At 37.8% G+C, this 72,089-nt stretch overlaps 1 protein-coding gene across 1 annotated transcript; it reads right to left on the minus strand.

The window, feature by feature from the left end:
• Positions 1–4,232: 4,232 nt before the first annotated feature.
• On the minus strand, positions 4,233–5,286 carry LOC132363707 (RNA-binding protein 3-like). The gene has a single exon (XM_059919399.1). It carries the CDS (start codon positions 5,214–5,216, stop codon positions 4,749–4,751), a length of 468 nt encoding a protein of 155 aa, XP_059775382.1. The 5' UTR covers positions 5,217–5,286; the 3' UTR covers positions 4,233–4,748.
• Positions 5,287–72,089: the final 66,803 nt, after the last annotated feature.

The following is a 72,089-nucleotide window of genomic DNA, read 5'->3' on the forward strand; positions in this document are numbered from 1 at the left end:
CTAGAGCCAGAATGTATCCTTGTAATTTTGGAATGGATGTTACTTTCTACCTATTGTAAAGGCAATATGCTTTCCTCTTAAATGAGAAAAGAAAAGCAAAATTTAAAAGCATTAAATTTCTTAAGCAAGTTTTCACACAGCTAGTTAGTGGAATCATCTGCAATATTTAAGTTGTGAATGGAATGAGCAGAAAATATAAGTGCATTGTGAAAAATGATCTTGTATACCCACCCACTGCTCTAGGCAAGGGTGTCCTGAAGTCACCAGTCATCCATTCAGCTTCTCAATTAGCACTTCTTGAGAGCTATGTGCTAAAGCACCAGAAGCGCACCTACAAAACTTCCCTGCTTGCTACTTATCAGTTTCACTCCCCATGTCAAAGGAGATTAAGTTTTTCTTTTTATAAGGCAACCTTTCAATCACGATCTTGGCCTCCAGTAATGTTGCCTCCATGCTCCTGGTCCATACCTTCTTCTGTGTCAGCCTGACATTTTAAAATAAAAATAAATAAATAAAAATAAAATAAAAACAGTTCTCTTCTAGAGAGTAAAAGATTTCAGAGCCTAAAGAGCCCACAGGCAGATCACTTACCACTACCAAACTTAGTCATAGGGTCCAACTTGGCAAATTACAATGCACAAACCTGTTTTTTTAGTTCCAACCTGTTTCATACTCAAACTAGCCCAGCTATTTTCCTTATTCCCAGTTCCGTGGGGAAGCCAGATCCTTTCTGGCTGAATCCCAGACACAACGCCCTAAGCTCAAGGCACAGCTTCAGTTTTGCCATTGACTGGAAACACCTACGCTGGTAGCTTCTCCTTTCGTTGTTTCTGTCACTAGATCCTCTTGAGTGCCTGTCTTAAGCACACGGTCCAGGTCCTTTTCCACCAATTCCTGTCCCCTTCTGCTCTTAATTCAAATCTCATTTCCTCTCTCTTTGCTGTTTCCAGGCAGATTCACTTGTTCTCTTTCTCTCCCAAACCTAGGCAATCACATTGTGTCCTGGTCTCATTTCCTGATGTCAGTCAGCCCCAACACCTCTTAATCTTCTGTCAATAGACGGGAGACTCTTTTTGATTGGTGGCCAAACCCTTGTGGTTCTAATCTAGGGGATAAAGAGGTGAACAAAGGCTAAAAGGAATTTAGGAAGCATTAATGTACTTTGGGTGAGGAAAGTTAGCACAAAGTGGAACAGGGACAGAAATAAGCCACTAAGTTTAGAGTATTAGTTATTCAGGCTGTGTAAATAAAAAGCAGATTCTGAGGCAGTGTTTCTCAAAGTGTGGTTCAAGGGACTGCCTGTCTCAGAATCATTTGTGTGAAGGTGTGGGTGGGAGATGGGGGAAGGTTGCTTGATCACGTCCTAGGCTCTACCCCATATTGAACTGAAATCTCTGAGCATTTACTAACAATATGAGTTTTTGATAAACTCCTAGTTCTTTTTCTAATGCACATTCAAATTTAAGAACATTGTACAGTTGTCTCTATTGTCCTTTAAAAGCAGTTATTCTTTATTGTATGCTTGTTGGGTGTCTAATATTTAAGTTTTTTCTATACTCAGTATGGTATTTAATAGATATTTTTGTAGACACTGGAGATATAGCAGAGAATGAATGGACAAGTTCCTTCGTTGCGAATTTTACATGCTGGTGGGAAAACAGAGATCTGTGGTCATCACAACAAGAAAATAAAATGAAAATTGAAAAAGAGTCCCAGCCACTTCCTGGGGAACAAAGATTACATACATATATACACAAGTGCATTAATACATATATATTTTATATGTATTTCTATATTCACATACAATAAGAAAACATAAAATTAAAAATTAATAGTTAGAATGATTAGTTTATGTTCTTTTAATTTCCTGGAGTTACTTTAGAATATTACTATAGATTCTTCTAGAGTCTTTTTAGAATATAACTTTAAGGGCTTATGTATAGGCTATAAAGCATATCTGTTTTTACTGAGAGAAAAATTTTAAATACAGAGCAGTGAGAGAAAAATTCTTAGTGATAGACATAAATCTTAATTCACCCCATCAGAAAAGCAGCACCAAGAGAAAGCCTGTGAGCCAGCAAACAGGCACCAAGGGCACGTACCCAGAGGATACACAGGCTGGATGTGTGCACATGGCTGCTCCCAGCCTTCAAGCCAAACCTTTACTACCAAGCCACCCCTAGACTCACTTGAAATTGCTGGTTACACACTCCACATTTCACTACTAATATATAGGAGAGTCACAAATGTATACTTTTCTTGATTTAAATAAAAATTAGTGTGGGGAGGAGGTGAAAAGCATAAAAGCATCTATGAAGCAAGCTGCCAGCTTCACTCACCTTCTTTGCTCTTGCACAAAGACATGTTTCATTTGGGAGTGTGAATACGTGTGTGACCAACACGAAAGCTGAGGACTTTAAAATCAGCCAGCAATCCCTGGGCCATTTCAGCTGTGTTTCTACTTCACAGGGCCTCTTGGGGACTGCTGGGAGCAGGTGTGAAGTTCCAGTTTATTAACAAGTTAAGTCAGTGTTGTTGTACATTTTGAGGAGTCTAATAGACTGGCTGATCTCAATGAATATAGAGTAGCACTGCACTGGAAAGACACATAAAAAATTAAAATACTACCGTTATTACTATTAGAAAAAGCACCTGTTGGATGTGTGCTATATTCCAGGCATTGTGCTAAGTGATTTAGAAGCATCATCAGGTTTATTTGTTTAGATAAATTAGTAAAGATTTTTTTTTTCTGGATAAGGAACATTGAAGTTATAGATGACTGTGAGAATCCAACTTGTATCAAAGAATCTCTGTGTTGTTTTCTCCATACGTTGGTTTAAATTCCTTGCTTTGCTTTGCCAACAGAGATTAAGATTTGGACCCTGCCTGTGTGCTGACTATAGTGTAACCCATGAAGCTTGATTATCCATGAAAAGTTTTCAGAAGGCTATAATCTCCACCATGGCAAGTGGAATGTTAACATTTATTTTTACTGTCTTTTGAGACGGCACCAGAAGGAAGGAAACAGAACATAAAGTATTAATGTGAGATAGAATTTAAGAAACTATTTAGTCCAGGCCCATAAATTTTAACTTAAAAAAAAAAAAAAAAGAATGAGGACCAAAGACATAGTCTGATTTTGTACATTCTCCCATATTTCCTTTTGTATTCAGGCTTTTGCTCCAACCGTATGGCTTTTTTTTTTTTTTTTTTTTTTTTGGCGATTTATGGGAACTATATTGAAATAAAAGACAAATCAACAGTGAGGGGAAAACAGCCCATCATAAAATCATGTAAGTATTTAACTGATTGTGCTATATTTTAAGTATGCTAGCATGTAAAATTCTAAGAGTTACTGTGAACAGCGGTTATCTCTTGGTGGTGGGATTATGGAGGAAGATTAATCTCCCTCTTTCTGTTTTTTTCTCCTTTTTTTTTTTAATTTTCCAAATTTTCTACAGTGAACATTATTTCATCTGATTTGAGAAACGTACAGGGGTATCCTTAGAGACAGATGGCTGTTGACAAACAACACAAAATGCACCCCAAGCTCTTTCTGTATGAGTGCTGGATAGCCCTTAGATTTCAGTCCTGTTCAAGAGAGGAAAGGATGAATTCAAAGGAGCGAGGTGAGGGGTGCAACACAGAGACAGTCTGGAGGTGTATCTGGGGTGGGGGTGGGGGGAATTTCTCTCAGACTCTTCCAGGAAAGTTGAGGAACATCAGCAGGTAGGAGAAGGGCTCTGCCTCCCCTGGGCAGGGCTGAGAGTCAGTCAGTACCTGAAGGGTGGTGGGCATGGTTTCATCCAGGTCATTATAGTAACTTGGCTGTTGGAGAAAGATGTTTCCTATCATCTTCTGCAGCAGCGGGGAGTTGCCTTTTCCAAAGAGCACGCAGAGGTCCAGGATCTTTGGGATGTCAAACAGGAAGTTGTTGTAGAGGATTTCTCCAAAAGCAGAGGGGGAAATGAAATGATCTTTGGATTCCTTGTGAGTGGACATGCGAAGGAAGGTGAGAAAAACACTTCGGTGGAGGCGCTTCTCCATGTCAACGACCTCAGGGGCCGGGGCCACCCACTCGTCGAACTTTCGGGGGACATAGTGCAGGTAGGAGTTTTTTTGTTTTTTTTGTTTTTTTCAGATTTCATCTTTTTAATCAACTCGGTGAAAGACATCCTAAACGCTACATGAAACACAACAGAATATTTTTTTCTTCCAGTATTAAAAAAAAAATGACACACAAATATTTTTAAGAAACTTCTATATAATCAAGGCAGAGATCTGGAGTAAAAAACACCTCTAAGTAATCATGTTCTTCATTTCTTATAGTTACAGTCAGAAATTGCTTCCTAATCACGATTAAACATTGTGTACAGGTGTTTAAAATGTTCCTAGATGCACATTATTTAAAAAAATCAGTCTGGCCAAACATTTTTTGCCAGAACCAACATTCCTGAGAGCCCGAACTAAAAAACTGGTAAAAAAGGAAAAAATATCCAGACTCCACAAACGTCTCAGAATTTGTCTTTAAATGGGAGAAAAATTTAAAAAAACACATGGAACTTTCTGAAAGGTCTTTAACAAGCTACCTTGGGAGCTCTACTCAAAAAAAAAAAATTGATGTAACTAAAACAGATGTTTCAGTGCAGCTGCAAAAATCTTTATAAATACAGCCATTTGGAGGGATGGTCCTGGATCAGAAGAAGTTTTATTCCTTGTGTATCTACATTAGGTGTGCATGCCTCATCTCAGTTGTCATAATTATCCCTGTAATTTCCTCCTGAGTAGCGGTCATAACCACCCTGGCTGCCGCCATAGTCTCTGGACCTTCCATATCCATATCCATATCCTCCAGGTCGGCTGTCATACCTGCCACTTCCATAGCCCTGGTCCCCACCACCTCTAGAGTAGCTGCGACCACGCCCATAGGCCCCAAAGGCACCCCCTCTTGTTCCCCGGGCCGACTTGCCCGCGTGGTCTACACGGATCTGACGACCGTCCAGAGACTCTCCATTCATGGCTCTCATGGCATCTGAGGCATGCTCTGGATTGGTGAAGGTGATGAAGCCAAAACCCTGGGATCGCTGAGTCTCCCGGTCCTTGACAACAACCACCTCAGAAATAGGTCCGAAGCTGCTGAAGTGGTCTTCCAGAGCCTGCTCATCAGTGTTGAAGTTGAGCCCTCCCACGAAGAGCTTCCCTTCTTCAGAGGACATGGCGGTAAATTCAAGTCCTGGAATTTAAGTAAAAGGCCGAAGAGACAGCTACCGCCAAGAAGCCGAGAGACTGGGCCAACCGTATGGCTTTTGACGCATGGTTCCTAGTCAAATAGAGTTCATCTGATGTTTTCATCCTTTCTAGAACTTTCTGCCCATGTAGCCAGCTTGCAGGACTGAGGGACCAGAGCAGCCACCAGTCTTTTTGTAAATGACAGCCACCGAGGCATGCTCGGAACTACAAGTAATTATATCAATAATTGTGGCTGGATAGAATTGATTTTATAACTTGGAGGTGTTAAGTTTGGTTGCACTAAAATTGCATTACAGCCCTGAGATATAATGAAGGTTTATGACAAAAAGAAAATACATGTAAATAATGACTCCCATTATCCTGATTCATGTTTACGTCAACTGCATCCAAAGTAAAGCTTTTCCATTCACAATTGTTATGGGGAGAGAGAGAAGGGGGAATACAGACTGCTCACACGTGGATTTCTGATCATTTAGCTCACTCTTGAAAGATGTATAAAGTCCTTTTCTAAACCTTTCTCATTCCTTTTATAAACCAGGAGAGTGGTTCAAACCTACCTGCACCAAGGAAAGTCAGAGAATCCAGCCAACGCCCACAAGGAGAGACAATGGAATTCATTCTGAGAAGACTCAGAGGAAACATTGAGTTATCTCCAAATATCTGAAGGACTATCATGCGGGGAAATCCAGACTTGTTCTTTTGTTCCTAAGGAAGGATCATGATAACAGTTCCAGTTATTACTGAGTACCCACCAGTGTCACGCACCATGCAAAAGCTTTAAATACATTATCTCTAATTCTTATATCAGCCTCTAAGTTGATAAGTTTATTCCATATTATAAGCGTAACCAAGGCCGTGGGGCACAGAGTTGTTAAGATGCATATCCAAAGTCACACTCGGCAGACAGGGGTTTTGATCCAGGTCTTTCTCTGCCTCAGTAAGCCATAGTTCCGTTCTTCCAGTTGCTCAGGACAAAACCCTTGAAGTCACCTTTGAGCCCTCTTTTTCTCTCACATCCTACATCTAATCCTTTGGCATACTGTATTTGCTCTACTTTAAAAATGTATTAAGAACTGGAACAGTTCTCACCATCTCTGCTGTTTCCAGCCTGCTCTAACCTCCCCCTTCGCCCTGCACATTCCACCTGTGTTATTACTGGTAGCTTCCTCTATTTTTTTTTTTAACATCTTTATTGGAGTATAATTGCTTTACAATGGTGTGTTAGTTTCTGCTTTATAACAAAGTGAATCAGTTATACATATACATATGTGCCCATATCTCTTCCCTCTTGCATCTCCCTCCCTCCCACCCTCCCTATCCCACCCCTCTAGGTGGTCACAAAGCACCTAGCTGATCTCCCTGTGCTATGTGGCTGCTTCCCACTAGCTATCTATTTTACGTTTGGTAGTGTATATATGTCCATGCCACTCTCTCACTTTGTCACAGCTTACCCTTCCCTCTCCCCATATCCTCAAGTCCATTCTCTAGTAGGTCTGTGTCTTTATTCCCATCTTGCCCTTAGGTTCTTCATGACCTTTTTTTTTTTTCTTACATTCCATATATATGTGTTAGCATACGGTATTTGTTTTTCTCTTTCTGACTTACTTCACTCTGTATGACAGACTCTAGGTCCATCCACCTCACTACAAATAACTCAGTTTTGTTTCTTTTTATGGCTGAGTAATATTCCATTGTATATATGTGCCACATCTTCTTTATCCATTCATCTCTTGATGGACACTTAGGTTGCTTCCATGTCCTGGCTATTGTAAATAGAGCCACAGTGAACATTTTGGTACATGACTCTTTTTGAATTATGGTTTTCTCAGGGTATATGCCCAGTAGTGGGATTGCTGGGTCGTATGGTAGTTCTATTTTTAGTTTTTTAAGGAACCTCCATACTGTTCTCCATAGTGGCTGTATCAATTTACATTCCCACCAACAGTGCAAGAGGGTTCCCTTTTCTCCACACCCTCTCCAGCATTTACTGTTTATAGATTTTTTGATGATGGCCATTCTGACTGGTGTGAGATGATATCTCATTGTAGTTTTGATTTGCATTTCTCTAATAATTAATGATGTTGAGCATTCTTTCATGTGTTTGTTGGCAATCTGTATATCTTCTTTGGAGAAATGTCTATTTAGGTCTTCTGCCCATTTTTGGATTGGGTTGTTCGTTTTTTTGATATTGAGCTGCATGACCTGCTTGTAAATGTTGGAGATTAATCCTTTGTCAGTTGCTTCATTTGCAAATATTTTCTCCCATTCTGAGGGTTGTCTATTGGTCTTGTTTATGGTTTCCTTTGCTGTGCAAAAGCTTTTAAGTTTCATTAGGTCCCGTTTGTTTATTTGTGTTCTTATTTCCATTTCTCTAGGAGCTGGGTCAAAAAGGATCTTGCTGTGATTTATGTCATAGAGTGTTCTGCCTATGTTTTCCTCTAAAAGTTTGATAGTGTCTGGCCGTACATTTAGGTCTTTAATCCATTTTGAGTTTATTTTTGTGCATGGTGTCAGGGAGTGTTCTAATTTCATACTTTTACATGTACCTGTCCAGTTTTCCCAGCACCACTTATTGAAGAGGCTGTCTTTTCTCCACTGTATATTCTTGTCTCCTTTATCAAAGATAAGGTGACCATATGTGCGTGGGTTTATCTCTGGGCTTTCTATCCTGTTCCATTGATCTATATTTCTGTTTTTGTGCCAGTACCATACTGTCTTGATTACTGTAGCATTGTAGTATAGTCTGAAGTCAGGGAGCCTGATTCCTCCAGCTCCATTTTTCCTTCTCAAGATTGCTTTGGCTATTCGGGGTCTTTTGTGTTTCCATACAAATTGTGCAATTTTTTGTTCTAGTTCTGTGAAAAATGCCAGTGGTAGTTTGATAGGGATTGCATTAAATCTGTAGATTGCTCTGGGTAGTAGAGTCATTTTCACAATGTTGATTCTTCCAATCCAAGAACATGGTATGTCTCTCCATCTATTTGTATCATCTTTAATTTCTTTCATCAGTGTCTTATAATTTTCTGCGTACAGGTCTTTTGTCTCCTTAGGTAGGTTTATCCCTAGATATTTTATTCTTTTTGTTGCAATGGTAAATGGGAGTGTTTTCTTAATTTCACTTTCAGATTTTTCATCATTAGTGTATAGCAATGCCAGAGATTTCTGTGCATTAATTTTGTATCCTGCTACTTTACCAGATTCATTGATTAGCACTAGTAGTTTTCTGGTAGCATCTTTAGGATTCTCTATGTATAGTATCATGTCATCTGCAAACAGTGACAGCTTTACTTCTTCTTTTCCACTTTGGATTCCTTTTATTTCTTTTTCTTCTCTGATTGCTGTGGCTAACACTTCCAAAACTATGTTGAATAATAGTGGTGACAATGGGCAACCTTGTCTTGTTCCTGATCTTAGTGGAAATGGTTTCAGTTTTTCACCATTGAGGACGATGTTGGCTGTGGGTTTGTCATATATGGCCTTTATTATGTTGAGGAAAGTTCCCTCTATGCCTACTTTCTGCAGGGTTTTTATCATAAATGGGTGTTGAATTTTGTCGAAAGCTTTCTCTGCATCTATTGAGATGATCATATGGTTTTTCTCTTTCAATTTGTTAATACAGTGTATCACATTGATTGATTTGCATATATTGAAGAATCCTTGCATTCCTGGGATAAACCCCACTTGATCATAGTGTATGATCCTTTTAATGTGCTGTTGGGTTCTGTTTGCTGGTATTTTGTTGAGGATTTTTGCATCTATGTTCATCAGTGATATTGGCCTGTAGTTTTCTTTCTTTGAAACATCTTTGTCTGGTTTTGGTATCAGGGTGATGGTGGCCTCGTAGAATGAGCTTGGGAGTGTTCCTCCCTCTGCTATATTTTGGAAGAGTTTGAGAAGGATAGGTGTTAGCTCTTCTCTAAATGTTGGATAGAATTCGCCTATGAAGCCATCTGGTCCTGGGCTTTTGTTTGTTGGAAGATTTTAATCACAGTTTCAATTTCAGTGCTTGTGATTGGTCCGTTTGTATTTTCTATTTCTTCCTGGTTCAGTCTCGGCAGGTTGTGCATTTCTAAGAATTTGTCCATTTCTTCCAGGTTGTCCATTTTATTGGCATAGAGTTGCTTGTAGTAATCTCTCATGATCCTTTGTATTTCTGCAGTGTCAGTTGGTACTTCTCCTTTTTCATTTCTAATTCTATTGACTTTTCTCCCTTTTTTTCTTGATGAGTCTGGCTCATGGTTTATCAATTTTGTCTATCTTCTCAAAGAACCAGCTTTTAGTTTTATTGATCTTTGCTATCGTTTCCTTCAATTCTTTTTCATTTATTTCTGATCTGATCTTTATGAGTTCTTTCCTGCTGCTAACTTTGGGTTTTTTTTTTTCATTCTGTAATTGCTTTAGGTGGAAGGTTAGGTTGTTTATTTGAGATGTTTCCTGTTTCTTAAGGTAGGATTGTATTGCTATAAACTTCCCTCTTAGAACTGCTTTTGCTTCATCCCATAGGTTTTGGGTCATCGTGTCTCCATTGTCATTTGTTTCTAGGTATTTTTTGATTTCCTCTTTGATTTCTTCAGTGATCACTTGGTTATTAAGTAGTGTATTGTTTAGCCTCCATGTGTTTGTATTTTTTACAGATCTTTTCCTGTAATTGATATCTAGTCTCAAGGCATTGTGGTCGGAAAAGATACTTGATATGATTTCAATTTTCTTAAATTTACCAAGGCTTGATTTGTGACCCAAGATATGATCAATCCTGGAGAATGTTCCATGAGCACTTGAGAAGAATGTGTATTCTGTTGTTTTTGGATGGAATGTCCTATAAATATCAATTAAGTCTATCTTGTTTAATGTATCATTTAAAGCTTGTGTTTCCTTATTTACTTTCATTTTGAATGATCTGTCCATTGGTGAAAGTGGGGTGTTAAAGTCCCCTACTATGATCGTGTTACTGTCGATTTCCCCTTTTATGGCTGTTACTATTTGCCTTATGTATTGTGGTGCTCCTATGTTGGGTGCATAAATATTTACAATTGTTATATCTTCTTCTTGGATCGATCCCTTGATCATTATGTAGTGTCCTTCTTTGTCTCTTGTAATAGTCTTTATTTTAAAGTCTATTTTGTCTGATATGAGAATTGCTACTCCAGCTTTCTTTTGATTTCCATTTTCATGGAGTATCTGTTTCCATCCCCTCACTTTCAGTCTGTATGTGTCCCTAGGTCTGAAGTGGGTCTCTTGTAGACAGCATATATATGGGTCTTGTTTTTGTATCCATTCAGCCAGTCTGTGTCTTTTGGTGGGAGCATTTAATCCATTTACATTTAAGGTAATTATCAATATGTATGTTCCTATTCCCATTTTCTTAATTGTTTTGAGTTTGTTATTGTAGGTCTTTTCCTTCTCTTGTGTTTCCTGCCTAGAGAAGTTCCTTTAGCATTTGTTGTAAAGCTGGTTTGGTGGTGCTGAACTCTCTCAGCTTTTGCTTGACTGTAAAGGTTTTAATTTCTCCATCAAATCTGAATGAGATCCTTGCTGGGTAGAGTAATCTTGGTTTTAGGTTTTTCTCCTTCAACACTTTAAATATGTCCTGCCACTCCCTTCTGGCTTGCAGAGTTTCTGCTGAAAGATCAGCTATTAACCTTATGGGGATTCCCTTGTGTGTTATTTGTTGTTTTTCCCTTGCTGCTTGTAATATGTTTTCTTTGTATTTAATATTTGATAGCTTGATTAATATGTGTCTTGGCGTGTTTCTCCTTGGATTTATCCTGTATATGCTTCCAGGACTTGATTAACTATTTCCTTTCCCATATTAGGGAAGTTTTCAACTATAATCTCTTCAAATATTTTCTCAGTCCCTTTCTTTTTCTCTTCTTCTTCTGGGACCCCTATAATTCGAATGTTGGTGTGTTTAATGTTGTCTCAGAGGTCTCTGAGACTGTCCTCAGTTCTTTTCATTCTTTTTTCTTTATTCTGCTCTGCAGTAGTTATTTCCACTATTTTATCTTCCAGGTCACTTATCCGTTCTTCTGTCTCAGTTATTCTGCTATTGATCCCTTCTAGAGTATTTTTAATTTCATTTATTGTGTTGTTCATCATTGCTTGTTTCCTCTTTAGTTCTTCTAGGTCCTTGTTAAATGTTTCTTGTATTTTCTCTATTCTATTTCCACGATTTTGGATCATCTTTACTATCATTACTCTGAATTCTTTTTCAGGTAGACTGCCTCTTTCCTCTTCATTTGTTTGGTCTGCTGGGTTTTTACCTTGCTCCTTCACCTGCTGTGTGTTTTTCTGTCTTCTCATTTTGCTTATCTTACTGTGTTTGGGGTCTCCTTTTCACAGCCTGCAGGTTCGTAGTTCCTGTTGTTTTTGGTGTCTGTCCCCAGTGGCTAAGGTTGGTTCAGTGGGTTGTGTAGGCTTCCTGGTGGAGGGGACTAGTGCCTGTGTTCTGGTGGATGAGGCTGGATCTTGTCTTTCTGGTGGGCAGGTCCATGTCTGGTGGTGTGTTTTAGGGTGTCTGTGGCCTTATTATGATTTTAGGCAGCCTCTCTGCTAATGGGTGGGGTTGTGTTCCTGTCTTGCTAGTTGTTTGGCATAGGGTGTCCAGCACTGTAGCTTGCTGGTCGTTGAGTGAAGCTGGGTCTTGGTGTTGAGATGGAGATCTCTGGGAGATTTTCACCATTTGATATTATGTGGAGCTGGGAGGTCTCTTGTGGACCAGTGTCCTGAAGTTGGCTCTCCCACCTCAGAGGCACAGCACTGACTCCTGGCTGGAGCACTAAGAGCCTTTCATCCACATGGCTCAGAATAAAAGGGAGAAAAAAATAGAAAGAAAGAAAGAAAGAAAGAAAGAAAGAAAGAAAGAAAGAGGATAAAATAAAATAAAGTTATTAAACTAAAAAGTAAAAAATAATTATTAAGAAAAAAATTTTTTAAAGTAAAAAAAAGAAAAAAATGCACAGACAGAACCCTAGGACAAATGGTGAAAGCAAAACTATACAGACAAAATCACACACAGAAGCATACACATACACACTCACAAAAAGAGAAAAAGGGGAAAAAATAATATATCTTTGCTCCCAAAGTCCACCTCCTCAGTTTGGGATGATTCGTTGTCTATTCAGGTATTCCACAGATGCAGGTACATCAAGTTGATTGTGGAGCTGTAATCCGCTGCTCCTGAGGCTGCTGGGGGAGATTTCCCTTTCTCTTCTTGTTCGCACAGCTCCAGGGGTTCAGCTTTGGATTTGGACCCGCCTCTGCGTGTAGGTCGCCTGAGGGCGTCTGTTCTTCGCTCAGACAGGACGGGGTTAAAGGAGCAGCTGATTCGGGGGCTCTGGCTCACTCAGGCCGGGGGGAGGGACAGGTAGGGAATGCAGGGCGAGCCTGCGGCGCCAGAGGCCGGCGTGACGTTGCACCAGCCTGAGGCACGCCGTGCGTTCTCCATGCGTTCTTCCGGGTAAGTTGTCCCTGGATCACGGGACCCTGGCAGTGGCGGGCTGCACAGGCTCCCGGGAGGCGAGGTGTGGAGAGTGACCTATGTTTGCTCACAGGCTTCTTGGTGGCTGCAGCAGCAGCCTTAGCGTCTCATGCCTGTCTCTGGGGTCCGCGCTGATAGCCTCGGCTCGCGCCCATCTCTGGGGCTCCTTTAAGTGGCGCTCTTAATCCCTTCTCCTCGCACACCAGGAAACAAAGAGGCAAGAAAAAGTCTCTTGTCTCTTCAGCAGCTGCAGACCTTTTCCCGGACTCCCTCCCGGCTAGCTGTGGTGCGCTAACCCCTTCAGGCTGTGTTCACGCCGCCAACCCCAGTCCTCTCCCTGGAATCCGACCTCCGAAGCCCGAGCCTCAGCTCCCAGCCCCGCCCGCCCCGGCGGGGGAGCCGACAAGCCTCTCGGGCTGGTGAGTGCTGCTTGGCGCCGAGCCTCTGTGCGAGAATCTCTCCGCTTTGCCCTCCGCACCCCTGTTGCTGCGCTCTTCTCCATGCTCCGAAGTTCCCCCCACCCACCCACCACCAGCAGTCGCCGCCCGTGAAGGGGCTTCCTAGTGTGTGGAAACTTTTCCTCCTTCACGGCTCCCTCCCACTGGTGCGGGTCCCGTCCCTAATCTTTTGTCTGTTTTTTCTTTTTCTTTTACCCTACCCAGGTACGTGGGGAGTTTCTTACCTTTCAGGAGGTCTGAGGTCTTCTGCCAGCGTTCAGTAGGTGTTGTATAGGAGCAGTTCCACATGTATATGTATTTCTGATGTATTTGTGGGGAGGAAGGTGATCTCCGCGTCTTACTCTTCCGCCATCTTGAAGCTCCTCCTCCTGGTAGCTTCCTCTGAACTGCACTCCCAGCTTCTGCCCATGGCCCCTGCTGGTCTACATGTGACACAGCAGCCAGAATCCTCCTTGAAACGGTAAGTTCGAGTGTATCACTTCTCTGTTCAAAAATATCCAAGCTCAATATGGATGAAAGCCAAGGTTATAATTATAGTTGCCTGTATAAGACCACACCAGTCCCGTTGCTATTTCCCACCTCCTTGCCATTCTTCAAATCGCGGCTTGGGGGCTTTTGCACTTGCTGCACTGTCTATTTGGCATGCTTCTTCCTGAAATGTCTGCTGAGCTCAGCTCAGCTCACATCCACCTCCTTCAGGTCGTTATTCAAAGTGACGATCTCAGCAAGGCTTTCCTGACCATTCTATTTTAAGTTACAACCTGCCTACTGAAATTTAATTTCTTTTTTTCCCATAGCACTTATTACCATCTAACAGACCAACTTTAAAATTTTTTTTTTTTTTTTCTTTTCAGATGTTTTCTCCTCTCCAAGAACAACATGAGTTCTTTGAGAGCAGGGTTTTTGGGTTTTTTTTTTTCTGTTTACTTCTGTCTCTCTGGCACCTAAAACAGTGTCTGGTACCTACTAGGCATTCTATAAATGTCTGTTGAATAAATGACTATCTCTCAATGATGCCAAAATCAAATCTCAGAGACAGAGCTTTGGGTGAAGTAGAAAAGAATAGCTTTATTGCTTTGCCAGGCAAAGGGGGACACAGCAGGCTCCTGCCCTCGAAAACTATGTGTCCCAACCCAGGAGAGTTTGGTGAGGAGTTTTATGGCAATGGTTCAAGGGTGGGGTTGCTGATAAGGTTAGGGTGTGGGCAGGGCCTTTAATCTCATCTCAGGTAATCTTCTTGATGAGTTTCTCTGGTTCCTTTAGCCTGGCCTCAGGTGGTCTTCTCTGGTATGAAGAATGCTGACATCTTCCATTTGCTGCTTTTAATTTTATAAAGGGCTTAAAGACATTGTATTGTGTAACCTTTGAGGCAGAACTAGGACCCTACCCCAAGGTTGCACTATTGTTTCTTGGCTATTCCTCCCTTGACTCTGTATCCCTTCCCTTCCCGGATTAACAACTGTTCGAATCTGCCCTTTGGAACTCAGGGAAGGTCATGGAGGCTGGAGTTTGTTCCCTACAAGAAACAGGGGGCACGGAAAGGCCCCATCCCAAGAGCCCCACGGGGTCCTGCTCAGTTTCACTAACACCATGGGGTCTTACTGACCGAATCTGGCATGAAGGAGACTAAGGCATCAGCATTATGGGAACACCAAATATCAGAGCCAAAAAACATATTCAGAATCGTCTAATTCTCCAATTAGGAGCAATGGGGGGACACTAAAGAGACATTCAGAGATTTTCTCACAGTGGTTTCAAAAATGTAACAGAGCTATGTGAACTCAAATGGACTGCACAAACACACTGGGAAAGTAATGTGGGGAGGGCGAGGTGGTAAATTCCTAAACTTAAGAGAACCTCCCAGGCCTGGAATTCTGTGATTCTCAGGCATGTTTCACCTTGAGCTGGGCTCGTGTCCTGAGGCCATAAAGTCTTCTCCAGCTGGAGGCTCTGAGCTGTGCTCCAGCAGATCTAGGGCGCAGCACCATCTGTTTCTACATAAGGGACACTGAGCGTCTTCTCCTAGGATCAGACTAAAGGTAGGAGAAGGAGAGAATAAATATCCTGTTGTGGCCCAGGTCCTAGGAAATGGGGAAAGTCAGGAACAGAGTGAGTCTTTTGGGAGAGTCATAAGCAAGGCATCTTGTACAGCGAGTTTGCCTCTGTGGCAGACATCACTGCATTTCTTGTCTCTGCATGAGGGTGAGCAGACCTTTATAGGAGACGCATAAAGGCCTCTGCAATCCCTGGAAGTGTCTGAAAGATTTGATGACTAATTCCTCCCCATATCTAGGACCTTGCAAATGATCTCAAATTTTCTGTACCAATATGGTATAATAAAATGATGTTTTTATTTACAATATATGGATTTTTACCCAAGGTTTAGAAAATATTAAAACTTTGCCTTTTGTTAATGAAGCAGCAGGATCACAACCTTTGCCCAAGAAACTCTATGCAATTCCAACTCTCAATTAAACAATTAAACGTTCTCATTTTTAAGAGTCATGGCTATCTAAATTCAAAGACTTTTGCCAATGCAGAGAATACTAAGTACAATTGCCTCTAGTTCTGAACCGAAACAGAATTAAAATTCTTAAAATTATATTTCATTCCACGCTACAGAAATTTCCTTTTGAAGTCGACATAACTAACACATTAAAATCTCCAGTGAAAGACTTCCTTGGCTATAAGATACAACCAGTTGATTTCAGAAGCCTTACAGTGGATGGCATTTTTATTGTTATATTTTTATACACTGGAGAAAAATTGTTCTTAAACCAACTTCAGTGTTCTCGTAATTGCTGATTTAATTACAATGTTTATTGTACCCAAAGGATCCACAAAGATGCAGTGTATCTCATTTTCTTTTTCTCTTGTCTTTAAACCAACGATAAATTATCTCAAAGGCAACTCTGAACCTTGGATGAAAAAAGATAAAGTATACATCTGGAACTGAATTTAGCAAGGAGCTGCATGTATCAATAGATAATTATTATGAAATTATGCACAATAATAAGCTCTTTGTTATAAATAAACAAATGTTAAAGTATGAAACAAACAAACATTCCAAATGCCTATAAAACTGGCAATAAGCTGAGACTTAGAAGCATTTTGGATCCTTTGCTATCTTATAGTTTGGATGCTATAAAGGTTAAATTGAAGACCCTACCTACCAGGGAAAAAACATAATTCCATCTTTAGTTATAGACTTAATTGCTTTGAAGAGTCATGATCTCTGAATAAGACAATTAGTAGAGAGTAGATACCATGTTTAATGGTTTAAGAGAGCTATTCCTTCATGATACATAGTAAATATTCATCGAACGTTTCTAGAATGAGAAATAATGTTATCTTTACTATTATTCTGCAAGACACTATTTTTTGTCAACTCTGACACACTGTCAACTTTCCACACAAGGACAAACTTGTGCATCCAGAAAGTTCAACCTGGAAAATTTTCAGAATGTTATTTTTGCACACATTTCTGGAAGACTAGTAACTCATTCCAGAACTAGAGAATGGACATGACAATATTAACAGAGATGAAAGATGACAGCGTGGCTTGGGTTTAAGGTCAACCCAACAGAAGTCCCGAGGCACGGGTCCTAGGAAGGGTGGATATGACCCAAGCTAATGGCATTGGCTGTTGAAAGCTCACCCAGTCCAGAGCTCTATGTGGCTTTCCAGGGAATAACACCTGGCTCTCCAGCAAAAGGGGAAGGAAAGGGGAGGACTGTCTTTTACATCAACAAATCCATCATGATCAATTTCTCCATACAGAGCACAGAAATAAAAGACATTTCATGTCCCTTTAGCTGAGATTTGAACAAAAGGAAGGGGTGACAGCATCCAAGAGAGATGATTCTAAAACATCTGCTAGAAGTTCCACTACTTGAACATACATAGTTAAAACCTATGACTGTGACTATCACCAGCAGTCTTACCAAAATAATTTGTCACTTACTTTTTTTACTTCAACCCAAGGTAACAGGAAATGGTTTCTAATTCTTCAGTGCTAGGTGTTTTGGCTGTTGGTTTTTTGAAAAAAATAAACTCCAGGAGATAGAAAAAATGCTGAAGACTTCCATGTAAATGATTCCCCTTATGTTTACATTTAACTGCCTTGTTGCATTCATCTAATGACTTTAGTCTGTTTTCCCTTTGCAAGCTCAGCATGGTTATAAATACGATAAAGAACAGCATTTCTTCCACCATCACCATTCCCAAAATAGGCTCAAACCAAACACACTGCAAAGATTACATCCCCCTTAAAGTTTTCTTACAACCCTGACTTTTTAAAAAACTATTTCTACTAATAAAAATTAGTGGCCACAATTTCCTGGATTGGCTTTATTAAGCCACGTTGGAATGAATACCTCTCAAAGCAAATGGTATGTGTCTTCTCTCTTGTCAGTGCTTCACTGGTTAGGTGCCTATTCCTTGAATGCTTTACCCAGAAACGGCTAATAAGGAAATCTGAAGCCTTGAGATTCCTTGCCAGCTCAGTCACCTGTTTCCTGTCATAATGAGTTGTCCTTTTGGTCTCCAGCTCATTGCTTCTTGACAGCTTACTCCTGTCATGCGAATACATTTTCAGAATAATTGTAGGCAACTGAACCACATTTAATCTGTGAACATCACGTGTCTTTAACGATACTTATACAGAGAAACCTAGACTATCTGACTTGTCAACATTTGAGACACTTAATTAAACCAGTTCCTCACTTACTTTGAAAATTGGTAAATTATGGGAAAGACTGAGCTTCCCAGTAGAAAATACATCTTAAGGTGATTAAATAGCCTCAGTTGTAAACAAAAGCTCTAATTTTTAAAAAGAATGCCAGATAATATACATAGAAGGAGTGATAGAACTAGTAAATTATCACTTTCTAAACTTTAGTGAAATTACTGATTTAGGCAAGAGTTATCAAGTGATATTAAAACAGTAAGGTAAATATATGGAGGGATCAGACATTTGTGTAGTACCAAAGTAACAGCACACAGATTATTTTCTGGCAACAGGGAGAAAATGTAATAACATAGTGGATGGTCAGGAAGGCATTAACATAATAGAGCAATGCAAATGATGGGAAGCCAGGTATTATATGTCCCCTGATGTAATGCAGTACGGAGTACAGCTAGTATGTACCCCTACCAAAATATTTACTGTGATCTAATTGGGACTCTCCACAAGGATGCAAGACAAATCCAAAAAAATGAAATATTCTACAGAACAAAGGACCCTTTCTTTTTGTCAAGTCAGTGTCGTGAAACAAAAAAACTCTTCTAAACTGAAAAGATTTAAATGAAACAACCCCCAAATGCAATCCGTTATCCTGGATTAGATCCTGCTATGGACAAACCAACTAAAAAGGACATTTTAGGGACAATTTTAAGAAATATGAATATGGAATAAGTATTAAATAATAATAAATAATTATTGTTAACTTTCTTAGGTATAATAATGCTATTTTGGTTATATGGGCAAACGTTCTCATTTTTTACAGATGTATGCTGAAATATTTAGGAGGTAGGATATCACAATGTCTATAATTTTCCTTAAAATATAGCAGTATAGTAAAAATCAGTTGAAAAGAAGAAAACAATGAAACACTTTCTTCAGAATAAGTAAACACAAGCAGCAGATGATATCTTCAAATGAAATAGTTCTGGCTTAGAACTTACCACCAGAGCTTCCAAGTCTCCTCTACAGCGTTAACATTGCTTTAAAAGAATGATAAATTCTTTTCATAAATTGGACATTTAGTCTTTCTTCTTTTTTTTACTATTTTATTTATTTATTTATTTATTTATTTATTTATTTATTTATTTTTATTTATTTGGCTGCGTCGGGTCTTCATTGCAGTACTAAAATCCTGATTGCGGCATGCGGGATCTTTCATTGTGGCGCGTTGGCTCCAGAGCACGTGGGCTCTGTAGTTTGCGGCACACAGGCTCTGTAGTTGAGGTGCATGGGCTCAGTAATTGTGGCGTGCGTGCTTAGTTGCCCCGCGGCATGTGGGATCTTAGTTCCCTGACCGTGGATTGAACCTGCATCCCCTGCATTGGAAGGTGGATTCTTTACCACTGGGCCACCAAGGAAGTCCCTAGTCCTTCTTCTTTACTCACTGTTTTTCAAAAAAAGGCAGAACACTCCAGCAGAAAAGCATGTGTCCATTTTATTCCTTCCTGTACTTTAAGATAGTAGTTCTCAAAGGGTAGTCCTCAGAGAAGCCGCATAAGCATCACCTGGGAACTTGTCAGAAATGCAAATTATGAACCCTGACTCTAGGCCTAGAGGATCAGAAACTCTGGGGCTGAGGTTCAGAGAGCTGTGCATGTGAAGCCCTCCAAGTGATGCTGATGCCCACAGAGGTTTGACAGCCCTTGTTCTAGAGCTCCCATTTCTCCCTGTGTAATTCACTTTGTTATTGCTAAGCTGGCCTGTACACTAGAGAGAGAATAAAGGAAGACTCAGAATTGTAGAATTGATATGTAGTTTTTATTCTTCTCTGTCAATGCCTTTAGCTGTGACATGAGAGAATAAGAAAACAATACTTGTTATACTGGATGTTCCTTTATGTTTATAACACAATATTTTGCAGCATTATTGAAAGCATTATTTTGGATACGTTCTGTGTAATCATTAGGATACTTTCCAGACTCCAGGAGAGCCCTCTACTGCAGATAAGATAGGGCGCATTTTGTGGCAATACTATAAATTATCCCTGCCCTCAAACACTTCACAAGATTCCAGCTAATGGGAACTTCCAGGATATCTATTTCCAGTGCTACAATTCTCTAACCGTCTGTCTTGTCTCCCCACTAAACAGTACATTTGGAAGACTAGTGACCATGCCTAAATCCTGTAAAAACCCATTGCATCTCATATATGACTACTGGGTACTCAGCAAATGTGAGGTGCTGTGATGCTGATGCATTCCTATTATCTGTGGGAAACCAGAGCCCCAAGCAATTCCACATCATTTACTAGTGTGCCGAGCTGAGAACCTAAATCAATGTGTCTGACGCGCCATGCAGTGCTTTGGCCCCTGGACTTCCCACCGCCTGCAGAGAATGTGGAATATAGAATTATAGTCCAATCCTCATGTCAGGAGTTTAGGGACACACTTAGCTATTTGATGTTCATATAAGAGGCGTCCGAGACTAACTAAAGTCAGATATTATTCATGGTACCAAATGGTGTTATACAAGGTTTGTGTTAAAGCATGACCAGCCTGGTTCCTTATCCTGTTCTTTCAAGAATGAGAGTCTCAGGCTCATTAAACCACAGGCACCAGTCCTTACTGCCTGGGAATTTTGTGATACTCTGCACAAACCCTTCTATGAGACCACCTGTGAAACAACATTTACTTTCCTGTGTATATCCTTCTGTTTAATCACAATTCATTGATGGCCAGACACAGTAGTTAGTGAGGACACTCAATATTGAGGGTAGAGACTTCCCCGGTGGTCCAGTGGTTAAGACTTTGCCTTCCAATGCTGGGGGCGTGGGGTGCGGGTTCGATACCTGGTAGGGGAGCTAGGATCCCACATGCCTCGCAGCCAAAAAACTAGAAACATAAAACAGAAGGAATATTGTAACAAATTCAATAGATACTTTAAAACAAAACAAAAAAAACCCATTGAGGTCAAATGTCAAGAAGGGCAAAAAGAAAAGGTAGATCAATGAAAATTCAACTCAAGTATGAATCGATGAGAAGGAAATAAGTAGATGAAACTTGAGAGAGAAGGCACCAGGGAACGGATAGCAAAGGTAATGATGAACTACTACATCTGACAGAATCCACAGTTCAGTTGCCTTATTTTTACTCTTTAACCTTCTATTCTTCAAGCACACAGTTATGTAACCAATTATACTCTGACCATCTGTCCCATACTATAAAACCTTATGAAAGCTATCCCCACCTCCTAAACATCTTCTCTCTATCTGAAATCGCAAACTGCCTACAGAGGCAATCACTTTATATTTGCATATATGTAAATATGTATACGTGTATTACACACACACACACATACACACATTTATCACAAAGTTTAAAGCACAACATTAGATCAGGTAGATATGGATTTGAATCCCATCTTTGCAATTTACAAGCCCTATGATAGATGATAGGCAGTTACTTAACCCATGTAAACCTCAGCTCCTCCCTCTGTAAATGAGCATAACAATACTTCTATCAGTATTGATCCAAGAGTTCAGTTAGATAATGTATGCTAAAAGATCTTCAAAGTTTCTAGTAGAAAATCAGTACTCAGTAAAAGGTAATTATTATTGTTAATATTAGTATTTTATAATCCTCTCTGTCCATTAAAATTTCTCCACTTGCTTTCCTTGTTTCCCACATTACAAACATTAAGACCTTAATTTACTAATATCAAGCTTTTGTATACCACAAGAGTATAGAGACCATTTTGTACATCTTTATTGCAGGGCATCACTAATATTAAACTGTAAAAAATACCCCATTATAAATCACATACTTGCCCCTCTTGCCACATCTCTCAGTCACACTTAACAATTTGACACTATTCTTCAGACAACATGCCTATGAATGAAAAATTAGAACTGGTTGGGAGATCATTTGTCTGTTATCCACAGTACAAAATGTATTGGGTGCATGGGTTGGCTGCAAATGTAAACCAGAGAACAGTGTGTGTGTGTGTGTGTGTGTGTGTGTGTGTGTGAGAGAGAGAGAGAGAGAGAGAGTAACAGACAGAGAGAGAGACAAGGAAAGAGAAATGAGAGGGAAGGGCAGACAGAGAGATTAAGAAAAAGAATCAATATCATAAATACCTTATACTTTGATAGTTTCAGCTAATATGTCATTAATAGAATGGGTAAATATAAATTGTATTTACTTCATTTCTGCAATAATGCTTGAAATAATTTTGCCATATATGTTTCTTCAAAGTGTTTCAAAAGTGACAGCAAAGGAAAGGGAAGGGAAGAGAAGGGAAGGGGAGGGGAGGAGAGGAGGGGAAAAGAGGGGAGGGGAGAAGAAGGAAGAATGAGTATTTCAATGTTCCTGGCCTTGCTTTCCTCCCCTTCTCCAAGAGGATCCTCTTTTTGCCTGCATGGTTTCTCACCTTCTTCTGTCCTCTGAGGACTGGAGATGATGGAGATTGTCCATGGTGGTGCGTGCTCTCTGGGAGGGGTGTGGAGAGACAGGAGAGTAGAGGCTGTAAAATGGGGAGAGGAGGAGGAGACTTAAAGGGCCGAGGAGGAGACTTAAAGAGCCAAGGAGAAGGTTGAGAGGGGAGTTTTTATCCAGAGCAAGGAGGAGAGAGTCCTGTTGATTTCAGGGAGAGAGAAGAATAGAAACATCTATAAGAGGTTAAAGAAGTGGAGATAAGAAATGATTCTTCAAGAAATATCAGTAAACATCACATGTCTTCCTCACAGTATTTTGAGAAACTCAAGTTTGTTTTTTTTTAAATTGTTTTATTTTCAAAACTCCCTATTGTTGCAATGTGTTTCTTTGATCAAAATACCCCTTTAAAACCAGGCTTCAGTGTGGTTGCACAGTTTTAATAACTTCCTTTATTTTCATTTGACTGATCTGTAACTCCCCCCAATTCGATATTTCTGTTCACTGAATTTCCTAAAATGTGTTCTCTGTATTTGTCCTCACTCCACCATCCACCAAGTGAATGAACAATTCTCTTTTGCTGTTTTCTTGAAATCTAGGATGTCATCAGATAATTTGTAATCAGCTTCTCACTAAATTGAACAAGTTTAATATCTGCATGTGTGCTCATGCTCATGCATTCATGCTTGTGAGTGTGTGTCCATGGATGGGATAGTAAATTGACACATAGCCACAGGAGGCCCCAGGCGAACGTGCAGAACTATTAAGGATCATTCATAATCAAGAGAAGTCTCAGCACTTTTCAAGGTAACACATTTGCAAACGTGATTACTTGATTAATACAACAAAGAAAAACAATGAGACAAGTAAAAGGTAGGTTGTGGAGTCCTGGGATTTCATGAACCTAGCCTTGACGAAAGGAAGAAAAAGGCAGCAGAATCACTGAACAGTTTCCCATTAAATGGACTTTGTTATATAGATTTAGTTAGGCCACTAGTACATGCGTCTCAAAAATAACCACTCATCCTGGAAGAATGTGTGTATGTGTGTGGGAGTGTAGAATCAACATATTACAGGAAAACATATTGATTAAAAGCATTGGGCTTGAATCCTGGCCCTATTAAGTAGTCAAATTATATAACATTATTAAATATATTAAGAACATTAATTTCAGATGATTGTCATGAATATTAAATGTAATATTTGTAAAAACCTTGACATGTTAACTGCACATAGAAGGGAAAAAAGTATCAACCACCAGCACTTGTATAGCACTGACTATGTGTCCAACGCTGGTGAGCTTGTATACATTAACATATTAAATCCTCACAACAAACTTACAAAGTGGATACCATTATTACCACTGTTTAACAGGAGGGAACTGAAGCATAAAGAGGTTAAGTAACTCTTCCAAAGCTATATTGTTACAATATGTTCCAGTTAGGGTGAAAACCCAGATTCACTGGTTCTAAAATCTGTGTACTAGATTGTCTTCTTAATAATAATAACATTATCATTAAAGTGTGAAAGAAAAAGGTATGTGCTAACATGGAAGCCAGTTTCCTAAACTCTGCAGCTATATACATACATATATGCTGAAGAACTGGATCTTGCACCAAATTGCCTAGAAACAGTCTGGCCTATTTTTCTTTATGATGGCCCCATAAACTACTAGTGTAGGGTGCTGAAGGCTTATTGCACGCACACAAAATCGTCTCATTTTTAGGTTGAAGTTAATAGTCCTTGAGCCGTTGACACTCAGACTATCTTTTATTTTTCCTTAAATTAAAAAAAGTTTTATTGAGGTATAGTTGATTTACAATATTATATTAGTTTCAAGTGTACAACATAGTGATTCTAAATCAGACTATCTTTTTTAAAAAGTGTCAGAGAGTAGAGTTGCTAGATTTCACAGATAAAAATATAATATTTGGGACATACTTATACTAAAAAATATTCATTATTTATCTGAAATTCAAATTTAGCTGGGTGTTCTGTATTTTATCTAACAACCCTAGAGTCAAAATACATGTAATTTAAGCTTTAGAGATTGGTATATATGGCATTTATGAATTCTACCAATTATTAAAAGTTTGAGAAAAAAGTCTAGAAGTCTGTTCTAAAAAAATAAGCTTACATTTTATGTCTTTTGAAAGAGGTCACTCTCTCCATATTTTTAAAATAGACATCAGAAATCATGAACAAAATTAGTATGGTAAAAAAAAGCTTTACACTTCTTTAATGCTTCTTCAAAAAAGAGCTCAATGCACTAGATTAAAAGATAGATTTTGAAACTCCTATCCATGAACTTCATCCTCAACTTGACTAGGTCTTTCTGGACATTAAATTAAATCCTCTTAATGCCTTGAGAGTCAATTTATCATCTTGAGATAGTCAAAATAAAACTTTACATACATAGAAATATCTCCGTAAAGCAGTACTATAGACCATGTAGCAATATAAATCACCAAGAAAGGAAACAAATTTATCCTTGGAAGGAAAAAGGGAGGAAAGAGAGGATAGCAGGATGGAAAATCTCAACTTGGTCAATAAAAACAGAACTTCCTTGAGTGTCATATTTTCCACTGAAACTGAAATAAGAACTAGGCAGGTTGTCAACCTACGCATCTCAAACACTGTTTTCTGAGTTTGTGATACAGAGCAGGTTATGTAGGTCCATTTTTCACCGGTGAAGATTTGTCATTCAGCCAGAGCAACTCCCAGCCAAAACTCCCATTAATGTATGCCTGTCCTTTCACTGGAGACATCATCTTTTTCAAAACACAAGGGAGCCACATTTTGGGCTTTGTGTCAGGCAGCTGTTCTGTAAAGAGAGGGTCTCCCACTAATAAATAACACAAAGACTTTGCCTTGCCCTTGCAGGTGCTTATGTCTGGGCAGGAAGAAATTTCTGATCTTTAATGTGTGTAATAATGGGCTTAATGTTTATCTGGTGAGGCACCACAAAGTTTTGCACGTTGACCATAAAAGGAAAGAACCATGTCTTCTCAACTCAATTAGTTTTGCATTCTCACCATTATTAATGACATTCATAATATATAGCTTATTCTGGAATTGTTTCCAGGCTTTTTTCCTTTTTAGAATTTTAGTGGAACATGTCTGACAGCATAACCAAGCATAAATCATGATAACCATTTTGTGCAATGATATTGCAATATGGGTACCCAAATATTTATGATGCTGTACTGGAAAAACTCTCATTTATTCAAGTTTATCTAAGTAATTAACATGGAAAAAAAATCAAGTTCAATTCCACAAAAGCTGTTTACAAACTTTTTTCTTCCTCTTTTCTCATGATGCTATTATCTTAAACATTTTAATTATAGTTACTCTTTCTGTCTTTTGTATTATTACTCTCATGCATTTTAATTGTACATAATTTTTAAATACATTTGGAACAAAAAATATTCAATTCATCCATCTGTTCATGCTCTCCTGTGTTCTTTATACCTCCCATTTCCATGTTTGCATCTGAGTTCATTTTCTTTCTGCATAAAGAACTACTGTTAACATTTCTCTTAAGACATGCCTGCTGATGACTAATTTTCTCGGGTCATGTTTCCTAAAAAATATTTTTAAGGATATTTTCCCTGGGATAGAATTCTAGGCTGAAAGTTTTGTTTGTTTGGTTTTTCTTTCAATGCTTTAAAGTTGTCACTCCATTACCTCCTCTTTCTGTTGTTATTGTTGCTTCTTTGAAGATCCGATGTCTTTTACTCAGCCTGCTTTTCTTCTTCTCTTTGGCTTTAAGCAGTTTTATTACTGTGTGTCTAGTTAATTTTTTTTATCCTGTTTGGGGTTCACAAACCCTGAATCTTTGAGCTGATGTTTTTCTTCAATTTTGGAAAAATTATTTGTCATTACCTCTTTTAATATTGCTTCTGTCTCTTTCTGTCTTCTTTTGGTACTCCAAATATACATGTACTTTAGAACTTTCCACTGTGGTCCACATGGATCTAAGGCTCATTTTTCAGGTACTTTAGGTTTTGTGTGTGTGTGTGTGTGTGTGTGTGTGTTTAAGTTTATGACTTTTCTTATAACCTGTCCTCTTAGTTCCTAATAACCTGTCTTTTAGTTCCTTAATCTTGTGTTCTACCCTTTAAATCTGCTACGAAATATACCTACTGAGTTCTCTCCCCCGAAAGTCTTAAACTCTAATCTGTCTCCTTGGCAGTAGAGACTAACACAAATTCTGCTCTATTTTCTAACGTTTTTTTGCTTGTGCTTTTAGACTCTATCCCTATTTAGCTTCAAAATTTGGTAAATAATTTGAGAGTGAAGCAGCCCTGTGTTTGAAGCTCCTTTAATCTCCAATTTTATCACACTGTTTTCAGGTCTTCCAGAAGCTCTGCTGGTTTTTCTGCCATCAATTTTCTGTTTGGTACATAACCAGTGTATTCATCTTCTTGCCTACACCAAGAATTAACACATGTACCCAGCTGCAGAATATCTCTTCTCTGGATTATTAACTCTTCCAGATCTTATTGTTGTTTCAGCAGTTCTCAGATGCCTTTAATAGATTATTTTTGCCTTTCATTTGTTTATTCTATTCTTGGTTGGCCACAGTCCCTTCATTCTACCTAGAAGCTTTTAATTTTATTTGTTTAGCTATTAAAAAACAGTTTTTGTTCCCCACTTTCACTGAGAGAATAATTTTCGTTCAGCATTCTTGAAAAAAAAAAAGAAGTATACCTTCAGTTCATTTCTAAGCACTAGGGGATCAAAACTATGTTTCTGTTTAGAAAGTTTTATTTTTCATTGAGGTATTTTCTCAATAACAGATTCTATTTCTAATTGTGAATAGACCAAATGAATTAGAAATATCTGAGAATTTTGACTTTGCTAAATTTGACTTTGTAAATTTTGTCAAAAATTTACTTGTTTTTACACAGGAACCTGTTTTCGTTTAATATGGCTAAAAATTGACTTAGGAGATGCATTTTTGAGACTATTATATTCAAGAATTGAGTCAATGAGACCATAATGAGATGTAACTAATTTATAATGAAAGCATACCAATCAAAAAAAAATCAGCATAAACAATGACAGATTTACTATCACTCAAGATGGAATTGAGACAAAATGAGCAAACTTCTAGTAATTCTTGTTTCTGAATCAGCAGTGTGAGCTATTCCTCTTAGAACAGGCAAAAGAAATAGAATGATTCTAGGCCACCCAGAAATTCTAGGTTAATGGATCACTGCTACAAACATTATTTTCTATCCTGGAAAGGGTAAGAGCTTGTTACCTTTGAGCCTCATGACCAGTGGAATTATATCATACCTTGTTCCAAAAAAGATTCAAAATGACTTACAGAAATAGAAACTAAAAGTGCATTTTAAAAGAGTAGAAGGTATCAGGTCAAAGAAAAAATAAAAAGAAGACAGTTAGATGAAGCTAGGTAAAGGTAATGCATGCTATAAGGGTCAAAGCAAGGAAGCCATGCAGTTTATTAATCATCATGCTTCATTCCGACAAATAACACTCAGATTTTATTCATCCTTTTCTCTTCATCCTTTAAGGTAGTGTTGAACCAATCAATGGAAGTAGATCTAATGCTTATGGTTCATTTCCTACAGCTTGAAAAAAGAAATTGCTAAACAGATTGGGAGGTGGTCTTTAAGATTACCTCCAACTTTGTGATTCTATAATGCAGGCCAACTCTGAAGGCAAGTGTAATTAACACCTACCTATGAGATGTGCTATGAAGAAGGACTTTCTGTTCCAAATAGCTTTCTTATTCTCCAAAATTTCCTGCTCAAGACATGGACTACATTAGATTTGCAAACCATCTAATATTTAGTGGTTCACAAAGCCTAAATTGGGAAATAGGGGATTAAGAGAATTAAGATCTGTGCTAAATGAATATCTGTGATTTAGAAAGATAATGCTTATTACCAATTTAGCACTCATTGATTAATCTTAACTCAACTCACACCATCAGAAGGCTCTATGAGATGTTTCCTGACTCTACTCTACCAATTCCAATTGCTTCCATGAACCACAAACAAGCCCAGGGCAATGAGTCTTAAGTATCCACTCATCACTTCCAACCAGTTGAGTCATCTTAATAATCTGATTAAACATTTCAATATGAACCAATATTTTGATGAGGCTATTAAAAATGTTTAGCATGCATTCACGTATGACTCTCCACCAAACTTAGTAATAGCTTCAGTATACCCTGGCTCTTCAGATCCATGTGGTATATATTTTATTTATTTATTTATTTATTTATTTTTGGCTGTGTTGGGTCTTTGTTGCTGCGCATGGGCTTTCTCTAGTTGTGGCGAGCGGGGCTATTCTTCTTTGCGGTGTGCAGGCTTCTCATTGCGGTGGCTTCTCTTGTTGCAGAGCACAGGCTCTAGGTGCGCGGGCTTCAATGGTTGTGACACATGGGCTCCATAGTTGTGGCTCGTGGGCTCTAGAGTGCAGGCTTAGTAACTGTGGCACACGGGCTTAGTTGCTCCGCAGCATGTGGGATCTTTCCGGACCAGGGATGGAACCCATTGTCCCCTGCATTGGCAGGCAGATTCTTAACCACTGTACCACCAGGGAATTCTCCATGTGGTATACTGTATTCAATTCTGGGCATCCTATTTTAAAGGGATTATGATAAACTAAAGTGTAAACTGAGAAATGTGATGAGGAGAGCAAATGAACAAAAAACTGTGTCTAAAGATATTGAAAAAGTTGGGAATGACAAAGATAAAAATATTTGTGAAAACAGTTGCTGTCAGCAATAAGTTAAAGGATCATCTTTTGGAAGACAAAATTTATTTCTTCTCTGCTCTTCCACAGACAAATGAAAGAATTAAGTTGAATAAGTAAAAATAAAAGAAATATCCATTTAAAAACATTTTTTTAACATCTTAGAAGAAACTTGTAACAACAGAATGGGTTGTTTTATGAAGCTATGCCCTTTTTGTCCTTGAAAGTATTCAAGCAGAGTTTGAATTATCCATTCCATGATTCATTCATTTAATAAATACTTATGGAGCACTTATTATGTTCAAGGCCCTGTGCTGAGACTATGGGAGAGGTAAAGATGAATCAGACTGAGTTTTTCCCAGATAGTGGAACTAAGACTTGAATTGAATAATCGGAAAACAAGGTAAGAAAGGAAAAGTGCAATAGGAGATGTATTAATAACGTTGTATAGGAATGCAAAGGAGGGAGGATGTTGAAAGAGTGTTCTCTCCTCTACCATCCATTCCCCACAGAGCAGCAGGAAGTCAGTTTATATGACACTTCTGATCAAAACTCTTCTACAGTTTTTCATGGCACATTCAGAGTCCTTATATTGGCTTCTAAGTTCTGCTTATGTCCCCAGCATCATAACCAATAAAAAAAGAATATTTCTATCATAATGAAAGTAGTTACCATTTATCAAGCACCGACCATGTGCCTGGCACTCTCCTGGATGTATTGAGATCATCAGCCCCTCCTTGTATGGCAAATGCTGGGTAATGTCCTCATTTTAGAGATGAGGAAATTAGGACTCAGAAGCTACCAGCAATTCACACTGCTAGTAGGTAAAAGAGCTAAAACTGAAAGGCGAGAAAATTCAGTATGATTTCTATTTTAAATGTTTTGTTAAAGGGTGGCTAGACTCTTTAAAAAGTGGGGGGAAAAAAACTTACGAGAAAATAAACTCCACCCTCATAGCGCCTTCCACACAGAAGGACGGTGCTGAGCTGGCAGCATCCCTGGCAAAGAGGTGAGCCCTGGTCAGAAAGAGACTCTTTCTCTTCTCTGAGCCTCCCCTGAAACATAAAGATGTGTGAGTGCAGAATTGAGATTATCCATGGAGGAAAGCGGAGGTGGAGAGGAATCTACCGAAAGATATCGGCTTAAAGGTCCCGAATACGTGTAACCTGAATCCAATTGAGTCACAATACCATGTTTCTGCCAACGTCATTGGGACCCAGTACCAATACACAACACAAGCTGAATTCTCTTTGAGGGATTTATTTTTTTTCTATTTCAAAAAAAAAAAAAAAAGATTAATCAAGATATATAAGCCACAGCCTATCAGGAAAGGGAGAGAGCAAAATGTTAGATATCCTTGGAGAAAATACATTAAATAGACAAAACTTCCCTCAGATACAAAATACACCAAAAAATCTTTTAAAACAACCACGATAATATTTAGTCAAAGTAAAATATGGCCACAAATGATCATTTATGGTAGATTTACTTTTGCAAAGAATATTTTTATCATTTTATAACCTGTTTAATAGTGGATCATAAAAATCTTAAGGATCTTAAAAATCTTCGTTCTTTTCCATGTTATTCCATAGCATAACTTTTTTTTTCTTCCTCAGTGAGTTGGGGTTTTTTTCCTGTATATTTTTCTGGGATCTTCTCCTGAACCCACCCTCCCACATATGCTAATTTAGGTTGTGTCTTATGTTTTCTAAACATCAAATTAATCCTGAAAATTTTATTTCTGGAAATGGTGAGGATAGAGCCCCAAGAGTACTGTCAGAGATGGGGCTGGCTTTCACCAACCCAGATACCACCAGAAAAGGATTCCCATGTAAAGAGGATCCTAATGTGCTAGTTGGGAGTGCCTGTTGAGTCTCCCTCTAACTTTCTACTATTTTTACCATTCTATCAGAGCACACAAGAAATATTTCATCATATTTGTGCCTTACTTTGTATTGCTTTCTCTCCCAAATTAATTAAAATGCGTGCTTAGCATAAAGAATACTGTTTTAAGGGAGAGAGAGGTGAATTTTAGTCTCAGTGCCTTAAGAATGTTGCTGATGAGACCCCTCCAGTCGCCTCAGGGATTCTAAACTTTTTTTCCTCAACCTTCACTTGAAAGACAATTTGAGATACAATCCTCCAACTGTTCTTTGGACACAGGCAGGATATAAATTATAAATGAATTCAAAATAAATAACTGATGAAAAATAAACTGTACTCAGAAAAAATTATAAAAGGGGATTCTAGAGCAATAACTTAGACTTTGCTGATTGGTAAGGAAAGCTGAAAAAGCAATGGACTATTCTATTTTGTATGTAATCTTTAATTCTATGCAGGAAAAAAACTAAAAATAAAAAAGCCCTAACATAAATATTCTGGGTCAGCTTGGAAGTGTGCTTCAGTAGATAGAATTATGTCAGACTATTGTAGATTGATTAGCTAACTCTTTAGAACAATCCAGTTCTCTTTACACAACCTTGGAGTTTCTCACACTTGCCTGATCATAACAATTACTTCAGCTTCTTTGGGGATTCTGCTTTGGTGGATCTGGGCTGAGACACAGAGATCTATATTTTTAAGAGGCCCTCCTGGGAAATATTTAGGATCAGGCTGGTTTGAGCAAACCTGCTTTACAGTGCAAGAACCAGTGATCTTCCAATGTTAATTTGGTTCCTGAGATTCTTTGTAACTAAAAAAAAAAAAAAATTCTTTTCAGCTGTCACAAGAATTCTGGTCTGTTTGATAATATTTCAGTGGGAAAAAAAATCCTGGTAAATCATTTTTAGCTTCATTAGTGTAAATGAGCACCACCACCCACCCATTTTCACCTCCCTCTAGCTAAGTGCCCTGTGTAAACCGAGAAAACTGTTCCTAAAGCTACAACCATGTCAGATGAGAAGTGACCCTACCAAGAAAATCACTTTCTGGGTTTGATCTGAAATAGTTTACTGACTCCTACCTTTGCATTTAAATAGCTCAATTTTTTAATGTAAAAACTGAACAGCAGTTAAGGAGTACTTGAATGTAAACACATTTTCCATGTGCAGTCTCCCTAGACCAGAAGGATGAAAAGGTGGATGGCGTGGGAAGTCTCCCTGAGGTCACTTCCCAAAACTCAGCAAGACAGCTTCACCCTCTTCTGCACCATTCTGCACCCTCCCATCTACATTCCCACAAAAGATTCTTTTGCTGTTCTTCAGCTTTCTATTCTTTCTAAGCTTCCTCCACCTATTTACAAAGCTCCTTTTCAGGGAGTTTTAGCCATTTGTCCTCCAAACATGTTGTCCCTTTACAATGTTGCTCTGTTCCTCTCTGACACTGGCCCTACCCTGTGTTCTGCCATGTTAAAGTGACTCCTAACAAGTATTGTAAGCAGTAGATAAGCACCAAATACTATCAGAGGGAGTATTATCATACTTTGTATTTGAAATCATAAAATCTTATCTTTGCTTTCTCACAAGAGCACCATTATCTCCATTTTCCACGTGGGGAAACATACTCAGAAAGATCAAGTGACTGGCCTCCTTCAAATCAGTAGCAAGCCTGGAACTGGTACTTACTTCTTGTGTTCTCTAGTTAGCCCATGTGCCTGTCATTAAAATATCATTTCATTCAAGAATTATTTACTCTTTCTTCCAGATCGTTAATAAAGACATTAAACAAAACCAGACCTCACACTGACCCTATAGTCAACACATTGCCCTGAGTCATTAGGACTTGTCCTCCAGCCAGTTCTCAGTCCGTGTGACAGAGCACTTTGCAAAGCCAATGCTAATTAGGTTGGCAAACAAGATTTATTGAGATACTGTATCAAATGCATTACAAAAATATATGTGTGTTAAGGTACATTCATTGTGCTCACTAAGTTTTTAATTCTATTGAAAACGCTATCAAGACGTCTGGCCCTATTTGTTTTTATAAATCTGTTCTTTTACAGCAGAGCTCTTTTAGCTCTTTTGATTCCATTATCCTCTCAGTGTTTCAGTCTTAACAGTGGTTCTGTTATTTTTTAAAAGGATTGATTTCACAATGGGAATTCGAGTACAGATTCCTTATTCCAAGGTGATTATTAATAAAATTAACAATAATTAACCCCATAAAAGAACGCTGGGCCAAAGAGAATTGCGGGCATCTTGGTAAGTGTCTTGGGACCAGAATGCGGATTTCTGATTTCCAGATCTCCTCCCTAGCACTAAACAGCGTGGTTTCAGGGCCAAAACTGACTGAGAAAGAGCTCAGAGAACTCCTGGAACTGTGTCCTCCAAATGGAGCAGCTCCCATTCACGTCTGATATTTAGACTTGTTTTTCTATAGTTTCCATTCCATTATGTTTAATTTTTTGTCCTAGAATTCCTTTTACTTAACTACTGCATACAAATCTTTGTTGATATACTGTAAAACTTTACCTACACATTTTTTACCTGTTTAAGCCATTTATTTTATAGAATTCTTCTATCTTTTAGTGAAAATTTGAAATGTCATAAAAGGCAAGGAAATTCCATTTAAACCAAAGTCAAAGTGGTCTCCTGATGACTGCCCTAAAGCATATTTTATATGAATGGAAATTGGGTCAGCTAGGAATTAAATTAACAACCACCATATTTCCTTAACCACAATTGCATAACCTTATGTCCAAGATATTCACAGCTGAGGACTTTACCACTGACTTGCCAAAAAATGCTATGCACATACAGTTTTTGGCCTGCTTTAAAAAAGGTCCCTTGTGGGCGGGCTTTTTATTTTTATTATTGATCTGAGCCATTTCACCAGGACGATACGCTGTACATATGTTCTAAGTAACACGAGTTTTAAAATTGCAATAGCCACCAACTAAATGGTCATGCTGGAAAACAGTAGCTAATTTAAAATTTGGGTATCACATATAAAGCTCTCTGCTAATCAATGGAACTCCTCACTGGAGTGAGAGCAATGATGTATCTAGCATTTTGATTTTTTAATTAGAAGTATAATAAATGATATTATAAAGGTTTGAAATCTGCATGGAAGAGAAACAAACTACACCTTAGCATTAAGTAAGGAGACCTTATACATAAAGGGATCCCACAACTTTAACTATATATTCAGAAACATATACATAAGAATCATTTTAGATGTGAAATTCTATGAACTCATTTCTTTATATTGCAAGCATAGCAGCAATTATGAATGCATGTTCAGTAGTATCAATTAATACTAAATTATATTTACATGCAAGAAAAACGCATGATTCAGATTTGAAGAGTTGCTTGGAGGGTCCTGTTCTGATGAGTTTGCCTTTATGCCTCAAGGACATTCTACACAGGCAAGTTTACAGTTGTCCTAGACTGAAAAAGACCAAGGTGCTTTATTATTAACAACAAACATGTGTGTGTTCCTTTAAGGATATCAGCTGCTACAAGAACAAACTTGCAAACTGTTTTCTGGGGTTACTCCTATGTGGCAATAAAATAGCTTTCTCTAAACTGATTCTTATGAGTTTGTATTATGCCATCATTTTTATTGTGTTGAAATATACAAATTAAAAATTCACATAACTATTTTAAATGCAAACATAGTAATTTCATAGATATCGATAATATCAAGACCTGATTTGGAATATAATTTACATACTTAAGTAACATGGTTTCACATTGATTAGTTTTTGTTTACGAGTTTCGTAAGGGTGCGATATGGAAAGTGATTCACATTTCATGTGTTATGAGTAGAACTATCTTATGAAAAAGTAAGTCCTAATATTTTGGAGCATTTCTTAGGTTTTGCTCTGTTCTAAGTACATTACATACATATCTTGTATCATTTCATCCCCACAACAAATCTCTGGAGAGCTCTATTATTATCCCCGTTTCACAGATGAGGACTGTGAGACACAGAGATGTTAATTTGTCCAAAGTACCAGCCAGAAAGCAGGATCTTAATGCAAGCAGTCCTACGCAGAGCTCTTCCCTGAAATTCATGCTACCAGAAGATAATGTAGGTCAGTAGGTTAGTGGTTCTCAGACTTGGGCAAGGGTCAGCGTTACTAGCAGGGCTCATTAAAACACAGATTGCTGGGCCTCACCATTGGAGTTTCTGAGACAGTAAGTCTAGTCTGAGACCTGAGAATTTGCATTTTTAACAATTTCCCAGGTAATGTGATGCTGCTGGCCTGAGGCCCGCACTTTTAGAACCACAGATGTAAGTGATTCTGGAAGTCAGGAAAATTGAGATATACATGGTGGAGATTTCAGGAACTAGAGATGCTACCGTGTGACTGAAGAGAGAAAAGGGGGGCAATGGGACACTAAGAGAGCAAAGCAAAATGTTCAGGTAGAGGGAGCCTGGGGAAGAGGAAAGCCAACTTGGGGTTTGTGCCAGCTTGCAAGTCTGCGGTCAGGAGGAGAGGGCAGGTAGAAAATCCTGCTAGGAAATAGAGGCCAAACCCAAGGAGAAAACTTTAAAAAGGAACATTGAAAGAACCACAGTAATTTCTGCTTAAAATCTCAACCCTGGGAAAATATTTGTCTTTCTTAAAGCATAATGATATAGCAAACAGCAGACAATAGTGGCAAAGGCATCAATCTGAGAGGCAGGAAGTGACACTCAGCCCTAAGCTGCTGGATCCTGTGGCCGTCACTTTCCCTCTCCGAGCCTCAGTCTCCTCGATCTTCATCTTGTTTGTTCTGGTTCATCTCTAAAGCCCGTTCTTGTTTTAATGGTCTAAGTTTAAATTGAGAGGGGTAGTGGGTTATGACTTTCCAATATTTTTGCTTTACAAATCTACTTCTCTCTTTCATCTATGTTGCTTATAAATTGATCATCCCATTGCCCAGTCTGAGTTAGAACGGAGATCTGTGAACTTATTAATGATTTCTTATTCAAAGAGGTGATGTTTACATTTGTCTCTGGTTTTGGTTTGAGTCTTTAATAGCACTGCTGTTAAATTGCGATTTATTTTTAGCAGCCAGAAAAGAGAGGATCACCTAATGTTTGTTGCTTCTCGGGCCTGCCTTCTACGTGGAAGTCTGGGAAAGCCGTCAATATGGTCAATGGGAGAAGTGAGGTGAGTCAAGCTTGTTTTCTTTGTTGTAATTGATGGAGGCCACTTGGGGGCATGTTTCATTTGCTCTCAAATTAAGATGGCATGCCATGTCTCCTATTCACCCAATTCTTTGTATTAAAGAGCCAAAGCCCTTTTTTAAATCAGTAGGAGAGGGAGATGAGTTTATTTCCATGTCTGGGTCTCAGAAGAATTTAGGAGAGGGATGTCCCAGCCACGGGACCTGCAGAGGGGCATTGGGGTGCTCGCATTCCTCTTGATATCACTCCTGTAGGTGTCCTCTTCTCACCTCGGGTGAGGCCAGTCATCTTTCAGTCTCTATTCCTGTGCTATTTTTAACAAAACCCCAAAAGTGTGTGACAGTGGGGCTTGAGCCTGCCATTGAGTTTCCCAACCAGAGCCTCCTGTTTCCAGCTCTATGTGGAGCTTCTAGGATACAGTTAGTCAGACTGAAGATAATCATGATGGTGATTTTGTAGTACATACTTTTTGTAGGACAGGGAATTTGTAGTACTTTCCATTTTTTGAGTATAAAAACTATGATCCAAGAGACAGAAAGTGGCTTACTCTAGGTCATCCAGAGAGATGGCAGTAGAAGCAAAACTAGACCCTGGATCCCTTGTCTTTCAGCCAGGAGATCCTCTGGTGGACCACTTCTCTCTCAGACTTTTCTCCCAGCAAAGGTTTTCCTGTCGTACTATTCCCCACTTGCACACACACTCACATGGGCCTTTGCACACTTTCACATACTCATTACTCACACACTCTCAGGAACACCATCACACCCTCATTCCAATGTGGCCTGCTGCTGAAGGCCCAACTCACCTACTCAGATTCCTTTTACTGGATCAAAGTGATCCATATAGGATTCGAAATCTGAGGTCAACACCTAGCCAAGGGTTTGGACCAGGACTTGGCCTGCATGGGAGTTTCCTGGGGAGGCTCTGACTCTGGTTTTTCTAGTGCTAGGTTAAGTGGCAGACAGTGGGAAACAAAACTTTCACGAGAAAGTGGCCAGAAAAGGATCCAATGACAGGATTCTAAGATCAAGTGGTCAGAAGGGAGTTGGTACCCGGGAACCAGTGACAACAAAAGTGAATTTTAAAGACAAGAATCCAGTAATTGAACAGTTCCAGATTCCAGAAACCAAGTCCAGGTACCTAACAGTGAGGTGGGCAAAAGGAAGTGGCTGGTTTTGAGGTTTCTCTGGTATCAGAGGATGACGGGGACGAGGCCATTTTCCCACAGTTCAACGCTAACCATGAGGGAAGACGGTTTGGTTGTAGCTGGATTTTACTGGCCTTTTAACCAGGTGACCCTCTGCCCTATCTTCTGTGGCAGCTCGTGACACCTAGGGTCTTCACCTCTTCCTTGGACAAAGGAAGCAAATGTGACTGTAGCTGGGTTACACAGTGGCAAAACTTAAGGAACACTAAGATGTTATAATTGACTCCTTTGTGGCAATAACTATAGGTCCCCCTCTCCCCCAGTTGGCAGTCTGATAAGTGTCGCCCAGGTAAGATGGGGTTTCCTGAAGGTGCCCTGAATTCTCCTGGGCAAACAATGAAGCCTCTCAGGAAAGCACCTGACATCTGGTATGACAACAATCTAGACTATGTTCTCACAACCTCCCAGAAGCTGAATGTCAGGTTTATCCAGACTTGGATCACAATGGTCACTGTACATGGCTTTTAATTAATCAACAAATTAGTCAACAATATGCACATAGGTAAGATAATTATGTGGCATATCTATCACCTTCTCTTTATGTAGTCTGTTTTATGTCTAGGCAAAGTGGGTGGCCACAGGCCAGGTGAGATTTAAGCAGTACAGGGCAAGAAAGGACACTGCTTCAACTGTAAATTCCACCTACTGTCAGGACACAAACATGATCTACTATATCCAAGGGTGTAACTATTCCTTTACCAATAATAAAGCCAGGAGCTTTTCACCCTACAGAGAATGTATTTACATTTCATCTTGCAGTATACTTTCCTAAAAACATTTTTACTAAGAGGCTACAAAAAGACAAAACCAGAACGGCCAGATTTCAGGCCAGTCCATATGCCAGCAGTGAGTTTGCAAATGCGAAGTCCTCAAGTTTTGTCAAAAGAAGGTACAGACCTCTTAGAAATTAAAAACAAGTACCATTTCCTAGTGGAACTTGGCTTTTATTCTAAACCCACATCTGGACTAATTTGCCAATGAAGGCTTTATATTTTAAAACTTGAAAGGGAGAAGTAAACTAAATAAGTTATATCTTAGGATTGACCTGATATCCTAATTGTTATCTCCACACAAACCTTCACTTAAGGTTAAATTATGATATGGGTCTTCTTTGATCTTTCTACATCAGTTGGTTGGTGAGTCAGTTCTCAGTGTTTACTTTGTGGTATCATGATAATAAAAATATTGTAACAGTTTTGTTTTACTGTTCAGACTTTCTCAAAGAAGTAATCCTAATGCCAAATAAGTAATCAAAAACACCAAAGTGTTTTACCAGTTGTTCACATATCAATCACAAGAAAAACCTATCTCTAAGAGAATTACCTCTCTACAAGTGAATAAAACAGCAATGAATTGTGGAATACTTTTTTAAATGCCATGTTAAATCTGTACAACAATCAAACATGTAATATCATGTTTTTACATAGCATTCAGTGTATATAATTTTTTTCTAGGGTTCCTGATAAGTTCTTGTTGCAACTCATATTCTCTAATTTTGTTTTGTTTTGTTTTAATTTGCCACAACATATGCTACTGACCATATAAGGCAAAACGGCCCTATGTGTAGAATCCCACATGGCAAACGCTTGCATTTCAATTAAAACCAGATCTCTTGACAGCTTTCTGCATCTGAGCCCCAGCCATATGAGGGTAGCTCTGTCAGCATGCCCCTCCCCACTCTTGATGAGTGTAATCACTTCTATTCTTAGCACTTATTTCTATAAAATATGTACCTGAGGTGTTGAAGGAAGAATTGCTGGCTTGTCAGAGCTGCAGCCTGCTGCGGAGTACTTTGTGCAGACTATGGGCACAACTTTCCTGCCTTCCTTCCCAGCTGTGCACCTCTGAGTGGGAGAAGGTGTACCCCAAGCTCATCACTCCGCTTTGTGCTCTCACACTAAACTAGGAGGGCTGCAGAGAGGCAGACTGGGCTGAGAGATATGGAGGCCAGTTTGTTCCCACTGAGCAAAAGAATAGCACAGAAAGGAGACCAAACAATTGTTCCTCCTACCTTGCCTGGAAAGAAGACAGAGGCCATTAAATGAATGAATCATTCTTTGGGAGCTTCTGTACCAGGCTGATAACTGTATTTGAGTCAAAACTGAATAACTTTAGGGAGAAAAGAATCTGAAAAATGTTGGGTAGAAGACACCAGGGGAAAAAAACCTTAAAATAGCAGTTCATTTTTATTTGCTTGTGATTAACATGGAATATGGTCATTTGATGACTTCCAAGTCTGTTTAAATGGTGAAAAGGCATTTTTCCAGTATTTTCAAACCAACAAAAAAATAGGTATTTATATTTCTACACTAGATTGTGGTTTAATTTAAATAGTTTTAATTTTAAAAAACCTATTTTTTATTAAAGTCCATTGCTGGCAGAATCAATCAGAAGTAACATAAGAATAGATGTGAAGTGAGGCATCAGAATTTTCATTTGGGTTAAAAATAAAAGAATAAACTGAATTTTTAGTTGCAGGAACCACTGCTGACATGTTTCGTACCATCTAAAGCCTGGGAATTACACTGCTACTTATCCTAACTCAAGCTTCCAATACATCTTAGAAATCATCAAGAAAAACCCCAGAGTCTCCTGGTTCTAGTTACTTCAAAGATATGGCCATTATTCATTTTGTTCAGTAAAGAGCCTAAAATTAAAGAGTCTAAAATACAGTTTCTGCAACAATCGAAAAAGGTAGAAATGCCTTCAATTTTTCTTAACTCCTACAGTTTATGTTTGAGTCCCTACATTTCAAAAGACTGTAGGAACTATTTTACCCAGCCCTAGTACAGAGGAATCAAAATATAACATAGATTACTGTAATGATTATAAAAGTGTCCTTAGACTTAAATAACACTCTTTGAAGAAAAATTATTATAATTCAATTAGTTGATTGAGTTTGCCCTGGTAGCTGAAACTAAGTTTATTTTTGTTGGAATACACATGACTTTTAGAAATAGAAAGTTTCACTTGCTTTTATTATTAGATGGAATAACATACTTTGGGTTCAAGCTGTTCATTTGAAGACGACTTTTGTCTTCCTTTTTAGAGTAAAATTTTTTCCAGATACCCTGCACCTGTTTTCACAACCATGCCATAGTCAGAACATTTTCTTATGCTTAACATTAGTTGCTAAGCAGAATATATTTCAGTACACCAGATGTAAAATTGTCAATCAAGCAAACATTGCAAGTGTTTGGTAATCTGATAACACCTTAAATTAACAGCCATTTTCTGATATCCAGCAATCAGTGCTAGGACATTTAACTTGAACAGAGTCATGCTTTTTATTGTGTGAAGTAAGAGATGTGATGAAAAAAGTCTGAAATCATAATGTTTTCCACTGCTTCATTGGGGTTCTTGTTTGAGTCTTTTAATCCATTTATTGAGAGCATTCTGTCATGACTGGCCATGTTCACAAAGGTAAAAAAGGTTTTATCAGCAGCAGACAGGATTCCTCTCAAATACCAACAGAGTAGAAATTGTTTTATAAAAACACGTTTTTCCCTTCATTTTACTTAAGAAAATATGAGGTCCAACCCAAGACTCTTAAATTAAAATTGTTTAGTGACTTTTGTCATTAAGTTCTTTGATTTAATTTATTTACTCTTTCCAAATATAAAGCAACATGCAAAGGATGTACAACATTTGTTAACTCTGGTTTTAAGTAAGGGCTGCTTGGTAAAGTGACGGGAGGTTGGGTAGGGATTTGGCAGAGATTATTCATCCTCAGAGTCAGAATGGGAGTACATGAGCTGTTGTGAATGAGTGCTCCTTGAATACTGATTTTGAATGTGCCTTAAACAATCACTGTGTGATTAAACAGAAACTGGACTATAGGAAGCTATTCCCCTTACCTAGAATCTAAAGAGATACCAATCTAGAGATTATACACTGGAGCAGTGCTTATTATAATGGAGTTTGGTACTGTGTTTGTTATTACCCCTACATTTTCCAATGGATTTCACGTGACTGTGATAAAGCAACAGTCTTCGATAGCTAAACAAAGGTGTAATCATTTGAGTTTATGTTTGAACTTCCAGTCTTCTGTACAAGTCAAACAAAGTGGTATACAGCTGCTTACCTACTCCAACCATAAAACACTGCTTTATCATCTACTTCTGTGGTATCTTTAAATATACTATATAAACCATTGTAATATGAGAAAGTCGAGGTTTCAGTTGTATCAGAATCAGGAAATACAGGGTTGGGATTGCCAAAGCAATTTAAAGTCAGACCTCCCCCTCCTCATTATCAGCAATACATGAAAGTGCCTTTCACTTTATAAACTCATAGTTTGTTACCGTTTGTGTTATAGTATGAACATCTGGTTATGGGTGATGTACAAGATGGTAAACCTGGGGAGAACCATTCTCCCTTAAGATTGTAGTACATTCTAATTCATCTTGTTACACTCACAACCTCCAACTAATGTAAGTTTGAGACAGCTGTGAGGGTCTTTCCATTGAATGCATCTATCCCAGTATCCAGAGTATATCATGTGGAACACAGCCTCTGAGTTTGACCAAATTATTAGCCTCAGAAAGAGAAAGACCTTTGAACATTAATGAGTATTTTTAGTAGCATTTATGGGATTATATCCTAGCACATAAGAAAGTACTCAAAGAAAAAATTTGGAAAATACAAAAAAACATGAAAAGAAAAATAACGTTTTATATTTTGCTGAAAGTCCTTCCTACACTTACAGATGCTTCTACATTTCTATTTTACAAAATAGGCATGCTATTCAAACAGTTTGTAGGCCACATCTTTCAGTTGTTCATATTTTTAACCATTTTTTCACCACAATAAATATTTTTTAATAACATGATTGTTTAAGGCTACAAAGTCCATTGTATGGATATAAAATCATCTGCTTAACTACTTTCCTATTTTTGGACTTTCAAAAAATATACTATTATAAATAAGGCTACCTTGTACCAACTTTAATTTTTTTAGAATAATTTTTTTAGAAAAAGACTTTTGCATGTGTGGCAAGCACATTTATTTTTATTTTTGACTGCATCGGGTCTTCGTTGCTGCACGCAGGCTTTCTCTAGTTGCAGCGAGTGGGGCTACTCTTCGTTGCGTGTGCGGGCTTCTCATTGTGGTGGCTTCTCTTGTTGCAGAGCATGGGCTCTAGGTGTGGTCTCAGTAGTTGTGGCGCATGGGCTTAGTTGCTCCGCGGCATGTGGGATCTTCCCGGACCAGGGCTTGAACCCATGTCCCCTGCATTGGCAGGTGGATTCCTAACCACTGCGCCACCAGGGAAGTCCCGCAAGCACATTTTTAAGGTTTTTGATAGCCATTTTCATATTGTCTTTCAGAAAGTCTAATCTGTACCAATTTATATTCCCAGCCCAATATTCCTTTAAGTGGAACTGTTTATGGAAACTTTCATGCTCATATTTTTCTTAAGAAACTTTTTCAATACATTGAACAGCTGTGTCTAGTCCTATATTGTAAATATAAAAAACAAAAATGTTGAAAACAACATCTAGACTTAACCTTTTATTCTTGCACTGAATAAGAGCAAACCGTTGAAGTTACAGTTTAAGAATGTGCTTACTTCCTCCACGTTGATATGATTTAATCTCTGCCTTAATATCCTGACTTTTATGCACTCAGGAAAAATTCCCTTGAATTTGTAAAGGTTTTATTGCTGCTGTGTCATTTCTCATTTTCTACACTGAGGGCAATATATGAAGGAGACCTCTTTCTTCTTCAAGCTACCTAAGCTAGTAGAATTGAGCCAAAAGTAGGTAATTTGGCAAAACTGTCCAATGCTCAGCTGGCACGTGGTTGTACACACACAGAAGTGAAGCAGGCAGGTGAGTTTTGGCTTTGATCATGGGTGTGCCTTCTCCACCCTGCATATCCACCAGTCAGTCTGTAAGTGCTGTGAGGTGGCTGTGGTCTTAATGATGGCCCCTTTCTCTCTCTCTCTCTCTCTCTCCCCCTCCCTTCTACCCTCCTTCCTTCACTTCCATTCTCCTTCTCTCTGTCTCTTTTATGAAGAAAGAGTCGAAAAAGGAATGCAATCAATGAGAAAACACTCCAGTGACGGTAGATGACAAGCAGCTGCTGCCTGGTGCCCAAAAATGCACAGATCAGGCCCAGCCTTGTTTTTCTCGTGAAGTAGGATGGATCACAGCCTTGGGCATAAACTTTGGGATAATGTTTCTTTTTTTAAACTTTTGAATCTCTGGGTAAGTGAACAGATAGGGAGAAAAACTTGGTCATTTAGGGGTACAGGGGGGCTGAGTATATTCATTCACCAGCACATTCATGCCTCTAGGCATATTTGTGGAGTTACCTTAAACCTATCAGACATGAGGTAAAATGATAGCTAAATGGCCAGGTATAGAAAACATAGAAAATATAGTACAATATTTGAGATATTTTTATGACCACAATCTCATTATCTTACTGCAGACACATACAGCATTTGCTCTATCTCTTTGGAACAGAATAACTGAGACAGGTAGTTTATAAAACCTAAATCTTCTGATCTTTAAACCAATGATCCATATTTCTGGTTGATCATTTTCTCAATGTATTGAGAAATCCCTATACATTTCTTTCTGAAAAATTGTATTTTATTTCCCTTTGTCTTACATTTCAGCCAAGTTCCCACATTCTTCCCTTTTTATTAAATGTGGAGAGATTCCAATTCACCTGGTAAAGAAGGCAGATTTTCAAGTATGTAACAACTGTTTGTCTAACCACATTTTAATAGAGTAAATAATGTTATTGGGGGTTTTTGGTGGTTTTTTTTGGTTTTTCATTTTTTTGTTTTTTTGCAGCAGCAACATTTTAACCCTTAGAGTCTGTGGGTCTTGAATTGGTGGCTGTTGTTATTTTTGAACTCCAAAGATCTGTGCACGTGCACACACACACACCACACACACACACACACACAAACATGGGAAAGTTAAGAAGAGCTCCTATTTGAAAGGAAAAGCTATGATTGGTCAGTGAATATTCTAACTCAAGAAAGCCAAATCAATCAAAAGCCAGCAGTTTTCTCAGGCTCCATTTCTCTTCCTGACAATTTAGTCACAGGAAAGCAAACACACACACATACTCCTGCACCAGGGAATTCCAGGAACTCCATAGCCCGAAGCATCATTCCCCAGTGTATGAAAGGAAAAGAGCTCACATTGGAACTCTGCACACTCACACCATGTATTTTAGTTTCATTGTTTTGGTGGTGGTGGTGATTGGTTTCTTTTGACCCCCAAGTGCAGAGTCAAGTTAATCATATTCAGTTCAGAGCTCTTGATCACCAGTGATCTGAACAAGGCCCCTTGCATTTGTGTATTTATTCCCTTTTGGCCCCATTTTTTTCTCCTCCATTACAGGAAGCCATTCTAATGGGTTTGATACATATCTTTCATGTATAAGGATGATATATAAGACATTTGATAAGTTTGTGTTATCATTCTATCAAGTTTTTAAAACATCTATTTCTTTCAGCTTTGAAATGTTTCAAAGTGCATCTTGTGCTCCCACCTTTATTTTTAAAAAAAGCCTCTTCCTCCAATACTATCACTGTTAGAAACAAATTAATCCCCATGGGTGACTTCTCTGCCTGTCCTAGTCTACCTGCTACCCACCCAGAACGAGGACCAAAGTTTTTTGCTCTCGTTTCCCTTCCAGCTCTCTCATCTTTCAGGACTTTACCAAAATGTAATGAAAATTACACAGATTATTTGCAAGAATACTAGTGCATGGTTAGAGCTAGGAAGGTTCAAACAGACTTTTCTTAATAAACCATATTTGTCATGACTTTTTTACTTGCATGTTCTTCCATATCCACCCCCTACATAGTGTGGTCTGTACAAAGCACACAGACTAAGGCTTCCATGTAATCTGTACTAGATGCTTGGGAAAACAAAGAGAAAAGTGCGTGCTCTTGAATCCCTTCATTCTAGTTAACATATTAAGATTTAGGAAAAAATCTGTTAGAGAACAATCAAGGCAGTATTTAATTAAGAGCCAAATTTCTTAGGACTTAATTTTTTTTTTTTTAATTTTAGCAAAATCATTGGGGTTGATGTGGTCACATAGGTCTTCACTACACCCCTCTCCCTTCTTCTCTGCTAATCCATTATTAACCCTAATTTACAGATGAGGAAATAGAGACCTAAAAGGAGTACTTACTCATGGCGATATAGTTGTCAGGACTGGAATCTAGATTTGTCTAACTCCAAAGTCCATGCACCAAAATGGTTCTCCAACAGTTTACTAATATGCTCAAAACTTGGCCTGACCTTGTACGTATGTCTACCTGACATCATCTGTAGTCCTCATTTATGAAATAATCTTGCCCCATCCTGTTTGCCAGGTGCTGTGCTGAGCTGGAGATGGAGGGATTAGATGGCATAGAGTCTTCTCTAAAGAGCTGAAGGTCTGAGCAAAGCAGACCTTACTGTCCAAGCCCAGACTTTCTTACTCAGGTGTAGTCTAAAGTGCACATCAATGGCATCCCTAATGGGGAAAAAATAATAAGAAAGGCTAAAGAACAATAAACATAAAACTGAACCCCCCTTTTTGGTTTACTGCAGCTCCAACTGCTTTTTCTGCAGAATGACTCTCCCATTCCTAACTGCAGACTCACCCCTGACTGGTATCTCATATATTGGATTTACTCTCAAAACTTTAGATCAAACATGATATATTAGTACACATCTATTATCATGATTATCCAAAGTGATTATTTGGATTTCAGCATCCAGTTCCTAATTTTATAGACATGAAAACATATTAGAAACTGCTTTTTATTAAAAGAGGAAGACTTCCTAAGATCCATGTAATGATCTATTATGTGTTCCACTCTTGGAAAAGCTATTTATCAAAGACCATAATTCAGCAACAAATTAAAATCAGGAAAGTGCCATTTTGAAAGTTATTTCCTAGATTGTTGCATATGCACTCTAGAACTTATTGCTAATAAAGCCGCAGTTTAAATTCTTAGCCTATCTGATGCCACCAAATAGATCATCCTGTGTTGTAAGCAGCATCCTAACAAAATAGACACAATATGGAAACAAATACTGGTCAAGAGGCTCACATGGGTCACCTCCAGGGTACTCATCTACAGGAGCCCCATTTTATGATTTGGTTCACTGCTGCCGTGAGGTACACATTAACTGGAACTAAAGAGAATTGCTGAAGGTTTCCCTCAGAAATAAGTCCAAGCAATTTCCCTTCTTTCTCCACCTGTAATGTGCTGACATTAATTAGTACGTAATTCCTGGAGTGTGTTCAGGCTTCAGTGACAGACAGAAAGGAATGATTTCTGAGCAGATTAGGCACACAACCTCCTGGCACAGGCCAGAGGATGGAGGTGCGACTCGGCTGCTCTCAGAGGTGGGTCCTCATCAGGTTGGTTCACATTCCTCATTAGGTCCCAAAGGTCTTAAAAAAGAGACTAGGAGATGGTTCTCCTTAATAATAATCATCACTCTTCCTTAAGAAACTCAAGATACTCTGAGTTATTGTCCAAGATCTACGAAGAGAAAAAAGGTAGAGTCATTTAACGACCTGCACAGTGACTGAGCAAAAGCCAGTCACAAGCAGGTCTGATTCCAGGTCGCCCTGGCTTTATGTTATTTTAAATTTATATATTTGTTCACGCATCCCTGATCCCACATCTGCACAAGAAGCTTCTATGTCTCAATGAAAATGAACATTCTGAAGGGTAGCTTCATAATTACAGTTAGGCTAATACTTAGAATTAAAGTATGGGGGAGACTGAAAGAGCAGTATGGGATATTTCATGCATATGATGTCTTCACCTAATAAGGGAAGTCTTCTCCCTGGTCGGAGAGCTGTGATATTCCTGTGCCATTTTGGAACTTTACTGGAAAATGTTGTTAAACACTGCTGTTTGACCTTATCCTGGTATGTAATGACCTTCATTTTCAAAATACATTTGATTTTTAGAAAGATGGAGATAGAAAGTGAACAAATTAATAAATTGTGAGCATCAGAGAAGACAAGCAAAATTGTATTTTTAAAAAGTGAGTGTGAACACTACACAGAGCTTAACAAATGATACAGCAACGAGCAGCCTCGAATAGTAGAAATACACAGCAACATAGAGACTGAGTGAAACAAGGTAAAACTGACTGAGATTTATTACCTAGCTCCATTTATGAAAATTAAAAATGCAAGTGCACAAAACAACAATACACATTTCACAAGAACACATACAAAGATACATAACAAAAACAGTACATTATTTTTGGAGGAAATAAGGAAATAGGCATGGAAAATAAAGATAAAATAGGAGAAAGAAATAAAGAGAGAGGCTTTCCCAGGACCAGTAATTATAATAAGCTGTGAGCTGAGGGATATGATTATCTCAATTCTGCACCTGAATTAAAAAAAAAAATTGTGTCACACTAAACGTCCCAAGCAACGTAGACGCTTAAAGCTCCTGACTCTCAATATTAATCCCACTCTGTGCTTTATGATAATATTGTGAGACCTATCAACAAACACATCACAATGAATCTTTATGTATGTAGAATAAACCATGAACAGTAATAGTCACGAGTATTATTGTTATGACTATTATTATTCACAGTATATTCTAAGTATGTAAAGCCATTTTTTTTTAACAAGAACATTACAGAGCAATCTACAGGAAAGACCATGACTCCACTGTGCACACTGCCTTCTCAGATGTGATCCAGGAAAAGCACAAACGTTCATACAGTAAGGAAACAAGTCTGTGAGTATATGTGATTTAATTGCATTTCTTTCAGCCCTTTTAGTTTGTCATTATCTATTAGAGAAGTATCAGCTAAACTTGATCCACATTCAGGCAAAGGCAAAATTACCTATTCAATTCCCAGCCAAGATACTTAGATTCACTGGTCAGAATACAGATACTAAAGAAACAACAAATATTTCTAGCAAGACAATAATCGAACATATATTCTCTTGTTATCTTCTCTTTACCCATACTCCAGTGTGAGTGCCCATACTCATACATAGCCTATAAGAGTAGCCTGACATGCCCAGAGGGGGAGGAGACAGTGACACTATTAAAGACCTCACAGCAGTTATGAAAATAGAATCTCCTACAAATTAATTTTTAAAACAACTAATGGATATTTTAAGCACTGGTTTTTACTGTGTTTTTTTTCAGCATGCTTTACATGAACATTTTAATACTATAGAAGCCTTCAGATTTTATGAACCAAAACATAATGTTGTGAATATATATCCATGGAGACCTTCACTGTGAAGCTGCCTTTCAGAGAAAAGCCTGAAAATTGAAAATGTAGTAGATCTGGTTTTTAAACGGTTGAGCTTTTCAAGGGGATGGGAAATCTATTATAATGGACCATTAACTTCACTTAAAAAGCATACATTTATGGTTCTTACTTTATAACACCATTATGATCTTTACTCCTAGTGTTGTTATTCTGTGATCAGAATGTGAAAATGCTGCTAAGTGACAAAAACTTTAGTTGCCAGTTAGTAGGGTTTTAAAGTTATTTGCCATTAGATTTTTAATACAACATAAAAAGAAGGCTATTATCTGTCATGGTCAAAGAAATGTGGGCTTGATTCACACAAAGTAACTTTTAATTACAAGAGGTTATATTGCTTTCTACATAGTCCATTTCAAATGGAATGAATCAAAGTGTTCATCTGCTCTTTTTTTAATATCCTTTGATTTGGGCCTTCTTCCTGAATGAGGGACATGACGTGGCTGGGATCCTGTGTGGCTCAACCTAGTGACCTGAATGAAGTGAAAGGAAGATAGTCCCAGCATCACCTCCCCACCAAAGTTAGAAGTTATTTTAGGGTAAATGATAAAAACTCAGGACCTTTATCTTCCTCCTAATGCAGGTTAGCATATACAGATGCTCTTCATTTAGATTACTGATTTAGTCATTTAAATCTTTATTCATAAGGGAACCCTAATTGTACAGTCAATCAAAAAATATTTATTCAGCACTTACAATCAATAAACCATTGTTCTAGTCATTAGAGTTGTGTTTCTCAAAGTGTGGTCTCCAAATCACAGGAAACTGAGTTACTAGAAATACTACAGATAAATTGATGACCACTCCCCATCCCAGACCAACTAAATTAGAATTTTGGAGGGTGGAACCTAGGAATCTAAACTGTTAAAAGTACTCCCAAATTATTTTGGAAACCCCAATTAAAAAATGTAGTCGCTGCCATCAAGGCCTAATAGAAAGATGGGAATGCAGATAGGAGACAACAGATCCTGACTTACTGTCAATAAAATCTGAGCAATGATTTGTGTCACATCTAGGATAAATAATTTAATTGACAATGCTCTACTCTCCATCCTCCTCTTCTTCTGACATGCAAACCCTGAAACTTCATGTTCAGTTAGTGGTATCATAAAATGTTAGCATCTCTGCAGTTAGTAGAACCTTCTTGCCAATCCACACTCGATATGTAGCATAAGCAAAAACACACCTTTGTTGTTTTAAGCCACTGAGATTTGGGGGACTATTTGTGACTGCAGCATAACCAGATTTTCCTGACTGAGGCAGACACACCTTTCATCTTTTTCCCAATAGAGAGGTTTGTTATTATGCATCCTTTACCTCAAAAACAGGCAAAAGTTAAAGAGGAAATACAGAATTAATTGGACATTCTAAGGGCAGAAGAAATCCCAAAGAACAATATCATAAATAATATTTACCGACTCCATATGTTAGACACTGTGCTAAGAGTTTTCCATGTGAAGATCTATAGGTTGAGCTTGCCAGAGGTCACAGCAAAAACAAAGATCCTAAGACCACAATGAGTTTGGCATATTTGTGAAACAGAAAAAAAGGCCAATGTAACTAAAGAATATTGGAGCATAGGGGAGAGTGGTGAGGGAGGAGGATAAGAGATGGGATTAAAGAATTTGTTAGGAATCAAATTACATAGGCCTGGTGAGCCATGGGAAGCACTTCAGATTTTATTTTTGGTGCAGTGGCAGCCACTGGAAAATTTTAAGCAAGAAACTACATGTCATGATTTACATTTCCAAAAGAGCAAATGGACTCCCTCGGAGACATTGGAAAGGAACACAAATTATCAAATAGAGAGAGAAAAAAATGAATTTCCCATTGAATATCCTTGGGTTTAACTTTCATCTTTGGTCCATTTTATTTGCATGCTCTATATATTCATATTCAATCTAGGTTTTATAAAATATTATTTCTCCAAACTTAATTTAAAAATGCTTGTCTTTGTGGTGGAATCCCAACAATACTTTTTGCTTCATTTAACAAATATTTGTAATGTCTTATTATGTGACAGGCAGACACTGTGTTGCAAATATGAGACCATTTATCACAACCTTGTGAGGAATCTCCCCAAGCTCTCCAACTCCTATTTCCTAAGACCACATGACCCTCTTTCCAGTGAATCCTCTCTTTGTCTCCAGTTACCATCAATCCTCTTCATTTACAGACTGGGCTACGAATTCCTCACCTTTCTTGGTTCTTTGCCCCTCTGTGTTTAATATCATTGATCTGACCTTGACAAATATTTATTCCTCTGGAACTGTCTCAGAGACTTGACCCTGCAGGACTTGAGCCTCTTCTTGTCACTGTGCATGAGGTGTGTGGGGCCGGGGGGGAGGAGGGAAAGTTCCGAGGGGAGAATGGAAGAAACAATCAAATCCCCAAGTTAGACTGAAATCCTCAGTGACCTCAGCTGTACTATAGAATAAGAGGAGCAGAAGTAAATACAGTTTGTAGATTCTATCTCATTTCAGTGAATCACATGACCAGCATGATTCCCCTTTTATGGGGGATGGCATAGTCAGAGAACTAAGTGCACCATATTCTTCAGATTCCACGAGACCAACGTTGCCCCCCCCAGGGGGGTTGGGATAGGGAGAGGTACTGCCATTCACAGCCTATCAAGACCAAATTGGGAAGTCATCCCCTTCATTCATTGTATGTAACTATATACAGGCAATCCTTGCTTTGCACAGTTCCAGTATGCACATTTCAGTTATTATGGTTTAATTAAAAACACTGGTCCCAGGCAACCAGGTTCACGTTTCCATTACCACTGTATATTAACTGTGAGTAACTGCGTGAAGTACAAACTTCGCTGCTAGCTCTTCAGTCCACAAATCACTACATAGATAACAGATACGTATCCTGATCAATGACCAACTATGTCACTTCTTGTAAAGCCTGTCAGTGATTGGTCACTGCACAATTGTTACTCAATTCACACACAGACTGCAAAGCATGTAGTTGTGTTGCCTCCTTGTCTCCCAGTGACAAGCCCACATGACATTTTACAAAAATGGATAATTGAAAGAGGAAATTGAGAAAGATGAAAAATTCTGCTCCCTTATGTTTACGTTCATTTAATATTTTAGTAATAAAAATGAACATTGAAATAAGCATTAAATTGTTTTTTTAACTCCCTCTACCATTCCTACTTGCTTTGCTGCTGTCACAGACTCAGAACACTTCCTGATGAATCAGGCGTCACTGACGGTTCTGAATCTCTAAAAACAATATGTATTTAGAAAGATCAGCTTTTCCATAATCAGAGCTGAGGCACATAGGAGTTTGTAAGCACTCTAGGAGACTAAAAATGTAAAAACACAAATTTCCTTGCCTCTAACTTTTAACATGCCTGGTCCCTGGTGATGCCCCACCCAGGCATTGCTGATGGGTTGAAGAAACCATCTGTGCAGTGTAGATGGTACTACCTGTACGTGATTGGTTGAAAATAGTTGACAAAATCCACATGGTTAAATAAATCAGGCAAGTGGTAACCAAGGCACAGATGTTTACTATCTTCCTGCACAGTTATATAAACATAGTCTGTCAGGAAAACAATGCCTGTTGGACTATCTCTCTCATTCACACACTTAAATAAAATGCTTTATTAAAAACTATTTGTTGAGCATTTACTATGCAGCAAGTCTTATGCTTAACACTTATTTTCCCATTTAATCCTCACAAGAACCTTATAAACAGGATACCATTGTTTTTTTTTTTTGGGTGCTGCATTTTGTCAAAAGCTTTTTCTGCATTTATTGAGATGATCATATGGTTTTTATTCTTCAATTTGTTAATATGGTATATCACGTTGATTGATTTGCATATATTGAAGAATCCTTGCATCCCTGGGATAAATCCCACTTGATCATGGTGTATGATCCTTTTAATGTGTTGTTGGATTCTGTTTGCTAGTATTTTGTTGAGGATTTTTGCATCTATATTCATCAGTGATATTGGTCTGTACTTTTCTTTTTGTTGTAGTATCTTTGTCTGACTTTGGTATCAGGGTGATGGTGGCCTCATAGAATGAGTTTGGGAGTGTTCCTTCCTCCGCAATTTTTGGGAAGAGTTTGAGAAGGATGAGTGTTAGCTCTTCTCTAAATGTTTGATAGAATTCACCTGTGAAGCCATCCAGTCCTGGACTTTTGTTTGTTGGAAGATTTTTAAATCACAGTTTCCATTTCATTACTTGTGATTGGTCTGTTCATATTTTCTATTTCTTCATGGTTCAGTCTTGGAATACCTTTCTAAGAATTTGTCCATTTCTTCCAGGTTGTCCATTTTATTGGCATACAGTTGCTTGTAGTAGTCTCTTAGGATGCTTTGTATTTCTGCGGTCTCTGTTGTAACTTCTCCTTTTTCACTTCTAATTTTATTGATTTGGGTCCTCTCCCTCTTTTTCTTGATGAGTCTGGCTAATGGTTTATCAATTTTGTTTATCTTCTCAAAGAACCAGCTTTTAGTTTTATTGATCTTTGCTATTGTTTTCTTTGTTTCTATTTCATTTATTTCTGCTCTGATCTTTATGATTTCTTTCCTTCTGCTAACTTTGGGTTTTGTTTGTTCTTCTTTCTCTAGTTCCTTTAGGTGTAAGGTTAGATGGTTTATTTGAGATTTTTCTTGTTTCTTGAGGTAGGCTTGTATACCTATAAACTTCCCTCCTAGAACTGCTTTTGCTGCATCCCATAGGTTTTGGATTGTCGTGTTTTCATTGTCACTTGTCTCTAGGTATATTTTGACTTCCTCTTTGATTTCTTCAGTGATCTCTTGGTTATTTAGTAACATAGTGTTTAGCCTCTATGTGTTTGTGTTTTTTACGTTTTTTTCCCTGTAATTGATTTCTAATCTCATAGCATTGTGGTCAGAAAAGATGCTTGATATGATTTCAGTTTTCTTAAATTTACTGAGGCTTGATTTGTGACCCAGGATGTGATCTATCCTGTAGAATGTTCCATGCACACTTGAAAAGAAAGTGTAATCTGCTGTTTTTGTATGGAATGTCCTATAAATATCAATTAAATCTATCTGGTCTATTGTGTCATTTAAAACTTCTGTTTCCTTAATTATTTTCATTTTGGATGATCTGTCCATTGGGTTAAGTGAGGTGTTAAAGTCCCCCATTATTATTGTGTTACTGTTGATTTCCTCTGTTATAGCTGTTAGCAGTTGCCTTATGTATTGAGGTGCTCCTATGTTGGGTGCATATATACTTATAATTGTTATATCTTCTTCTTGGATTGACCCCTTGATCATTATGTAGTGTCCTTCCTTGTCTCTTGTAACATTCTTTATTTTAAAGTCTATTTTATCTGATATGAGTATTGCTACTCCAGCTTTCTTTTGATTTCCACTTGCATGGAATATCTTTTTCCATCCCCTCACTTTCAGTCTGTATGTGTCCCTAGGTCTGAAGTGGGTCTCTTGTAGACAGCATATAGATGGGTCTTGTTTTTGTATCCATTCAGCAAGTCTGTGTCTTTTGGTTGGAGCATTTAATCCATTCATGTTTAAGGTAATTATCAATATGTATGTTCCTATGACCACTTTCTTAATTGTTTTGGGTTTGTTTTTGTAGGTCTTTTCTTCTCTTGTGTTTCCCACTTAGAGAATTTCCTTTAGCATTTGTTGTACAGCTGGTTTTGTGCTGCTGAATTCTCTTAGCTTTTGCTTGTCTGTAAAGCTTTTGATTTCTCCATTGAATCTGAATGAGATCCTTGCCAGGTAGAGTAATCTTGGTTGTAGGTTCTTCCCTTTCATCACTTTAAGTATATCATGCCACTCCCTTGTGGCTTGTAGAGTTTCTGCTGAGAAATCAGCTGTTAACCTTATGGGAGTTCCCTTGTATGTTATTTGTTGTTTTTTCCTTGCTGCTTTCAATAATTTTTCTTTGTCTTTAATCTTTGCCAATTTGATTACTATGTGTCTTGGCGTGTTTCTCCTTGGGTTTATCCTGTATGGCACTTGCTGCACTTCCTGGACTTGGGTGGCTATTTCCTTTCCCATGTTAGGGAAGTTTTCGACTATAATCTCCTCAAATATTTTCTCGGGTCCTTTCTCTCTCTCTTCTCCTCCTGGGACCGCTATAATGCGAATGTTGTTGCGTTTAATGTTGTCCCAGAGGTCTCTTAGGCTGTCTTCATTTCTTTTCATTCTTTTTTCTTTATTCTGTTCTGCAGCAGTGAATTCCACCATTCTGTCTTCCAAGTCACTTATCCGTTCTTCTGTCTCAGTTATTCTGCTATTGATTCTTTCTAGTGTATTTTTCATTTCAGTTATTGTATTGTTCATCTCTGTTTGTTTGTTCTTTAATTCTTCTAGGTCTTTGTTAAACATTTCTTGCATCTTCTCGATCTTTGCCTCCATTGTTTTTCTGAGGTCCTGGATCATCTTCACTATCATTATTCTGAATTCTTTTTCTGGAAGGTTGCCTATCTCCACTTCATTTAGTTGTTTTTCTGGGGTTTTATCTTGTTCCTTCATCTGGTACATAGCCCTCTGCCTTTTCATCTTGTCTATCTTTCTGTGAATGTGGTTTTTGTTCCACAGGCTGCAGGGTTGTAGTTCTTCTTGCTTTTGCTGTCTGTCCTCTAGTAGATGAGGCTATCTCACCATTATTTTTATTTTATAGATTTTGTAAGAAATTGCAGCTCAGAAATATTGAGTACTCATCCAGGTTCAGACACCAAGCCCCTAAGAATAACCACTTAATGATCAAGAATACATGGTTATATTTCTGGCTCATATGTCTACTTATATAACTATACTACTTGGTTTAAGAAAAAGACAACCGAACTTTTATCTGCAAACAACCAACAAAACATGACATGATAACTAGTGGTGAAACAAACAACTGACTATGTGTGAAAAACCTATTCTAGAAAATCTCACAGAGGTGTTTTATTTCATTAACTTCTTAGATAATTGCCAGTTGCTTACAAGAAAGAAATTAAAGCATGAAAGTTTTAGCACTGTTTTTAAAAGCAGTTTTGTATAAAATTTGACAAAAATAATGAGAAATGTTAAGGGGCAATTAACATAATTTTTTAGCTTTACTAAATAAGCAAAACAGTTCTGATGAACCAAAAATACTATTTTAACTAGAAATCATATGAGAACAGCAAAATTAACAAACAGCATTCCTTTTAGACAATTCACTGCATCTCCCACCTCCCCAAATAGACAAAATTCTATCATGGTTGATGATTGTTACTGAAGACATTACTCCTAATCTTTCATTACTGTCATTCTTTCTCTGATTGTTGGTTCTCACTGTAGAAGCTCAAAGCTCTATTTTTTTCACCTTGGCCTTCCATCTCTGACCTTTCAAGTTTTCCTGAAATCAAATTGCCAAATCCTGTTTTCTCCTTTCAGAGCATCTTCTAATCCTCCTAATGTAATTTAGACTGACAGGGCTGAGCTGCAATTTTCAATAACATATCTGCAGATGAAAAGAATGGTGGCCTGAGGGGCACTTCCAGAAAGTTTCCAATTGGACAAACCAGACTGGAGAGACCCGTCCCCATCCCTGGGTGTTGGCACCACCATTGCTACCCATTTGCAACTACAACTTGCTCCTGGCTGCCACTGCTGCGTGCTCGGGCTTCCAACTCTATGGAGGAAGATTATTTTTATTAATAATAATAGCTAGTGTTTATAGAATGCTTATTATGTGCCAGGCAACTTGCCAAGTGATTTTATATGACTTTACAGGACTTATCTAATAAATTAGATATTTGTGTGTTTTCTGCATTTGGGGAGATGAGTGGGTTTACTCAGTGGCCTAAATAGTGATTAAGAACAAATAGAATACTTTGTTCTCATTTGTCCCTCATTCTCTCACCAATTAACTTTATTGAACATCTACTATGTGCTAGGAGTTGCACTAGGTATAGATCTTGGGAGCAGAAACATACAAATACTGTAGTGTAAATATATTAACAAATATGTATGATTTGCATACCATAAGATTCACCTTTTAAAGATATACAACTTGACAAATTTTAAGTATTGGGTTGGCCTAAAAGTTTGTTGGGATCCAAATGAACTTTTGGGCCAACCCAGTATATTCACAATGTGCAATTATTTCATTCTAGAACATTTTCATCACCCCCCAAAAGAAATCCTGTACCCATTAGTGGTCATTGCCAATTCCCTGCTTCCCCGACCCCTGAAAATCACTAATCTACTTTCTGTCTCTATGGATTTGCCCATTCTGGACATTTCAAACAAAAAAATCATCAAAAAAAAAAAAAAAAAAGGAACTATGTGAAAATAATCACCTTTAAGGAATTAGTGTTATTTTAATCTGCCTAAGTAAATTCTTTAAAAGAATATTCTCCTTTCTCTAGCCTGTTTCATTATTAGGGTTCTGTAATGAGGTGGCCTACAGGGGAATTTCTATCATCTTGAGTCTTCTGGCTACAGAGTAATCTAGAAAGATCTGAATCATGTATAGGTTTTAATCAGTCTCATATTCAGTCTAGTATTTGAACCCTGCTCCGAGGCTCTTCCCTTGTCCAAAATCAGCTGCTACTCACACAAATAAATTGTGTTTTTGAAGAATATTTATGAATGTGTGTAAACGATCACATATATGTGATACACCAAGCAGAAAATTGTATATGAGTTATGATCCCATGTTGGATTGAACCAAAAAAAAAAAAAAACAACCTGCTACATACACACATATTTGCAAAAGAAAATATTAGGAAGAAATGTGATACAGTATTAGAATAATTGGAGATTTTATTTTCCTCTATATATCATTCTACATTGTGCAGTTCTATAAATATAACCATTTAGGAGTTTTATAATCAGAAAAGATTATTTTATAAAAATTAAAATCGAAAGCCGAATGATTGTAAGAAGTCTGCTTGGAAAATTATAGCTCTAATTATTGTTTTATTGAGTTTAGCAATGAACCAGCTTATAAGTTTAAGCAGTATGGCTGTACTGTTTTCAAGTAATTTTTTGTTGTTGAAAATCTAAAAGAATACAAAGAGAAACAGATTTTGTTTAATTAGAACTGCCAAACTCTCAACAGTTCCTATTCATTCTCTTGTCATCAGACTTGAATTCACACAAAAATGGCTTCTCACAAATGACCTACTAGGAAGGAAAGGAGGAGGAAGGTCCCTGACTGCTCAGAAAGATTCTTTCCCGCACTACTTTTATGAAGACTATCTTTCTCTTTAAGGCTTTTCTTCTCCAACTTCCTTTAAAAGGAATTTAGAATCTTCTCCCCATGCACAAACATACCTAAGAATCATATTTTTAAAAGTACATTTAAAATATGAAAAGTGCTGGTGCTAGTGATGGAAACAGGGAGTGACTTCAAATGGTCACATGAAATCTTTTTGGAGTGACAGAAATGTTCTAGAACTCGATTGTGAGGATGGTTGCATAACTTTGTGAGCTTACTAAAAATCACCAAACTATACATTTAAAACAAGTAAATTTTATACCTCAATAAAACTTACAAACTAAAAAATGTAATTGTATTGGATACAGGAAAGAATTACTATAACAGAAGAAAATGTTTGAGAAATTCTGAAAGCTATTAAGGAATCATGATTGTATTGAAGAGGTATCAGACCCGCAGGCATAGCTAACATGATTTGAAGGGCCCAGTGCAAAATGAAAATCCAGCACCCTGGTTCAAAAAACATTAAGAACTTCAAGACGGCAGCAGGAGAACATTAAGCCAAGTGCAGGGCCCTTCAGAGTGCTGGGCCCTGTGGGACTCCACGAGTCACCTGCCCCTGAAACCAGCCATGACGACTGGAGGAGAAACCTTAGTCTGAAATATGGAAAGGAGGAGAATTCTATGAAGTTTGAGTGATGCTCCAAACTATGAATAAATAGATCCAGAGTGGGTAGGGCTTGGCAGTGATCACAAGGGGAACTGGGGAAGACAAGTAGCAACACGGCAAGTCAGCACCTCCTTCCATTTCTGCTTATGCCGAATGACAGCAGAGAGTTCAAAGTAGCATTTAGTTCTGGACTAAAGCAATGAATGTTGGTAAAGGGGGTTGCAGAGGCAGAGGAATTCTCCAGGTTTGTAGTATTTACCGAGAGTAGGAGGAACCCACAAACTGAAAAGATACAGCACTTGCACCCCCATGCTAGTGGCACAAACTAAACTTTCTTCACAATAACTGGAGGAAAATTGCTCTAATCAGAACCTTCATTCACAAATGGGAAAATGGGAAGTTTAAATACCAATGCAAAATGAACTCACAAGCAATAATCAAACATTTGAAGAAAACAAACACAGTGAAAAGAAGATACTATGCAAACAGAAGAATAAAAATCCAAGAGAAAACAGAGCTCTTTTTTTTAAATTAGCGTAATTAACGTTTGAAGGTAAACATAAGGGAGGATCTCATCTAAAAATATAAACAAAATATGTGTTTATGGAATAAAAAACACGACAGATCTTGAGTTTTTAAAAATAGACCAATGGCTTGCTTTTTCTCTATTAAGAGAATGTTTTGATAGATGTTTCTAGTCTTAAGGTGTTTTATCCATCTTTCTCTTTATGGCTAGTGATTTTTGTATCATATTTAAGAAATCTTTGATTATCCTAAGTTCATAAAGATACTCCTATATGTTACCTTACAGATGCCTTGGTTTTTGCCTTTCACATTTATAGCACAGTCCACTGGGAATTACTTTGTGAGCTGAGTAGGGGTCAGGAGGAGGTGGAATTGTCAGGTCCTCTCCCAACCTCCCCAGCCCCCTTGACTGAATTGACCCAGCACCCTTTATTAAAAGGTCTGTTCTTTCCCTACTGCTCTGCAGTGCCACCTGTGTCACCTAGCATCCTTATATGGGTCTGTTTCTGGGTTTTCTATTTATTTCCAGTGAGCTTTTCATTTATTCTTTGGACAATACCAGTGTCTTAATTGTGCTAACTTCATGTGAAGCCTTGATATTCACTAGAGGATATCCCTCAACTTTGTTCTTCTTAAAGATTGTCTTGGCTCTTTTGGCCCTCTGCATCTCCATATAAATTTTAAAATCAGCTTCTTAATTTCCACAAAGTAAAAATGCTGAGATTTTGATTGGAAATACATTGTTTCTATAGATTAATTTGAGGGAAGTTGACATCTTAAAATGTTGAATCTCTCCATCAGTGAACATATACATCCCTCCATTTATTTAAATCATTTATAATTATCTCAGTAACATTTTGTAGTTTTCTTTCTTGAGAATCTTCCTAAGTATTTGATACTTTTTCGATGCTATTTATAAATGTCATTTTAAACTTTCTAAATTTTAAAAATTTTATAGTCCTCGTTGATAGAAATAAAATAGTTTTTTTTACTTTGACCCCATCTGTAGACTCTTGGGATTTTCTACATACAGAAATATATCATCTGCTAATAATGACAGTTTTATTTATTATTTTGCAACCATACTTTTTTATCCTATTACTATCACTAGAACTACAGTACAATGTTGAATAGAAGTTGGTGAGTGCAAGAATTCTTGTCCATTCCTGACCCAAACACTTCAGAGTCAGCTTTAAATAGTCTGGTTTTTTCCTTCCAGTTTTATTGTGATAAAATTGACATACAGCACTATATAAGTTGAAGGTACACAGCACAATGATTTGACTTGTATACATCATGAAATAATTACCACAATAAGTTTAGTGAATATCAATCATGTCGTATAGCTACAAAATAGAAGAACTTAAAAAGAAATGAAATGAAAAAGAAATTTTTTCCATGATGAGAACTCTTACAATTGACTCTCTTGGCGACTTTCATGTACAACATAGAGCACTGCTCATTTTGTTTATCATGTTGGACCCTACATCCCTAGTACTTATTTATCTTATAACTGGTAGTTTGTACCTTTTAGCAATCTTCATCCAATCCCCTTCCCTCAAGCCCCACATCTGGTAACCACAAATCTGATCTGTTTTTCCATGAGTTTGCTTGTTTGTTTTTGAAATATATTGACCTACAACACTATGTTATCTCCTGGTGCACAACATAGTGATTCAATACTTCTATACATTTCAAAATAATGAGCACAATGAGTCTAGTTACCATTGGTCACCATACGAAGATGTTACATTATTATTGACTATATTCCCCACACTGCACATATCATTCTCTTAACTCATTTATTTTATAACTGGAAGTTTGTACCTCTTAATATCCCTCACCTATTTCTCTCATCCCCCCCACCCCCTTACCCTCTGACAACCAGCTGTTTGTTCTCTGTATCTCTGACTGTTTCTGTTTTGTTATATTTGTTCATTTGTTTATTTTTTAGACTTGACATATAAATGAAATCATATAGTATTTGTCTTTCTCTGCCTGAAAGCACTTTCACTTAGCATGATACCCTCTAGCTGCATCCATGTTGTCACAAATGGCAAGATTTCATTCTTCTTTATAGCTGAGTAATATTCCATTTTATATATATGTGTATGTACATGTACATGTATATGTATATGTATATCACATCTTCTTTATCCCCTCATCTGTCCATGGGCACTTAGGTTGCCTCCAAATCTTGGCTATTGTAAGTAATGCTTCAGTGAACATTGGGGTACTTATATCTTTTCAAATTAGTGCTTTTGTTTTCTTCAAATAAATATGTAGAAGTGGAATTGCTGGATTGCCTGGTATTTCTATTTTTAATCTTTGAGTAACCTCCATACTGATTTCCATAGTGACTGTACCAATTTACGTTACCACCAACAGGGCACAAGGATTCCCTTTTCTCCACATCCTCACCAACACTTGTTATTTCTGTCTTCCTGGTAATAGCCATTTTGTCAGGTGTGAGGTGATATCTCATCGTGGTTTTGATTTGCATTTCCCTGATAATTAGCAATGCTGAGCATCTTTTCTTGTGCCGGTTGGAAAAACGCCTTCTTTAGAAAAATGTCTATTCAGGTCCTCTGACCACTTTTTAATCAAGTTGCTTATTTTATTTGAGATTGAGTTGTATGAGTTCTTTGTATATTTTGGATATTAACCTCTTGCTGGATATACCATTTGCAAATATCTTCTCCCATTTGATAGGCGGCTTTTTCATTTTGTTGATAATTTCCTTTGCTGTACGAAAGCTTTTTAGTTTGAGGTAGTCCCATTTGTTTGTTTTTGTTTTTGTTTTCCTTGCTAGAGGAAACATCCAAAAAAATATTGCTAAGATGAGTGTCAGCATACTGCCTATGTTTTCTACTAGAAGTTTTATGGTTTCAGGTCTTACATTTAAGTCTTTAATCCATTCTGAATTTATTTTTGCATATGGTGTGAGAAAGTAGTCCAGTTTGACTCTTTTGCATGTAGCTGTCCAGTTATTCCAACACAATTTATTGAAGATACTATCTTTTCTCCATTGTATATCCTTTCCTCCTTGGTCATAGATTAATTGCTCATATAAGTGTGAGTTCATTACTGGGCTGTCTATTCTGTTCCATTGACCTATGTGTCAGTTTTTGTACCATACTTTATTGATTACAGTAGTTTGTAGTATAGTTTGAAATCAGGGATATAAAATATAGTCTATTTTAATATTTTCTTCATTCTCACTTCCATTTCAGAGTTCAACCACTGGAAGAAACGAAAAAACTGGTACAGAGATTTGCTTCTGAGAACAAAGTGAGTATAGAGAGATTTGAGAAGGGGGTAGGGTTAGACAGAAAGCATGATCCAGGAGGAGATATTTGGTTTTCTCTATATTTCTCTGTGTTGTTACATTCTTTATATCATGAGTATATTCTTGTGTATTATTCATGTATTGTTTTAGTTTCCCAGGAAAAGAAATTGGGGAGGAGGGGGAGGGAGATAAACAGATAAAATAAAAATAGTATTTAAAATGAACTAGCATGAAAACATTAAAATTACTTAAGTGTACATGAGCAAAAATGCATTTTTAGTTTGTTTAACAAGATCTTGGTTAATGACACAGACAGAAAAACTGAGAGCAGGGACGTACTCCATAAATCTGGGAACAGTTGCATCCTCCAACCATCCTCATAGTCTGAGGCTTTTGTTCACACTCCAAGGAGGCTTGTGTCAGGATAACAAATGAAGAGGACTGGATCTTCACAAACTTATACTTCATTTGAAGTTTTTACCTTAGCTTTTTTTCAAAATATTTGGATATCCAAAATGGGTTTTGTAACAATAATAATTATCTGGATCTGAATGTTTTTAAAAAATTTATTTTCTTCTCAACTAGTGATTTTCCACTAAAAAAATATATATATATTTTTTTTGTTTCTTTTCCTACATATTTTGAAAAGTGAAACTAATGAGAACCTGGAAACCAAAAAGTATTTAATCTTCAAAACCATACTTAAACAAAATCATATTCAGGTCTCCTCCACATTTTCACCTGCTTTGAAGCTCTCTTCCACAGCACAAAGATTTTACTAGGGGATGTTGAAGAGCTTATCTGCTGACATGCTGTTAATTCTGTCTTATCAGCATTGCTTCTTTGGCGTAACAGAAAGAAAATTGCATGGTATTTCCCTTTTTAAGTTCAATTCTTGTTACAAGTTTTGTGTTCTCTCTTCCTTGACAAAAATTCTCTTTTAAGGAATTCAAAGTTCTTATGTGAACCTAAATGCAGTGGTGATAAAAACTGTTTAAGTTGATTCTGCGACTTCTCATCTGGACAAACAGGATGTAAGGCTGGCCTTCCAGCACAAGAGGACACCTGAGCATGTCCTTTTAGTGAAATCCTATCTCTAAGCCATCCCGTCCTGTGCTAGAGAGCTATTGTTCTATTTTTAAATGACTCCACGTTTTATAAAAATAGAGCATGTCATTTCATGCATGTACTGAAAAGAGAACTCAACTGGGCTACAGAAGACCCAGCTTCAATCCTGATTAGTTTCTACTAAACAGCTACATGACTTAGGGCTTGATACAACTTCTTGAGGCTTCAGTTTTTTCACCTGGAAATGAGGCATTTGTATTAGATGACCACTAAAGGCCTTTCATGTTCTAATTTATATGAAGCTTAGAAAGGGAACTCTTCTATTAATTTCATAATAATAGAGCTTTAAATTGTATTGGAAGGAAATATAAAAGTGGTTTAAAAAATTTTTTTTTATATTTGGAACTGAGTAAAACAAGTATGTGAGAACATTGGTATGTGGCAGTGGTATATTTTCTGATATCTTTTGTTCAAAGGAACAGTTTGAAAGAATGCCAAAAGTTGATTTTTTTCCCCTTCACTCCTGGATTTCCTATACAATCCTCAACTGCCAGAAATACAAGAAGAACAAAGTCTTTAGCAACTGATTTCAAACTGGTCATGTAAAACCCTAGAGCTCTATAAAGCCCTTCGGGGGGTTGCAAATATTTGATCTGAATTTCACTTTTTAAAATGTATATTGTAAATTTTATATATAAAATATGTATATATTTATTCAAAAATATTATGTTTACTTATTCAACAAATATTCATGGAGTGCATATTATATGTTGAAAATAGTTTGTCTTAGGATTCAGGAATGAACAGAAACAGACAAAAATCCTTGCCCTCCATTAAATTTACATTCTAGTAGTGGTAGCAAAAAAAGAATAGTCAAAATGAGTAAATTATATAGCATATTAAAATTTTATAAGGGCAATGGAAGAAAATTAAGCAGTGGCTGCAAAATGACTCAAGAGGTTTGAGTAGATCTGTCTGAGAAGGTGGCAGTTCGGTAAAGACTTGAAGGAAGTGGGGAAGGAGCCAGAGGGACAGCCGAAGCGAAGGTCCTGAGGCAGGAGCATGCCTGGAGAGTGGGAGAAGCAGCCAGGCTACCAGCACCTCTGGAGAAAGGGGACAGAGAAAGAGGGGGCCAAGAGAAGGAATAGAGGCCTGTGAGTCATCATACCTTTTAACACAATGCCTTTCAGTACTGCTTATACAGTACTTTTATGTGGCGCTTTCCAGTATTCTCTTCGTAAACATTTGAATATGGCACTAACACCGAACAAGATTTTATTTTATTTACTTGTCTTGTTCAAAATCAGGCCTACACCTGTTCCTTCAAGCAGACACTACATTCTTATGACAACGAATGTGGGCTAAGTTAAATTACATGCCAAACAAGGCTTAGGTATATCTGCTTATGTCACTTTTCCATCAAGAAGTAAATCCATAACATACTGATAACACTATATTATAATTAGCTCTAACCATCATTTTTAGGTTAGATTACTTCTAACCTGACTTACCTTTATTGATAAGGAATGCAAACTATTTTTGAAATATTGTTATCCCATTGCAACTCAAAATAAACAATGTCATTTATATCTCTTTAAAGCTTCCAGAGAAATTTATTAAAAGTATCTTGAGATTTCACAATAAGGTGCTACCTTTCACAAATACTTATCTAAGTCAGTATTTTTTTTTTCTTACTGAAACAGTCAAACAAAATTCACCTATAAGTTGGGTGTTGAGACTGACATGACTGCAACTACCAACTAGACACCCCAATATTAAGATATTGTCTTCATTAAAATAGGCTCATGTATCTCACAAATTGAATTAATAATAAGCAAATGCTATAAATTTAAAATTATAAAATAAATTTAAATTAATAAAATTTCCTCTTTATCTGGTGAATCTATGTAATTTTTGCAGAGTTGGTGCCTAGTAAGAAATGGATGGAAGGTGATTCTGCAGAAATCATGAGTGCAAAGAGGTAAGGGAATATATTCTCTCCTCTTAACTCTTTATTTATTCATCCCCTCGTGTAAATAGAAGAATGAATTTTTCATTAAAAACACATATAGACACATGCTCACCCACACATATGTATATGCACACATATATGCGTACACGTATGTGTTATATAAACACATATATATATTCATCCTTACATAGATAGGTGATCGACAGAGACCACACAATGTTATAAAATATTAACAATTTGTGAATTTAGATGAAGCGTACGTGGGTGTACATTGCACTATTTTTTCAACATTTCCGCAGGCTTGGAATTTTTCAAAACAAAAGATTGGGGGAAACAAAAGAGAGAGACTGGTGTCACTGAACAAAACAGTCTGAATAATTCTGACCTCAGAATGACTTCTCACATCAGTGGGATGTTTGCCCACATGATTCACCAAATGAGGCTGATGAGTAGCATTAGTGAGTCAAGAAAGCCTAAATCAGACCGTGGAATGGCTGTAGACTAATTAGTTAGCCTCATCAAACCTCAGTCCAGTGAATTTTATTGCCTTAATTCACTAAAAAAAAAAAAAAGCCCAAACAAAAATGTTAACCTCTCTACCCAAACACAAGAAAGAGTTTTAGAGCACATGGAATTTAGCACCAAAGGAATTATGAACTGATATTTGCTCAGATTTGTTATGTTTATTTACTCACTCTAAGAAAAATATTTGCCTTTTGTAACAAGATTCTCTGAATTCACAGGAGAGCTTAGCTGATCCTGCAAATTTGGTTGTGAAAAGTACAGGGGTGAAACAAATATACCTTTCAGAATCCTAAATCACAGACTGCAGGAAATATAGGCCCTTGGCTTTCTACCCTCAAGGTCGAAGGAAAAGATTTTAAAAATTGTACAAGACTCAACTGCCCAGAATTCAGCATTTATGTTTACAATAAAAGCATTTATGTTTACAATAGGACTCTGGCTTGCAATTCTGGCCTGCCCTGTGGTGCCAGGTCTATCTCTAAGTGTCCCTGGCTCACAGGCAGTGTTTTAGCTGGCCTGTTAGTATTCAAAGGGTCATGAACTGGAGCCATACCAGAAACCAAATGAAATAGGCATTCACCTCAACTGGCATTTGTAAGGCTGAGATAAACAGTGGAACTACTGAACAATAGAAAAGGACCTTTCTTCCTCTCACCAGTGAAACAAATCTTAAAATATGAAGATCAAGGACTGCTAGAGATAACAGACACCAAAGAACTGAAACATCTTAACAGCAGGTGGTATCAGTGGGGCTTGTCTTTTGAAAATGTGTTAGATCCTTTTAGGACTATGTAAAACACTTCTGGTTCCTATGGTGATGCTGATAATACTTTGTCAGTCATTGTGATATCTAGATCTACATTAAGTAGTTTAAAAAGCACCTTGAAATGCTTGAAGGTTAAATTAGTTTCTCTAAATTGCTTGGTGTCAATTGTAGTTGTGATAATTGGAGGAGATATACTCAGTTTGTGAGGAATACTGACCAATGTTTCTTGCCTCTTATAAAGTTTAGAGAAAGAGAAGCAGCCACAAACTGAGTCCCTTTACAACAGCCCCAGACACTAATCAAAGAACATGTCTTCAGAGTGGAAGAGACTAAGTAATTCATTAGTTTTCAGGCAGTGCCCAGACCTGCTCTTAAAGAACGCCCTTCCCTGCAGTACTTCCCAATCTCATGTCTGATCCTTCCTTTGTTAATTTGTTTCTTAGGAAGGGCATTTTCAAATAAAATTTTGTGGAAACATTTCCACAAGGCCAAGGCAGGCAAAAACCACAAATCCTGCCACTGACCCATATCAAAAGCTGTTTTTTTGTAGTGTTCAATGAACCATCAACCACAAATTTTGTGACTGGGAGAATGGAAAAGATGGGCTTTCTATTCTTTCTCTTCCCCTGGCTTTTGCACTTTTTAATTTTACTACCAGTTGATTTTTGCCAAGTTGTGAAATAAAACATTGAATTTCCCGGTAGACAGAACCTCAGAAATTTTGTTAGACCCATTCCAACAAAAGTTTAGACTGGTCACTACACAGACTTTTATGCACCACGTTCTAAAGCTTTGCAGGTTTATCTTTGCAGTAGGGCTGACACACTGTTGTCCTGACTGGAGGAATCTTTCCTCCCTAATTCTAATCCCATTGCTCTTTAATGTAACATCACCATCCCAACCACTTTGATTGGAAAGGAGGCCTTCTCCACATGCTTCAGCATTGACGAACTTGCTGTGTGACTTCCCCTCCAGTCTTGAGGAGTTATTTTCAGTGAGTTTGCATATATACTGTTATCAGAACAGGTAATTATTCTTCAGAATAAAGAATATATTATTAAGTATCTAACACACTATACGACCTATGCTAAAAAATTATTTTAGTACACTATAAAAAAAGAATTTCATAAAAATGAAATATTGCTACCACCAATACAATTCCAAAAGAAGAGGAAAAACTAGTTTTTGTTTGCACTGTTAAATCAGAATAACAAATCTTTTGAGTACAGCATTTGCGGTTTTAGCTTACGGAAGATCGTAAGTGCATTTGCTCATTTTCACTACATGAAGTTGACACCTCATGTTTTGCCTATCTTGAGGTCATGATACTAATAATAATAGCTAATATTACCTGAGCACCTAAGGTCTGCCAAGCCTCTGTTGACTCTTGATCTTTGTATCAACCTCATTAAGTTGAATCTATTACTATCCCAATTTTGCAAAAGAAGAAAGTGAAGTCTGGTGAGGGAACAAAACAAGGGTAATAGGAAAGTTGTTCTGAGGGACTGTAGTTCCTGGGATCTTAATTATCACACTGATTGTGTGCTACAGCCACTCTTGTCAGTAAATTTCACATTTTCTCACAGTTCATACAAGTTTCCAGTTGTATCAGTCTGCTTGGGGTGCCATGACAAAATACCATAGACTGAGTGCCTTAAACAACAGACATTTATTTCTCACCATTCTGGAGGCTGGGAAGTCCAAGATCAAAGTTCCAGCAAGGTAGCTTTCATTTGAGGCCTTGTTTCTTGGCCTGTAAGCCTCTGCCATCTCACTGTGGGCCCACATAAACCTCTTTGTAAGTCTGCAGAAAAAGAGACAGGGAGAGAGAGCTCTCTGGTGTCTCTTATAAAGACTCTGATGCTATCTAATCCTGTCCTATCAGCTCAGGGCCCCACCCTTATGACCTCAGTTAATCTTAATTACTTCCTTGGCGGTCTCATCTCCAAATACAGTTAGGGTTTCAACATATAAATTGGGTGGCGGTGGGGAGAGGCGGACACAAACAGTCCATAGCCACACATAACTTAGTGTATTTCCAAAAGAAAATTATTCCAAGTTCATTGCGTTGTTAACCAATAGGTACTTCTCAATTCCAAAATTTTCCCTTTAACAAAAATTTGAAATATCACATGTATTACAGGCCTCATGGACAGAGATTAAAGAAGTGATACTCTTCATTGCTCATATCAGTTTAGCTAATTAGATGAACAATGGCTGACCTTTGAAGGGAGCTGTATCAGAGAACTAAAGCAAAAATTCAAGCAAAACATCTGAGTCATTGGGAGGTCAGCTCTGACGAGACTCCAGATAAATTCATCAGCCTGTAGTGTTAAGTCCATACCATCACCCTGACTGGGGTATGCTCTGCTTTCACTTATTATGAAATCCATTAATCTAATCACATGTTATAATCTAGGAACACGTATATTTATACACTTAAAGAAGAGATTAGCACACAAATTACAAATAACAGAGATAAGAAATAATCAGTTGTAGCATTTCCCAGAAATGTAGTTTACATTTCTTTTTTACTTGAGCCATAATCATTGAACGATTTACATGGAAAAACAAGAGAGTAGGAGCAAGCATGTATATTATATACAGTTATTGAATCAATCAATAGAAAGGAAGATATCTAGAAACCAAGCTCTTAGACCTCCATAAAAACATGTCCTCTGTTAGAATTTCAATTGTCTGGCATGGTTCAAATCCTACTCAACTCATTATGATGTTTGCTGTCAATATTTTCCAACAGCACATTGAAGCACACCACAGTATTTGAAACCATAGCCTATAAATATTACTGTTACACAGCCTTCTGCTCGCACAATGGTGAATCAAGACAAATGTTATGAATTTTCTCAAATTTATTTTTTCCACTATATACAGTATTAGGCTGGCCAGGCAGAGATACCTCTAAGCATCTGTACAACTAATTTAGGACCTTAGAGGGAGCCACAATCTCTATTAGCAGGTACCAAGTGTTGCACAATGAGAAACATTTTGCCCAGATGAATATCATAGCAGCTTCCTGCTCTTGTAGAATCTCACTGTGAGGAATGGCAAGTTGACTGAAAGTACAAGTCATTAAACAGATAGATGGAGATATAGATTGATAGATAGATAGATAGATAGATAGATAGATAGATAGGCATCTCTACTAGTCTACCAGACTTCTGATTTAATGGCATTTGAAAAAAAAAGATAGCACTTGTTTGTGTCAGAGGCAAAATAGTCTTAACTCTGAATTTATTTCCTTTTGGTAAATTGATTCACACTTTTTTTTTTTCTCCCTATTTCTTTATCTCACTACACTGTAGTTTGTGAACCAGAGCAAAGAGTCAGGGAATATCATGTTTAGGGGAGGAATATCATTCACACACCTCCAACCTGCTAATCCTTTCCCAGTTAAACTGACAAAGCACTTTTCCTTTTGGAATAAATGTGTTGGAATCAAATGAATTGCCAGAAAAGGTTTCTGTGCTTTGTTCTGTTTTAATTCCATTCCTTGTGGCCTGACTTTTGTTTATCTTCCTGTCAACCTTCTGCACTTACCTTGGCATTTCTCCTAATCAGCAAGTGAGACTACATAGGAACGTCAGCCTGCAAGTCAGTTAAGGTAAACCTGGCTACCTGCCTCCTGGTTAGGACTTCTCCAGTAACCATCAGCTCGCATCATCCAGTGACAATCAGACATAAATAACCACAGGATTCCAAGCTTGTCCTTCCTATGGGAGGATCACTATCCCTCTTTCTGCTCCTTTCTGTTAGCCCTTTGGGATCAGAGGTCTGGCTTCTTCAGCCCTATAGTATCTTGTTCTGTTGGCATAGGAATGCTTTCTGTAACTAAACCATTGATAGAATGAAACACTATGAATGATATTATTTTTATATCTTCTAAAAACTACATTTCCCATAAAATTGAGGTTACTAAATTCTACCCAAATTCCACAGATATTTGCTTTGCAGCATATTCATGGATATAAGAAATAGTCCCTGCCCACAGAGTAAACTGTGCATAAGTAATAACATTATAACACATGGCAAGTAGAATATAAAATGTATGAAAGGTTCAGCTGTAATGGAACTCAGAACAAAAGGGGAGATTAATTATGAATGGGAGAATTACCGTTAATGGGGAGAAAGGCAGCGGGTGAGCTAGTTCTCAGTAAGGGTTCAGAATTGAGGGGGATGGCATGGGGAATAACCAAGAAGCTTACAATTCAGACAAAAGAGAATGGGTAAGGCATGAAAGAGGGAATTTTCAAAATGCATTTGTGAAACAATAAATCATTACATTTTGCCTCACAAACTAAAGTTTCCTTTAGGCCAGTTGGATTGGGTCTCACATGCTATGCTCAGAACTTTCACTTTTGTCTGTAGATCAGTGATTCCCAAAAGCTGTTCATGGGCCAGTGACGGTTTAAGTCTAAATTTTCAGTGGACTGAGGAGAAATGAGAAAAATCAAGACAATTTGTAAGGTTTTTTTTTTTTTAATGAAACAAAATGCATTCAATTCAAAGGTCTTTCCTTTATTCTGAGACTGTCTTTCCACTTATATTTGGAACTAAATGCAATTGCTGTTATGAAGTGATGGTAAGAATAGATAAGGCAGTTTGGCAAGAGGCTCTAATATTCTTATTTGGCAAGATAAAAGTTGGAAACACAGTTTTGAGCTCCCTGATATATTTTTTTTCACTGGTCCATGAGATCCAAACTTTGGGGGGCACTTCTAAAGGTAATGTGGACTCGGAAGGGGGACAACGTGATGGAAATTGTTCTTTAGGTAGCATAACTCTGTAAGTAATAACATTTAAAAAAAAGAGGGAAAAGGTAGGAAGGAAGGCAATAAATGAGACAAATAATGACAGTATATAAAGAAGGTTGTTAGAAATCTATGGCAACGGGGCTTCCCTGATGGCTCAGTGATTGAGAATCCGCCTACCAATGCAGGGGACCCGAGTTCAAGCCCTGGTCCGGGAAGATCCCACATGCTGTGGAGCAACTAAGCCTGTGCGCCAGAACTGCTGAGCCTGCGCTCTAGAGCCCACAAGCCACAACTACTGAAGCCCGCGCACCTAGAGCCCATGCTCCACAACAAGAGAAGCCACCGCAATGAGAAGCCCTCACACTGCAACGAAGAGTAGCCCCCTCTTGCCGCAACTAAAGAAAGCCCATGCCCAGCAACGAAGATCCGACACAGCCAAAAATAATTAATTAAGAAAGAAATCTATGGCAAGAAGCAATCAGGACCTAACCAGGACATTGACGAAATTGAAAGAAATCAATGGATATAAGAATTAGAATCTACAGGATCGGTAGTTGAGTGAATGTACAAGCTAAGATTGTATTCTGAGCCACTGGGCTATCTGTACCAAAAAAAAAAAAAAGAGAGAGAGAAAATGGCAGAGATGTGGGGGGAATCTGGAGCGTGAAATTGGCAAAGCCTAAAGAGGTACACCTGGGAGTCATCTGGATGAAGGTCAGAGCTGAGAGAGAATTGTCAAAGATGAGAGGGTGGAA

This window comes from Balaenoptera ricei, chromosome 3, assembly GCF_028023285.1.
Source record: "Balaenoptera ricei isolate mBalRic1 chromosome 3, mBalRic1.hap2, whole genome shotgun sequence".
In the NCBI taxonomy this organism is placed as follows: Eukaryota; Metazoa; Chordata; class Mammalia; order Artiodactyla; family Balaenopteridae; genus Balaenoptera; species Balaenoptera ricei.

Bases quoted from the DNA above. Each gene is read 5' to 3' on its own strand.
- LOC132363707 (XM_059919399.1), bottom strand. From the start codon at position 5,216: ATGTCCTCTGAAGAAGGGAAGCTCTTCGTGGGAGGGCTCAACTTCAAC.